Consider the following 71,839-nt stretch of genomic DNA (forward strand, 5'->3'; position numbering starts at 1 on the left):
ATTCCCTTCATTGATGGTAAAAAGGTACCTCTATACGATAAGGAACAGTGGGATTTTGCATTTGCATCTCTGACGACAAGCAGTCATGGTAAAAGAAAGCGATGAGACTTGAAACTTGAAAGCGTGTGGAATGTAGCCCGCAGTATTATCGAGGGACAGTTTTAAAGAGTCTGGGAGTCTTCATTTTCCTTTTTTTGTGGCCATTTATTTTACAGCTTTCTGTTCATGAAATTTATCCGGTCTAGCTCTAGCAACAGTCATAATTCAAATAGTTATTTTTTTTATATCATAATTCTAGCCACAGTAAATCAAATAGTTTTCTTTATCAAATCGATCCGGTCTAGTTTAATGTCACAGACTCACAGCAATTCAAATAGCTTCTTATCAGATCTTGTCTAGTTCTATATTGGCTCCTGTTTGTGTTCTCTCTTAATTCAGTGTTTCTTTGAGGTGGCTCCTGTGGGCACTAGTCAGTGCACTCTGCGCTAAGGTGCTGCGATTAGGATTTAATTTGTTGTGACGAAGAAGATATCGGCATTGTGTATATTTTTGTTTAATATTATAAAAGGTTAAAATTGAGAATCGAAAAGATGATGCTTTTATTTTATAAAATAAATTGAAAAAAATATAAATTTATAAATTCTAGAAAGAGTTGTTAATGCCAATTAAAGTTAAAATATGTTAATCTTCATCGACATTTTACCTTGCAGGTAATTTTTTGTTTTTGTATTTATTTGTATGTAATAAAAATAGATATTTATAAGAAAGATAACAACTTTGGGTTGTATTTAGCGATAAAATCTATAATATTTAAGCAATAACTACTGATATTTATTTTATAAGCCATTTTGAAAGAAAAAACAAATAAAAATAAAGATCACATTTGGATCCACTAAATGTAATTAGAATATTTCTACTTGGGTTTAAATTATATATTTTTTAATTCTTTTTATCATGTTTCTTTCTTCTCTTTGTTTTTATCCCTTTTCTATAAATAATTAGTAGTTACTTCTTGAAGATAATATGATAGAAAGGCTTGGCTTTTATTGTGCACGTAAAGACCTATCAAACTTTTAGGTGAAAGAAAATATAATAAAAGGACTCGTTGAACTTTTAGTCAAATTTAACCCAACCCCTGACCTTTTATTTTCTTTTTATTTTGGTCCCTTAAACTATTAGGTCTAAGTAATCGACCTCCTCTGTTAAAAACATACGGTTGTTAATTGTTATAGCTGGTTCTGGTGGGGTTAAGATTTCGTTTGGGAACGCGGCTGCGTTCTTAAAAAATTTGAAATTTTTTTTTTTTACTAAAATTTAATATGGTTTGTATATTTTGGATCGTTTTGATGTGCTGATATCAAAAATGATTTTAAAAAAATGAAAAAACATCATTGGCATGCATTTTGGCACGAAAAGTTATTTGAAAAGCACCCGCAACCACACTGCCAAACACGCTCTAAAAATAAACGTAATAAGGCTATAATAACTTAGACCAGGATTTATAAAAAAAGAAAAAAAAAAGGGGGGGGGGGGGGTTCAGGGTTTATGTTGAGCAAAAATCCAAGGGTATTACTTAATACCTCTAAAAGAGTTTGGCTATCAACCTACCTCCGTACAGTGAGGAGTTGGCCTCCTCTCTTTTTTTCCTTTTTTTTTTCCTTTCAATTCCTCTTCTTTTTGTTATTTTTTTTATTTTTTTATTATCCTTTTATATTTATTTTATTTGAATTTATCTTCATAAATTATTCTAATTTTTTTATAAGGTTAATTTAACATCAAATAAATATCTTGATATTTAATTTATACTTAATTTTATAAATATTTATTTTTTTATCGTATAATTAAAAAAATTAGTTTTTAAACCTAGCAGGGTTCATGGTGTGTTAATCCGTGAAATCAGAGTTGATGTAATGTATTGTCATCTCAATATTTTTTTAAAAAAATCATATTAAATGCTTTTAAAAGTCATATCGTGTTTTTTACTAGTTGTCTATATTATGTTAAAATCTGTCAAGTCAATTTGATTATATTGAAGCAATTCTTATACAATTTAATTTTAAATTTAATTTAAATAAAAAGTCATAATAAAAAAATTTAAAATTAACTTTATTAACAATGTTAAATATATCCTTGGAGCCTAAACTTTTTTCCTCGCATTCAATTTTTTTTAATTTGACCTTAAAATAACATCCTTGGTTGTGTACTTATTAAGCTAAAATGGAGGGCAAATTTATTGCGGCTCTAGATTCAAATTAATATCCATTGCTATAATATAATTATTATTTTTCCTTTTCCATGAAAAATCAATGACTAGTTTATAAGGAGTAATTTGATATTTTTACATAATTCACTAATTATTATTAAATTAATTAGAGACAACATAATCGTTTCACATTTTTCATTACAGTAAAATTATTAAATTATCTTTAAAATAAAAAAATAATAAAATATCATACAAGGGTTATTTTGTATTTTTATCATGTTTTTTTTTTTGTTATAATCATGTTGAATTATGGACAATTTAATATTTTAATAAATATAAAATATTAATAAAAAAAAAATGATTGCACACACCCGTGTGACATACGCTCTACCATTTTTAGGCAACGTGTGTGGAGGCGTATGATAGTCACCAACATGCTTCCGAGATGTGGTTGGATTTGTCTCGGCAATCCATCTTCCCACAACTACGCATGCTCTTTTTTGACATTTAATTTCGCGTCGGTTAGTATTTTTTTTCTCTTTCTCTTCACCTTGATTTTTATATTTGTCATTTCAGTTTTCCAAAGCAACCTATTTTTATTTTTATTTGAAACTAGCATGTTTTTTTTTAAAGGTATGCGTGCACCAGTTAATTATTAACACATAATTATTTTTCACTTTCTTTTCATAAAAATGTAATTCTAATATTTTTCTTTTTAAGGACAATGGATATTTTTGTTCCAAATTTTTTTGCTACCATGTTAGCTAGAAAATTCTAATTACTGATTCTTAATATATTATTTTTTAAATTATTTATTTTTTTTAGCAACAGATTTTTCATTGATAAATCCGTTGCTAACATTAAAAAATTAATATATACATAATCCGTTGTTAATTCATTGCTAAATCAACATCCCAATTATTTACTCCGTAACTAAAATCTGATGCTAATGACCGTCATTTTGAGTAGTGAACAGAAAATGGATTTTCCAGCTTCGACTTGGTGCTTTCAAGTCGGGGACCGATGGCTGCGAAATTGTTGCTAAAAACGTCTTCGATGGCGACTCCATCGATGATCCCAACAGACAACTTGGATCAACTTCGAGAACTGCAACACTAATTCATCTGATCACCGCTGCAAATTCATCCAGCTCTTTGACAGAGCAACGATCCACTCCTCTCACACCTCCAAACACTTCACTGCCACACATACAACTCGCAGGTATAGCCTGTTCAGAAACACCCTCATGCATCTAGACTGGCAAATCTTGACACCTGCTCCCCCTCTGGAACTAAAAGAAGACTCAATTTCAAAGACTCAGAGGCACACAGCAGGTTTACGTACTAAGACCCTTCTCCTTTCATGCACGTGTCAATCACTCCTTGTATATCCAGTATTGTTTTTGAACATTATTCACAACATTATTCATTAAAACTGCGACTGTTGCTTATGCATTGTCTCTTTAAGTTCTTCGCCTCTTTTTTTCATACAGCCATCCTGATTCACCACACACCGACAATCCTACCGTTGAAGATGAAAATATAGTGCAAGATTCAGCTTCAGATTCCCAGATTGCATCTCCGCAAGCAAAGAGACAGCGAGGATCGCCAACATCGCACACTTAGATGAATCTTCTTCTCATCTAATTATGTTGTTGCGCTTTCTTTTTATCCCTGCAAAAAGATACTCATTAATTAATGTGACAACTCCTGCTGCTATCCCATGGACTACGACTCATCCCTTTTAAATTTTGCATCAGTTTTCCCTACTGCTCCCCATGCCTTGACTCTTCTGTGATACAACTAAGATCCCTCTGTTTATACTCTTTTGTTTTCATTGGTTTAGCTTTTTCTTGGCTCACATGTGTTCATCAAATTAATTTGCAGGCAACTCTCACTCTTCTAATACCTTCTTTCACCGTTACTTTCTTGCAGATATGCTGCTTTCCAGTCTTTTTTGCGTTCAGTGTGTTTTTCTTTTGTATAAACTGTACGTTGACCCTGGCTTACTTGCTATGCTACATCTTCTGTGACCATATGCACACAGCACACCGCTTCTTTTTATTTTGTGATTTGTTCTTAATTATCTACCTTTTCGGATTTCCAAGACAGCCTCCCCGCGTTAATGGGCTTCAACTTTTTGCTTGGCCTATGTAAACTGCGAAGGCTTTGACTGTAGAAGACCAGCAATAGCCGAACGGATGTAACTCATCCAGTACAAAAAAAAAAAAAACAAAAAAACTAAGAATGTATTTGATTTCTGAAAACTGGTTTTTGAAAAATTATTTTTTAAACTTTCATGTATTTGTTTGTTATTAGAAAAGTTAGTTAACAGAAAATACTTTCCAGTCAATAGAAAATACTTTCCGATCAACGGAAAATTTGGCTTGGTTTCCAGGAAAATGTTTTTTTTTTATTTTGGGCGGAAAACACTTTCCGGAAGTTATGAAAAATTTAAAAAAGTCATATTATTTGTTGATTATATCAATTTAGTCCTCAAAATTTTGATTGCTATATATATTTTGTTTTGAATATTTATTTTTCAATTTCATCTCTTAGAATTTAATTTTTCTATTAATTTTGGTCCTTATTTTTATAATTGTTATTTGTTTTTTTCTTATCATTTTTTAATTAAAATTTTTTATCTATCAAATTTGGTCCTCATTCTTTTGATTGTTACTTATTTTATTTGAAATAATTTATGAAATGTTAATTATTATTATTTTAGTTTCTTCATCTTTTAAGTTTTTTATTTTTTAGATTTGATCTCTATTATTTTGATTATTATTTATTTTATTTGAGATAATTTATGAAATTAAATTTTTTTTCAATTTCATTCTCATTCAACTTTTTAATTTGTAAGATTTGCTCCTCATTATTTTAATAAACTTGAAAAAAAATAAAATATTAATGAGTTATTTTCCAGCACATTTTCCATGACATAACCAAACACTAGAAAGTGTTTTCTAACTTATTTTCCATTACATTACCAAACATCAAAAAATAATTCACTTTTCTGAAATTCACTTTTCCAGAATTAACTTTTCAGCAAACAAACAGGCCTAACGAGTTGAGCTTCTTTTTTTTTCTATAGCCCTCTCATAATTTAGTAAGGATTCACACAATAAATTTATCAAATTATTCTGGGAAGAGAGAAACACAAAGGCTAGTTTTTAGGGATATTTTTGAATTTTTATATGGGATATATTTGTTATTATAAAATTGGTGAGGAATATATATATTTTTTCCTTTCTTGATTGTTTAATGTAAAGTCTGAAATATCCTTGAAAATAGAGGGTAAAGTCTGAAATACTCTTAACTACCCATGTAAAGTCTAGCTTTTTGGACTTTTAAAATCTTATTGTATTGTTTTAATTATTTTTCTGTATTTGTTTTAAATTTTTTTATGTTTTTTTTTATTTTATTCTTTATCATTTTATTTTATTTTATTTTTATGTCAGATTTGGTCATTTTTTTAATTGATATTTATTTTTCTTTTCACCCTTCTTCTAATTGATTTTCTTTTCAATTTCATACTTGTTTTTTGTTTTTTTTTTTAATTTGGTTCTCATTCTTTTCATTATAGTTTCTTTCAGTTTTATTTATTTTCTTAATTGATTTTTTTTAGGTTCATCCCTCATTGTTTGATTTTATTTGATTTTCATGCCAAATTTTATCCTCATTTTTTCAATCTTGGTTTTTAATTAAACCGAATCAGGGGGTTGATCTTAGGCAAGTTCAAGGTCCCAGATTGAGTGAGTTGGTCAAGGTTACCCAAATCAACTTAGCCTAAAAAAATTATTCAACGGGTTATTTTTTTAATCATGGTTTTTAAACCTGGCCCTAAGGTCGACCCCCGGGCAAGTCCCGTGTCACATGTCGGGTGGGATGGCCAAGGTTACTCGAGTAACTAAATTTTTTATTTTATAAATATGTAAAAATAACATTATTTTGATCAAAATTTTACAAAAAAAAAAATTCAATGGGTTTTAAGACGGGTTTTAAAAAAAATTAAAAAGAATTTAACGAAGAAATTGGATCATCATTCTTTTGATCATGACTTTTAAATCTAGCCCGAAAGTTGACCCCAAGTAGCTCCTAAGTCACAGGTCGAGTAAGTTGACCAGGGTTATCCGGATCTGCTAATTTTTTTTATTCTGCAAGAATGACAAAATTATATTTTTTTGATAAAGATTTAACAAATAAAATCAATGCGTTTTGAAAAAAATTAACAAAAAAATCTAGTCCTCATTCTTTTGATCGTGGTTTTTAATTAATTTTTTTTCTTGGTTTAATCCCCTGGCATTTAGTTCATTGAGGATTTTGCTTCGTAATTTTTTCAGGTTTGCTTTTTATAATATGATACCGGTCTCATAACCGAGATCGCAAATTTAGAAGGTTAGCTTTAATGGACTTCTATTGTTTTAGCGTTTTGTTTTTAAATTCTGTTTTCCAACATTTGGTTGGTTACGAATTAGTCTTTGTTATTTTTTTTCATTTTGTTTTTTTTAGGGTTATCCTGATTTCATGTTCCAAATGCAGATTTGATGAGTTGACCCAGGTTAATTAGGGTCTTTTTCTGTTATCATTTCTTTTTATATTCTAGATGTTAATTTTTTATTAATTTGGTTTATCTATTGTCATTATTTTTTTAAGTATTATTAGATTAACTAAGATTATTAAATTCGGTAGACTCAATTCTCTGAATTTTTTTTCATATAGAATATTTTTTTATTTTAAAAAAAATAATAATTCAACCCGTGATATACAATGTAGCGTAAACTATCGAGTTGGAATTACTAAAACAAAACCTATTTTCTTTTATCAATGGAAAATCTTAGTACCTCTCCAAATCCGAAGGAAAAATAATCCTTTCCTCCATTGTCCACCCTAAAATAATAAACACATGGTGAGGATGGAAGAAGTGAAACCCGCCCAATTACCATTTACTGCAGGGTCGAGGAGTTAATAAAGGAAAATGAGGGTAAATAAAAAAAAAAATAACATCAGACAAAACTTGTGCCACTCACCTCAATAGGTTCAGACACTGTAAATACAGGCAAGGCACTGGTTGTGTCAAGCAGACTCATCCATAATAAGCGTCTCTCTCTCTTTTCTCGATTACCTGTCTCGTTTTCATCGCTGAACACAATCCACTCAACTATGGTCAGAAAATTCTTCGTCGGCGGCAACTGGAAATGTGTATGCTCGCTTTTATTTACTTTACCATTACTTGTTACTGTTGCTCCTTTTTTTTTTATCATAATTTGTGATCGCCATAAATACTTAGACTGTATTTCTGACATGGATTTTGGGTCTTAATTGAGATTAATTTGCTCTTTTTTTTGTCGGGGTTGCAGAATGGGACCGCTGAGGAGGTGAAGAAGATTGTCACCGTGTTAAGTGAAGCTGAGGTTCCATCTGAGGATGATGTCGGCAAGTTTTTTTAAGTCATATTTACAACTCTGCATCAATTACATACATTTAGTGAAATCTGACTTTGTTTGGAAAGTAGAATTCAACTCAACTTGAATTTGGACTTGTGATTTTGTTTGAACCCCACGTTACTGTTTGCAATCTAAGCTGTGATTTGGGATCATTGAATTTGATGCATTGGTAATCCATAAATCTTCTCGTGATTTTTCCTTCTTTTTTTTTTAAAAATGGAAGTGAACAGATATTTTGAATCTTTTGGAACAAAAAGAAGGGCACAATTTGATTTTATACACTGAAGCCATGCATGTCAGCGGCCACGCGTTGGCCTAAGTTGCCATTACCTAACTTCATTTTATATTTAGGATTTAAACCAATATGGAGTTCCTTTATTTACTTCATTCCTAAATTCATTTTATATCAAGAAGTTGCTGTTTTTCTTTGTGAGCTGTGTGCTGTACTATAATTTTGTTCACATTGCTCTAGTTTTTTATGGTGCAGCGGGCCTTTCTTTTTTTTATTTGCAGAGGTTGTTGTGAGCCCTCCATTTGTGTTTCTTCCTGTGGTAAAAGGTTTACTGCGACCTGATTTCCAAGTAGCCGCCCAAAATTGCTGGGTTCGCAGAGGTGGTGCTTTTACTGGAGAGATTAGGTATGCCAATGCTCGTTTAATCTGTATTTGGGTCAAACCATAAAGGTGCTGGTTCTAGTCTTGAGACTGTGACTACCAATTGCCATTTCATGTAAAAGTGCTAAAGATAAGGACTATCTCCATTTCCCCCTTCTTAGTGCCCCATTTCATTGGGACTGTGACTACCAATTGCCATCGCTTTATGGGCTAATATACAATATCATCTGAACAGTATTTTTATATATCTTTGTAGTTATCAATGTCATGTCTGTGACTAATAGTTTGTTTTGTTTGGATGGGAAAGAAGAATCCCAATTGGTTGACATGTGATGGTTACAAGATATGGTATAACAATGTTGTATGAACAAGTTAAATTTTAAGATGATCTTTAGCTAGAGAGGGACAGGTTTTATTTTTTGTTTTGAATATCTGTTCCTGAGATCTTTTACTTTTTCTAACAATATATTTGATCTTTTTACTCTCATTTTTGTTGCCTGACTATTGGGAAGTCTATGTCTCTTGTGGAAAGCGTTGAGATGCTCGTGAATTTGGGCATTCCCTGGGTGATTCTGGGCCATTCTGAACGAAGATCTCTGTTAAATGAGTCAAATGAGGTAAACTATATGATATTGATGTGCATATCTTATACACTAAACATATGTTGTTTAGCATGTACAACTATACCTTCTATTAAGCTTTTTCTTTATTGGTGTTTCAACTGTATATATCTGTATTTTTAAACCATATTCATATGCCTGCATCTGTAGTTTGTTGGAGACAAAGTTGCTTATGCACTTTCTTTAGGCTTGAAAGTGATTGCATGTGTCGGTGAGACACTTCAGCAGAGAGAGTCAGGATCTACAATGGCTGTTGTGGCTGCACAAACAAAAGCAATTGCAGGTAATTCCCTATTGTTGAGGTAACAGTTTGTCAATTAAAATTTTTGGTAATGTTGGTTCTGTATCGATTCAAGAATGCTTACTTGTAGGCCATGCTTATAGAGAAGTTATTGCATAGCTAGTTTGTAATGATGCCTTGCATTAGTAGAAAAATAGGTCCTTCTCAACAAAGGGAAAATAAATCTTTCCCAAAATACCTTTTCATTTACACCTCGATTTAAATAACTATTCATTCTTTCTTTGTTTTTATTGTGTCATATCCTCCTGCAGCTAATGTTTCATATTGGGACAATGTTGTTATGGCCTATGAGCCAGTTTGGGCCATCGGTACAGGAAAGGTTGCAACACCTGCTCAGGCTCAAGAAGTAAGTACTATATCGGTTCAGTTGTCCTGCCAATATTTACACTTGCAAATTTGTTACACTTGAGCTCTTGTATTCTCTACAGTGTCATTGACAATTTTTGAAGTTGTTTGTGTGAGATTGTTAAATCAACAAAACTATTATTTATATCAACATAAAATTATTGGCTTCTGCAGTCTTTCAGCCAGAACTGTTATTTATATCATCTGTTTTGTGAGATCAACAATGTGATAGCTGAAAGATTATACATGTTATTGTAATGCTCCCCTAGCTGAAAGATTATACATGTTATACTTGAGCTCTTGTATTCTCTAAAGTGTCATTGACAATTTTTGAAGTTGTTTGTGTGAGAATGTTATATCAACAAAAACTATTATTTATATCAACTTAAAATTATTGGTTTCTTCAGTCTATTGGCCGGAGCTGTTATTTATATCAGCTGTTTTGTGAGATCGACACTGTGATAGCTGAAAGATTATACATGTTTTTGTACTGCTCTCCTAGCTATGTGATCTTCATCTAAGCAGTCTATATGATGGACTCTGGTTGAATGATGATAAACAGCTTAAATACTTCTTGACATGCATGTGTCCGTAAGTCCTTCCCTCTCTCAATTTCCCTAGTCTTTTGGAACAAAGTCGAACCGCTTAACTAAATAGGCTAGGTGACATGTACCCAAATTCTTGTCAAGTCTAAAGCCGCTGCTAGCGCGCGCACAAAAAAAAATTTGTTCCATAAATTATTTTACTAACCCACCCATACCATTTGTTTTGTCCATTTCATTGCTAAAATAATCTATCTGAATCATTTTTCGTATTGTTTACATTATTCATTGGATATGCCAGGTCCATCTTGAATTGAGGAAATGGTTCCATGACAATGTTGGTGCTGAAGTTGCTGCGTCAACTAGAATTATCTATGGAGGTAACTTTGTCTTTTTTTCACTCATTATGAGAACTCTTGCTGTTGTTAGATGTGTTATTGGATACTAACTAGAAAGTTTCCCACGCATTGTTGTGGATGTTTGGCCAAAGTCCTTTTTCTAGACAACTATTGCTCAAACTATGTATTCTTGAGAATTTTATGGTAAAATTCACACAAGACATCATCAATGGGAAAATTAATACTTATCATATGGTAGCTTTAAGTGCAACTAATCATCCTTGGTTTTTATTGAATATATATATTGATGCTTGAAATTAATAGGCTTTGGTTTGGAATTTTCAAAACCTAATCTTGTTTGGTTCAACTTTGATTAATGACTATCTTTTAAAATAAATTGGTCTTAATTTGAAATATCCATTGGAGTCTTTAAATTTATCAATTTTGAAACAAAGATCTTAAAAATTTGCTATTATTTTTCTTGTTATATTTTATTTTAAAGTTCATTTAAAAAGATTAAATATATATTAAGTTATTTTCATTTTCAAAACCCAAAAAATGAAAATCCCAAAACAAGCCAAAATCAAATCCAAGATGCTTTAAAGCTTAAAAAAATTATCAAAGTCCAAAGCTCAAACCCAAGACTGAAGTTTAAAAACAAAGTCAAAGCTCAAAATGCTTTCAAGGGCATAAAAAAGAAAGGGAAGCTGAGTAGAGAAAGGACAGATGGTAAGTCACGATTGAAAACTATCAAGCTCTTGTATATACAGTAATGTTGGTATTATTATTAATGTAACAATAAAATTATAAAATGGCAACAAGGGCTCTTATTGGAGACAGCAAATAACTCTCCAAATAAATATTGCTTACTCGTCAAAAGTTCAAATATCAAATAATAATTCAAAACAAGCTGTTTTCATTCACTGTCTAGAGAAAGTTGCCCCTTCCTCCAATCTCCCAGGACTAAATTATCTTGCTAAGCCCACCCTCTTGTCCATTCTTTGCTTGAATTGCATAATTGTGTTCCTGTGCATGCTTGGTCCATTCTGAACTTCTGGTTGTTAATTGGCACTCTCTCAACACTTCTTTAAATAATGGCGAAGGCAAAAGTCTAAAAAGGAGGTCTGAACTGAACTTTAACATTTGAATGAGACTGGTCCTCGCCATTATCATGTTTTATATAGCAAGTATTTGGTTAAGTTTTGTATTTGAAAAATTACAACCCTGAACAACTTTGATCTGGAAACTGAAAAATCATCTTTTTTACTCTTTATTTAGATTGGTAAGCTTGAGACGATTAAATTCTTGCTGAAACTGACTCATGCATCATCTGCACGTGTTTGTAGGTTCTGTAAATGGAGCAAACTGCAAAGAGTTGGCAGGACAACCAGATGTTGATGGATTTCTAGTTGGTGGAGCTTCTCTCAAGGTGGCTTGCTTGCTTGCTTTCTTATAGCATCACCATTCTTTCTCGCTTGCTTTCTTATTTTAATACTCTGTTGTTTGGCTCTTTACCCATCTTTTCATTTTTGCCAGCCGGAGTTCATTGATATCATCAAATCTGCAACAGTGAAGAGTCAACTGTGAAGAAGATAAAATGGTAGAACTGTCCTTCCTGGTTTTTCTCCTGCGATGCCCTTAGTGTAACTAGTATCTCTGTGCTCTGACCACTCTGGAACAGATAGATACCTTTGTCATTATGGTTCCAAAACATAATAAATCAAATATGTTGCCAGATCGCGGTCTGTACTCCTTAGGATTTGCAGCGTTATGTGGTTTTGATTCTGATTCTTGTTTTTCTTGGATTTTTTGGTTATGGTTTAAGTTTTATCTTGAGTCATTAATTGCAGTTTTTTATTCGGCAGTAAATCTTTATCCTACAGCCATGTTACGCAAAAAGCATACCTGCTGATTTTCGTGGCATTGATTATTTGCATCTTGACTATAAATATATATATTCCGGGGCTTCATATAGGATTTGAAATCATGGAACTTACTTTTATACGTTGTCCTGGTTATCCTGGAGGTGAGATCATCAGTCCAGTTGTAAAGGTAATATCAGTCCAATGTTAGAACTCGAGATGTTAGCTATTATAGTCGTTGGGCATCAGTTTGAATGCTGTAATGCTAATCGAATTCCCACGTTGTTGGCTTTGGGTTTTAGCAAAGGTACTAAAAATATAGATATGTTAATGTATTTTTTTTCTATGAAAAAAAAAATTAAAATTATATGAGAATTGACCTAACATGATGAAATCAATTTGATGGATTTAAAATTAATTTGAATAGTCAATAAAAATATAATTTAACTCGATAAACATTTAAGATGATATTATTTTTTTATAAATATTAAAATATTAACACATTTAATCGATTTGAGTTAATCTGAATTACCTTGGATATTGAATTAAGAGATTATGATAATTATATAATTTGTATATTGAATTATGAGATTATTATAATTTTATAAAAAAATTAAAATAAATTATAAAATTTATTTTTAATAAATTAAATGTAGAAATAGAAGGATTAAAAAAAAACAATTTTAAAAAAATCCTAAAAGTATTTAAATTTTAAAGTGCCCGTCCATATCGTTTCCAAGCCCAGTCACAGAAGTGCCACTCTTTTGACTAATCTCTTACTCATTATTCTGTCTGTGGATAAAATAATCACACCAATAAATTCCACATATCTTGTCTCTTTCTTATGATCACCTGTCACTAAACTCAAAGCCCTAGATTCCACATATCTCTTTAGGGTTTGAAATCCGGGGAGAGAAGAAGCTCCTCCATCTTTTGAAGTTTTAGTCCACATTATTATTAATTAATTCCAATCTCTACATAATCATGAAGTATAGATACTTTAATCCGATGTTCTTAGATATGTATTGAATATTTTTCATATGTATTCAGACCAATAAATAAATATATCAAATCGTGCATATTTATTAGCACAATCTCAATTGTTCTTTGTTTATTACTTTTTAATAGTTTGTCCATATTTTAATTTTACAATTTCAAACTAAGTTGTTTGTATGGTATAAAATACAAGGACCAAACGTAATGATTATTGCTGAAGAAAATAAAAAATATATGATCTTAAGATTCTTATTACAAGTCTCGATAAAAATAATTTGTTATTTGGAATTGTATTTTAAATAGTTTTATTTAGTTCCAAACTTGCAGGTGTTGTTGTTTGGAATTTTAAGTTGAGAAATTGATTTGTTGATGATTTAAAGTTACTTGTTAAATGTTTTTAGATGAAATAGATTTAAAATATTTTTTTAGTTCAAAAAACTCAACTTGGTTTTCTGGCCATCTCTGCGGTGGCCGAAATTTATACTAAGAAACAGTGCATTATTTGTTTTATTTTTTTATAAGTACAAAAACGGATGACATGTTCAAAAAATTAAAAGACTAGGCATGTGGTGGCTTTTTTTTTTTTTGTTCACGAGGTGTGCCAACCCTATTCTTTTAGCCTAAGAGTCACATCTTTTTATGTTTTTTTTTCAAAAAAACTCGCTATCTTTCCTGCAAATTTTTATTTTTATAAAAATATATTACAAAAACATGATTATTAAACATGGTCAAGTCCATGATTTAAGTTATGGGTCGAGTGGGTTAACCTAGTTTAACATGTGTCAATCTAAAACATCATTTTAATTTAAAAAAAAAACATTAAATCAACATTCTTTTTATTGTTTTTGTTAAGTGAAGTCATTTTTTTGCTGAAGATACTAGTTTGCAAAGTCTATTATATCACATTGGATCAAATCCCAACTAATTTACTTTGAAACCTGGCTTGATTTAGAAGTGAAGATAATAAATTACTAAATTTTGTTGAATTTAATACCGTTGCTAAAAATACATTCCACTTCAACATGCAAGCTATATACTAGTTAGACATAATTTATCATTCATTAGACGTAGATCAATAATACATACAACGTAGATCATTTATATAGTTATTGATTGAAGAAGAATTGATTGGAATATTTTTTTTTATCATAATAAAATAATTATGTTGCTCGGTCAATAATACATACAACGTAGATCACCTATCTAGTTATATCTATATAAGTTTAAATACCTAAGTTACTATAGATTTTGATTCGATCTATAATAATCTCTTCCCAAAGGGTGACTTAAGAAGCTAATTATAGTTAACGCAGCTTAAGAGCGGAGCCGGTCCAAATGGGTCCTATTATTTAGCAAGACTTTTCAGCTGAAAAGTCAAATAAATTGGATAATGACAACTAATCTTTGTATTATTGTATATATTGTTGCTGTATTAATTACTTTAATAACATGTTTTAAAAGTAGCCTACTTGTTTATAATATTATCTCATGGGAAGCTTCTACACGTCATTCTTTCTTTCTTTATTTTTTTATTTTTTTATTTTAGTGATAATAGAGGCCACAGCACTGACCATGGTCCAGGGCCTGTCGTTGACCGTATACTTAACGTACGCCACGCAAGCCATACATCAACTCACACGTCACTAATTTTTGTTTGCAAAAGTGAAGTTTTGGATTACACCCACGAAGTCCCTCGTTAGGCACGTCACCACCCACCAGCTTATTTGGTTCCAGATTTTTTATTAAAAGATTCACCCTAAGAGTTTTCCAATTAAAAAAATTATGTGACATTATAGATAATATATTTTTATATGATAATTTATTTATATTTATATTTTTAAAACAAAAAAAAATTCAGAATCTCGCATTTTTTCTGTATTCAGAGTTGATTTCAATGCATGAAAACTCCCTAATATAAAAACAAATCCCATGCAAGTAAAAAGACAATTCACGTGGTCACAATACATTTATGAAGTGATTGTCACTGCAGGATGCTTTGAGGCTTGAAATAGACGCTACAGACTGGGGTCTTTGAAAGTAAAATAACGATTATAGAACGGGTATTTGAATGCATAATATCAAAAAAAAAATATTTACTCAAAAATATATTAAAATAATATATTATTATTATTTTTAAAAAATTATTTTTAACATTAGCATATCAAAATAATAAAAATATATAAAAAATATTAATTTTATATAAAAAAATTTATTTTTATAGGAACACTGTTTGAAATGCAATTTCAAACGGTCTTGGAAGAAAATCGTCAGATTATAGGGAAAAAAAAAGAAAGTTATCTGTTAGTACAGTTATAATAATAAAAAATTATATCTTGGTGTCAACGTATTTCTTGGACTATAAGAGTTATATTGGGGTATTTTATAATATTCATCAAAAAGTTTTTTTTTAATTCAGGTTTATTTTTTATTTTTAATTGATTTTCATTAATTTAAGCTCAATAATCACTTCATCTAGGTCTCTATAATTTTTGTTTTTTCAGATATATAAAAAGAAGTTAAAATAATTTTTTTAAAATGGTATTGAATGCATTGACAATATTTATATATTTTTTTAGCATTGACCAAAAATAAAATTAAGTTGACTCGTGAAGAAGCTGGCGCATGACTAGTATATGAAGGCAAAATATTTCTACCCATTGCCATCTTCAAAAGGTGGAAATTTCCATGAAAGATGGTCTTAAATCACAACCTTGGAAAATACGTCCTCTAAACCATAAAGGGCTCTGTATGGTTCCTGCGTGCGATATTTCATCACAGCACAACACGTGCGAGGTAGAGCGTAAGGTTATAATTGCATCCATAGAGAGGAAAAACAGAAAGGATCACTTCTTTACCATTCTCTGCTTGCCCTTTTTTAGGTTCCGTACAATTCATATAATATTTAAATTATTAGATTAGTACAAGTTTCAGAACTTTCTCTAATCAATTAAAAAATGTTAAATATATTTAAATTTATTATAAGAGCTTTTCACCTATGAATATTTAAATTATATTTATATATTTAAATATAATAGATTTGTACAATTCATATAATATTTAAATATATTTAAATTTCATTCTAAGAGCTTTTCACCTGTGAATAAAAAATATTTAAGAAATTATATGTATTTTTTACTATTCTAAAATACAAAAAAGAATATTACCATATACGATGGTGCAACACCAATTTTTGCAATTTAGGAGCACATTATACGTAAATAACTTTTAAGCGATCATTTGTTTTTCTTGTGATCTCAGATTCGAGTCATATAGTTGTTAATACGATAGTTATTGGAGACTCACATGATCGTTAATTTTAGGGCTCGTGAGATTAGTCGAGATACGAGTAATCTGACCCGATCACCAATAATAATTTTTTAAATACAGTCACAGATATGAGTAATTATTGTAAGCAATCTCACAAAAAAAAAATCCAAGGACCATCTCATGAAATTTTATTTTATTTAATGTACTTTTGTATAATATTAAATCTTTTTTGAAGGATTATATTTAAAAAAACCGACCGCAACATTTTTTTCGCAAACATTTGTCACGAGTTTGATTTTTTTTTTCTTAACGTAAAAAAAATATGTTTAAGCTATACTGATATTTCTTCTAAAACAAATTTAATTTGATATGACTTTATCGTGTTGACATGTTTAAAAACAAATAAAATGACTGATTAAAATATATTTTAACTTAAAATAAATATTTAAGTAGATATTTTTTTAATAAACATTGAGACAACAATACATTGGATCGATTTTGATTAACTTGTGAATTTGCATACTAAGTTATAAGATCATAATAATCTCATAAAAAATAAATCAAGACAAATTACGAAACTTAATTTCTCATGAACCCAATATTGAGAGATGAAACTAGAAAGGAATAATTACAAAAGGATCCAAGAAAATAACATGAATAAACCCAGGTTAATTTTCCAAACCTGCGACCCGGATCATAAGACCATGGTAACCCAACAAAAAGCAGATTAAAACAATTCATGAAACTCAATTCTCAATCAACTTAATGTTAAAAGATGAAAATTGAATTTTTTTTTTTAAAAGGACACACAAAAAATGACTCGAGTCAACTAAGGTTAACTTGTCAAACCCATGATCGAGTCATGAGATGGGGGTAACCTCGTAGAAAGTAAACCAAAACAAATCATGAAGTTTAATTCTCAATCAACTTGATGTTCAAGGATAAAATTAAAAAAAATCAACTAAAAAAAAAACTTAAGTCAAATAAGTTAACTTGTTAAACTTGTGGTCTGGGTCATGAGTATATAATAACCTTATAAATACTAATTTGAAAAATATTATGAAGTCCAATCTCTAATAAATATACTATTAAATTATATAATTGAGATTGAAAAAAAAAACATAGATTGGAAAAAAAAAAGGAAAAAAAATATTATTACATTTAATAATGTTATACGAGGACACTACCAGAAAATTGATAAATACAAACGGAAATACCGAGGGAATTACCGTGGGAAAAAAAATTAAAACAAAGCAAAAAAAAAATGATGACGTGTCATTTTTACCAACGGAATTACCGACGGAAAAAATTCCGTCGGTAAATTTGTTGGTAAATTGTGAACATTGTTCATCATGTTAATTACAAAGGGAATCACCGACGGAAAATTCCGTCGGTATTTTCCAGAGAGTAAATCACCGACGGATTGAAAAGTCGTCGGTGTTATTTGGTGATTTTCTGAAAAAATTCAATTGATTTAAAATTTTCATTTAAATATTACAGACGGAATCACCGACGGATTGAAAAATCGTCGGTAAATTTTTGGCGGTTTCTGAAAAAATTTTACGAAATTGAAAATTTAAATTAAATATTACCGATGGAATTACCGACGGAACAATTAAAAAATATTAATATTTAATTATCCGTCGGTAAATCCGTCGGTAAATCGTCCCAATAAAAAACCTGAATGCCCTTATTTCACAAGAGACAGAGCCGTTTCTTATTCTTCTTCTTCTTCTTCTTGTTCTTCTACTTCTTCTTCTTCTTCTTCTTCTTCACTATATGTAAAAAACATCATTAAGGTATGTCTTCTTCTTCTTCTTCACTTTATGTTAAAAACATCATTTCTTATCTATTTCTTTCTCTTCTTTTCTCTCCTCATCTCCCTCTCTTTTCCTCCATGCTTGGGTATGTCTTCTTCTTCTTTCTTCTTTTATCCTCTTAGTTTTTTTTTTAATTAATATGCTTAATGAAATTTTTTTTCTCTCCTTAGCTTCACTTGCAACTACATTAAGGTAAGATTTTTCTTTTTTCTTCCTTTTTCATGATTTTTTTCACTATATTTGTTTTTTATTTTATTTTTAATTGTTTTTGTTCTTAATAATTGTATAAATGTTGTTGTGAGATTTTTTTTTTCATATGAGATCAATTTTTAGTAGATTTATTTATAGGATTTTTAAATTTTTAGCAATTGCAACTTCATTTTTTTCATATGAATTAATTTTTTAGTTGAATTAATTTATTAATTTATTTATTTATTTGTTGCAAATTTGTTTGAATTGATTTTCTTATTCTTTTTTCCAAGCATTTTGAGTATATATTATACAGTGTTAATTTATGTTAATTTAATTATTTTATAATTTTATAAAATGATTTTTTTAAAAATGTTTTTCAATAATTACCGACGGATTTACCGACGGAATTTCCGTCGGTAAATCCGTCCGTCGGTAATTCCGTCGGTAAATCCCTCGGTAATTCCGTTGGTAATAAAAAAATTATTACCGACGTGTATGTTCCGTCAGTAAATCCATCGGTAATTATATTACCAACGGATTTACCGACGGACAAAACATTACCGACAAACGATTCACCGACGGATCATTTCCGTCTTTGATTCCGTCGGTAATATAATTACCGATGGAATATGTGTCTTACACCGACGGAAAAATTCCGTCGGTAAAACTGTTAAATCTTGTAGTGGGAGGGGTAGATTAAAAACTCTTTCCTATTTAGTTTTTTGTTATTTTAAATAACAAGAAGAAGAATATTTGTTTGATATTATGTGTGAAAGATAGTATATTTTAAAAATGTGTTTAACTTGAAAATAAAATAAATTTAATTGTTTTTAATAATTTTATATGATTTCAATGTACTGCTATAAAAATAATTTTAAAAAAATTATTTTAATATATTTTTAAATAATTTTTGTTTTTTTTTTAAAAAAACTCCGCACTAACAAATACACCAAAAGAACAAGAAAAACTTGTCACCTAGTGTACATAATTTGGCAAAGTCTATGTTGATCTGATTTGGAATCCACATCCAACACCGAGTGATTAACATGCAACACCCATACCAGATTCAACTACTTTCCGCAATTTTCTTTCTTTCTTTCCTTTTTTTTTATTCGAAATGTCTAAATATCTGTATCCATGTCATTGCATAAAATGTTGGATACAAGGATTTTAAAAAAGAAAAGAGAAAAAAAAAAGGAGAGGAGTCCACTCACCTTTTTAATATTGATATAGGGATTATAATTTGATATCATAGTAATAATTATTTTTTAAAATTTATTTTTAATATTAACACATCAAAACAATTTGAAAATATAAAAAAATTAAATTAAAGTAAAAGAATCAAATCAAATTAATTAAAGTAAAATTTATATGATAACCATTAGAGGCTTACATGGTCGTTAACTTCAAGGCCCGTGGGATTAGTCGAGGTACGCGCAAGCTGGCTCGAATATCCATATTAAACTAAAAAAAAAAAAACTGTGGAGCTTTAACCTCACATGGCGGACATAAAACGAAGAAGCAAAGAAACCAACTTGTGCTGTGGACGCTTGTTTTGGTGCGCAACTTGCATTTCACCCATATCGTCACGGGGTGCCTTGCACGTGACCAAGGAACCATCATCGTGCCTTCTTTCACGAACCAGAACCTCTAAATTTTCTTTTCTTTTTCTTCCCGATAAAGCATAAACGTATAAAATTTATGAATAAATGTGCTAATATATTTTATTAAGATTCTAGAACATGCACAACACAACGCAAAATGAATCATGGTGATTATTGCCAAACCCTGGCTAAAAATAAATAAGTAAATAACTATAAAAACATGTTTTAATTCTAGAGTGAATTTATATTATTTTAAAAATAAAATTTTTTAAAAAGATTTATTTTTTATCCAAATTATTTCTATTTATATCTTCTCGGTTTTGAAATAATAATTAAACACTATTTAAAAAAAAACATGGCTAATGATTGCTAGTACAACAAGAGTTTATCTAGAAAAGAGAGTTGCATTAATAATTGACTACAGGGGTTAAATAATTAAGATTTAACTTAACAGATAATTAATTTTAATTGTTTGCTTGATTATATGCTGATTAATCCATGATCTCCTCTCATATCATGTTCTTGTTAAATATTGACTAGATATTGTACGATTCCATTCCATTACTAATAAAATAAAATAAAAAAAATCCAAAGAAAGAAAGAGGCGAGTAGCCAGTGAAAGTGCCGCTGACTGATACAGTGAGAGGCTGCTGCTGAATTCCAAAGCCGCTGCATGTATACTAAGCCAAGCCAAGCCAGCTACAGCAAGCAGCACAAGCTTAGCTGTCTGTGGACTGTAGGATTCAGTCAGAGAAACAGAATCCAATGGCTGAGAGTTGATCCTTGAATGGTAATGGTAGGGAGCAGCCTCCCTTTAAAGGCTTATCTTCTCTGACCTTACTCTCAACTGTATCCCACTCCTAGAGTTAGAGAAATAAATAAATAGGACAAAAGAATAAAAAGCATTTCAGTCATGTTTTTAGAAAAATAAGTATTTTCCAGTTAATTTTATGTTTTTAAATTCTGTATTATTATACTATTTTAGTTTTTTTTACCGTAGTTTTTCTAGTTTATTTTTATTTTTAATTTTCTAATATAAATATTATAATAGTTTTTTTGATAGTTAGAAATTTAAATGAATAGAAATGGAATATTTTAAATATCTTACTATAATTATATAATTACAGTATTATTGATTTTTTAAAACTTTTATATATAACAAAACCTGTTATTTTTCCCCCATGAATGCGTGAACAAGATGGCAAGACAAACTTAACATAACGTTGTGCTTAAAAGCGGGACCAGCCCGCCATTAATGCTATCCCTCTATCCTTTCTTATTGCCTCCTACCAATCAAACACTAAAGAGCTTAGCTCCGACCTGGTCAGCTCACCCTCTCCCTCTCCCTCTCCCTCTCCCTCTTTTCTCCACTAAAACAAGTTGTTGAGTTAAGAAAACAAGAGGTGGGCTGTTTTGTTCTCTATGTTCTGGTTTATGGGTTAGCTTTTAGTTTTTTATTTAGAAACAAAAGTTGCTCTTTGATTGGTGCTTTTCTTTCTCTGATTGTTCTTTCTTTTTTGCAAAAAAAGGGTGCTTTTGTTGGAAAAAAGGAGTATTTTTTGTGTTTTGTTTTCACACCTAGATCTGCTCCTTCTGCTGTACTTTTGAAACATCGTTCCTTTCAATGTTTGTAAAGCTCAAGTCTTTGATTTGATTGATCTGTAGGAAGGCAGAGAAGTTTCAAAAGGGTATCTAGCTTGGGTTCTTGATTTAATTTTGATGGGGATTTGCTTGAGTGCCCAAATTAAAGCTGAGAGCTCATGCAGCACAGGTATTCTCTCTAATTCTTACTGTTTTTCTATTGAACCCCACGAACATATATGTATCTTGCTTCAGTGGTTATGGCTGTTTCTTTTTTAAGTTTGATTTCCCTGAATATTTTTGTGCACCTTTTTTTTTTTTTTTTACCTGATTAGGTTATTGTTGGTTTCCCATTCATTACCTGATCAGGTTCTGAATATAATTGATTATTTTCTGAAAGGTGAGTTGGTTTGAGCTAAAATGAAGTGTGGGTTTTGAATCCAAATGTGGTATGTTCGCTTGGAAGTGGAATTGATTTTTTAATTTTTTGGATAACTAGGTTTTTACTATTTTTGGGTTGGTATAGTTTTGTTGAGAACTTTAATTCTGTGAAATTGGACAAGTTTTATGTTCCCGATTTGTCAGTGGGGTCTGTTTGGGTTGCTGGCAAATAACATGAAAATAAATGGAGGTAGAATCTTAAAGGCTTCTCAGGTTCACTTCAGTGTAGGCAAAATGATCAGCTCAATCAAGGCTTTATCTTACATAAGTAATGTCACTTGTTGTTTTACTAAAAGTAGCACTGGAAATTGTTTAGTGATATGGTGGCGGCAATCAATTTATGTAGAGTTTATATTTTTACTTGAGATGCAGGGTTGAGTTCAAAGAATGCTAGCACATATGGGACTGATCTGAGCAGTACGAGTAGCAAGGTCTCATCTCTTTCAGTGCCACCCACTCCTCGGAGTGAGGGTGAGATCTTGCAATCCTCTAATCTGAAGAGCTTCAGTTTTTCTGATCTCAAGATGGCCACCAGGAATTTCCGTCCTGATAGTGTCCTAGGAGAAGGTGGTTTTGGTTCTGTTTTTAAGGGATGGATTGATGAGCAAACATTTTCTGCTGCCAAGCCTGGAACTGGAATGGTTATTGCGGTGAAAAGGCTTAACCAAGATGGTTTCCAAGGTCACAAGGAGTGGCTGGTGAGTTCATTTTCTCGTTCCTTTCACTTCCGTATTAAGCGGGGATATTTTCTGGAGTCAGAAAAAATTAAAATTGTGACTGTAGAGTTGGACATAATTAAGCCAAGTTTATTCTAGTTTCGGGTTTAGAGGCTCACTTATCCCGTGCTTTTACTGTAGGCGGAAGTAAATTATCTGGGGCAGCTCTATAATCCTCACCTTGTGAAGCTGATTGGCTATTGCTTAGAGGATGAACACCGACTCTTGGTGTATGAATTTATGCCTCGAGGCAGTTTGGAAAATCATTTATTTAGAAGTGAGTTATTCTTGTTTTATCTCGAAATTTTTAAGCCAAAATGGATGTTACCAATAATTTGAAATTTACACCTTTAAACTGCTGCTGCCCCAGGAGGTTCTTATTTCCAACCACTTTCTTGGAACCTCCGAATGAAGGTTTCTCTTGGTGCTGCAAAGGGGCTTGCATTTCTTCATAGTGCTGAAACGAAAGTAATATATAGGGACTTCAAGACTTCTAACATTCTGCTTGATTCGGTATGGGCGATGGGTGAAGCAGATTTTCATACTCCATGATATGGTTTTATTTGATGATTTCAGAAAATCTTTTCACATTCTATCTGTGCTTCTAAGAATTTCTTTTGCATTATTTTTTCAGAAATACAATGCAAAACTTTCTGATTTTGGGCTGGCCAAAGATGGGCCGACTGGTGACAAGAGTCATGTATCTACCAGGGTTATGGGGACCTATGGTTATGCTGCTCCAGAATATCTAGCTACAGGTATTAATCAAATTCAGATGCATTTTCCCATGGCTTAATTATAATTGTCCTGTCTAATACTTTTCTGTCAATTTAGGCCATTGTTTTTTACTCATTTCTGATGGCCACTCTTCTTTCCTAACTAGGGCATCTAACTGCCAAGAGTGATGTCTATAGCTTTGGAGTTGTTTTGCTAGAAATGTTATCTGGCAGGAGAGCAGTTGATAAAAATCGCCCATCTGGAGAGCACAATCTTGTCGAATGGGCTAAACCCTATCTAGCAAACAAACGCAAGATCTTTCGCATCCTAGATAGTCGTCTTGAAGGTCAGTATTCAATGGATGTTGCCTATAAGGTCTCTACCCTTGCGCTACGTTGCCTATCCATAGAAACCAAGTTTCGACCAACTATGGATGAGGTTGTGACAGCATTGGAGCAGCTCCAGGATTCCAAAGAAACTGGTACTGCCAATGGCCATGTGGGCAACAAGCCCCGAATACGTAGACGAAGTGCCAATGATGCAACTGGTGGAGGGAGTATTGCTGCATATCCTCGGCCCTCTGCATCCCCGCTTTATGCGTGAAATAGAATCATGGAACTTGACTACAGCTGCATCTTTTCATTTCTTAATACAGTGCTGGCAGTTTTGCAACTCACGTGGGGACCTTGGCACCAGTTCACGTATATTCATCCAATGATTGTATAGTTTCTTGTTTTGGCTAATGTATTCAAAGTCCTGCTGACAAATTTCCAGGTCGGCCTGGAAGAGGAGTGCTTTCGATGATGCTTGTCTTTTAGATTGCAGCACTTGGAAACGGCTTCGGAGTGGAGAATCTGAGAGAGGCAAGAGCTTTGGGACCATATATAGTTAGCTCCCGTTTCCTTATCCCAGCCTGGCTTGTTGTACTTGATGTATTTAATGTTAGTATTCCTTTTTTTCCTTTCCATATGGATCTGTCAACAATACCTTTAGATGTGTTGCGGTCGGTCGTTTGATTTTTTTTTAAAAAAGAAAACAGAGAAGCTAAGATATGTTTAATGTTCGGTGGATCACTTCATCTAAGCTGTGATTATGTGCCAGTACAAAAGCTGTGAATGCACCGTTGTATTTCTCGTGACTTGTACAATGCTCAGAAAAGGGAAAGCGTTGCTTTTTTTTCCGGCTTTGTGCAGAATTAAGTGCGAGATTTTCCCTTAGTTCTGCAACAAAAAAAACTCCATCGTATTATTTAATTCTGTAATATAGCAATCGGATCATATGATAACATTATTATCGAATTCGGTAGCCATATAACCAAATCACATAGTTAATGCACTCATGCTGTGCAAAGTATGGCTAAAATTTGGAAATAAAACTGAATTTTGGCAAGCATTATAGAATATACTTGGAGAAGTGAAGAAAAAAAGGAGAGAATGGAAAGTTGAAGATAATAATGTCAACCACACCTTAGACTTCACTAGGAAAGTTGGGGGGAAAAACAAGGGGGCACACGTGGATACTATTGCTATGTGGTTAAAGTCCATGAAGCTTTTGATTTTTGAGCTGTGCAACAGTTAGTCCAACATGGCAAAATATCAGATAGTGCATGAGAGCCCTGAGTTTTAAGGTTGTGGAAAATCTGTTTTAATGTTGATCACGGGACCCATGTTCTTGACACCCTAACAAAGCGCACCAACGGATGGCTAGATTGCGCCATATATTATGCAAGATGTTGTGAGATCAATGTAGCTCTGTGTCCCCCTTCCAGGTTACTTGTGCTACTGTGCAATTGCCCATTCCTGAAGCGGAAAATCTGATGTTTAAGTACTTATTTCTCTAATAAACAGCAAGCTAAATGATTGGCAGCTATATGTGCTCATTGAGGAAACCATGCTGCATGTCTTTCGTCAATGCCTACGATCAGACTAGACATGCTCACCAGATCAGGGAGTTGTCTAATGTAGTTGGGAGGAGTGGGTTCAAGCTAATGTATTTGATCAAGTTATCGGGAAATAATATAAATGTGTGTTTATCTGGGGAGATAAAATGAAAATGTCATGCATGATGCGACAATGAAGAGACAAATAACAATGATCCGCAATTTTGAAAAAGTTTTTTTATACATGGTAGCGGACCAGGTTGGGGACCGGGGAGAAGCGGGCTTGATGGTGCGGGAGGAATGAAACCGGCCGATCAGCCAGATAGTAATTCTACAGAGTGCAGTCACATTTAGAGCCTCTCTAGAAAATACGCAAGAGTAGCTCTGCCAGAGGATCCCAAATCAGTTCTCACACGCGAAGACAAGGAAAGCCAAGGAAATGGAAAATAGAAACCTCATAGTGCATCAGATATCACCATCCATCTTTGGGCAAAACTACATCCTTCAGAGGAGATGTGAATTTGTGCCTTGCAATATCACATGCATGCCACGCAGCTTTGAAGGCACGACAAACCTATATTACAGCCATCTTGCAAAAATAAAAAGATGATCATTGCCCTTCCTATTGTTTGGATTGCATGTGAAATATTCACCTTGTTATTTATCCCCCATTCATTTGCCATTCTCCTAGGGAGTTAGGACGTGTGCATATTTCTATTTACTGGTAGAAACTGAAATCTTATCTCGAAGTTCTAAGTTCTAACCAATCGTGGCGTCCAGTTTCTCCAATCTAATTTCCCAGTGGATCTATTTCTCAAGTTGACCATTTCTCTTATGTAGAAAACTTTTTTCCGGTAACTGTTCCCCGGTTTGGTAGACTCGGCCCCCGTCTCCCCAGTGGCCTCTTCCTTAACTTCCTCAATTTCAGAGACAGGTTCAGGGATCCCTTCATCTTGAGATGAAGTCTCACTGATTATGTTTCCCAATATCTCTACTGCCTCACTCATTTTAGGGCGGGACTTGGGCTGCTTTGCTAGACATCTGTTTGCCAAGGCTGCTAGTTTCTGAGCTGATTTGATGCAACACTGTCCTTCCAGTCGTGGGTCTACGATAAGGTGGAACTTCTTTGAATCGGATACAAATGGTTTTACCCATTCCAAGAGCTTTTGCTCACCCCGAGGTAGGTTTCTCTCAACTGCTCGCCTTCCTGTTATAAGCTCATACATAACCACCCCAAAGCTCCATACATCACTCTTAGCAGTAAGCCTGCCAGTCTGAACATACTCTGGAGCTGCATAACCCACTGTGCCCACAACCTTTAACAATGTAATTATAATGCATAATTAGAGAGTAACTAGTTCTGCTTAACAGTAAAATTATAGGATTAGTTAAAAAAAAAGAGGCATGCTGCTTTTGTAGAGATCAACTCAAATTCTATAAACTAGTGTATCAATGGCACTTGAGCAGGTATAAATCTGCTAGAAGATATAACCACCAACAACATTACAAAATTTCCACTTGTATGATATTAACTAGGTACAATGGTGCAATACAATAACACTAATGTATTTCTCCATGTGTGATCAAAACCTTTCAAACAGGAACAGGCATGAAAATACAGTGAAAGACCGGGATGCTCTTGATATTATTCTCATATCATCGAGTTTCATCAACAAAATCTACATAAAATCAATGTCTTTCCATCTGAAAATCTCTTATTTATTTATCTTTCTTTGTTTGAACTGATTCATCTTAAATACTCAGCCAGGTTTTTTTTTTTTTTAAAAAAAAGAGAGCATGGAAGAGGAAGGAACTACTTACTGATGTTGAAACATGACCGAGTCCTTCAGGAGGTCCCTGTCTAGCCAGTCCGAAGTCCGAGAGCTTTGCATTGAAGTCGTCGTCTAGTAGAACATTAGACGCTTTAAAATCTCGGAATATTAGCTGTTCCAATGCATGGCAAACCATAAGCACACAAACAGCTGAGAAAACAATGCAATACATTACAAACCACGGTAGACACCTGACAGAACTCGAGGGAAAATCTCTAGAATTGTCAATTAGCAAGGATCACATCTAAATTTCATAAATAACGAAAATCTATAGAAAGCATGAATTCCCATTATTGTAAATTTTTAAAAACACCAACAGATTAAAAAAAAAAACTCAATTCACGGATAGACAGTAATTTGAGCATGGCAAACAGAGAAAAAAGAAAAAGAAAAAGGCTTTGAAAGGTTTACGATTCTATAACCAAAGCAACACAACATTATATATATAATACCTGAAAGTCCATTTCTTCATGAAGGTAAGCCAACCCGCGAGCTGCATCTTGGGCAATTTTTAATCTTGTCATCCACGGAAGAGTTATGGGTAATACCCTCGCTAATAAATGGTCTTCTAAGCTTTTATTATGCATAAGCTCATAAACCAAAAGCCTTTGAATCCCTCTTTCATCATCTTCAGCACAATACCCCACTAATTTAACAAGATTTGGATGCTTAACCACACCCAAGAAATTCACTTCATTAATCCATTCCCTATGCCCCTGTAATACTAGAAGAAAATTATCCAAAAACACACAAATTTCATTAATCATTTAGCAAAAAGAAACCCCATTTTTATTTAACTATTAGACGTTCTAAATTAAACACTGTTAATTACTCAATTATAAGTTATAACAAGGAAGGCATGCCTGGAAACCGTGACGATTCAACTGTTTTATAGCAACATCCATCTTGGAACCTGATTCATGATCAGCTGGAACTTTAACGACGCCTCTATAAACGCAGCCAAAGCCTCCCTCCCCAATAAGCAAACCTCTACTGAACCCCCTAGTAGCAGATTTGAGTTCGGAGAAACCGAAGACTCGCAAATCATTAGCTCTTCTCTGACTCAGTAACTCGAAGAGCCCAACCGAGTCAGACAAGTCCCTAGAGGAGTAGCAGTAGCTGTCTGAGTCAAGCTCGGACCGCCTTGTATCAAGACTGCTGGACGCCACGCTCAAGGACCTGGCCCAGGATACTCTGGATACCTTCGAAACCGGGGCGTCTTCATCTTCCCTTCTTTCCCCGTTCGAGAAATGAAAACACTTCATTATTCCGAATCCAAAAAAAAAGAAGAAGAAAAACACAAGTTTTTAAGGAAATGAGGGAGATGGAAGGGGTCAAAAGGAGAGGGTGAGAGGAGGAATGACTAAAATAGTAATTTGGTAAGGCTTTTGAATGGAAGGAGAGATAGATGGGGACGGACCCATTTAAATTGGTAGAAAAAAGTGAGGAAGTGGATCACGAGAAAGAGCGCAGGAGGAAGACAGAGAGAGATCAGTGGTTGCTGAGTCGTCGTTGTTCTGTCTTCTTCTTCTATTTCTGTATGGCCAACCATTTTTGATGTTTGGTGTCTTCTCTTCTCTTTTTATTAGTTGAGGGGTTTAACCGCTGTTTTTTTTTTTTTTTTTTTTTAAGGATCATGCTTTGTTTTTTATATTATATTATATTGTATTATCAATAGTAATAATTTTTAAACAAAATAAATAAAAGGATCCAAGATGGACCACCGGATGCTAAAGTCCTTCATTGGTTTTGGTTTTGATACATCCGGTGGTCCATCTTGGATCCACTGTACTTTCGAAATGGACAATTAAAGTTATTTTTTTACGGATTTTATAAATTGATTTAAATTACTCTTTTTTAATTAAAAATAGTTACAAGTATTTTCTATAGAAAATATCTTTCTTGATGTTATAAATTTTGATCAAAAGTTCAGATTTTTAACTTTTAATTTATAAATTATGATTTATACCACATTTGTTTTTTTAAAAAAAATAAGTCGGTTTTTATTAAATATATTTCTAAATTTATTTTTGTTAAAACATTTGAAATTGTTATTCATTTTTTACTTTGATGATTTTTTATTAAAAAAAATTGGAGGTCTATTCTTCCTGGCTTTATGCTAGGTCGACTCTACCATTGAATTTTAAAACTATAAATAAAACGAGTTTTTATTTTATTTTTTTATGTACATCTTGAGTTAGTTAGGTTTTATAATTTTAGATAAAAAAAACAGCTTAGCACCTGAACGGGTCAGCATATTAATTCCTCGCTTAAATGAGTAACAAGAATTAATTTTATAACAGTAATAATAATAATAATAATATTAAGTTCAAATCTTAGAGATTTTAGAGTCAGTATTCAGGAAAATCTTTTAAATTTCTCTGACAATACTAGTCAATATAAAGAATGTACAGTTTAATCTTAATTGATGTACAAATTGGAATGGAATTTCTTTACTGTCCAATCAATAATAATAATAATAATAATAATAATGTTTTCTATTTGATTTTCGATGGCTAAAATGCACCATCCTGTATATAGACCGGGTCCATTTTGCGCAGCCGTACAATTTTAACAGGGAGGACAATTTCAAGGGCCAATGGTTGTTGTTGTAAAGAAAGAAAGATGTGAAGAAGAAGAAAAAAAGTAGATCAACCATGTCTTTAATTAAAATGTTGCTTTCCAGAAAAAATAAAATAAGAAAAAAAAGTCAACATGATAAGTAATCTGGGATTGCATTTTAAATTACAGTTATTGTCGATTTTATAATTTAAAATACCTAGATATTGATTTGGTCTCTCTCTCTCTCACACACACACACACACACACACACACACATATATATATATATATATATATATATCACGGAAATTTATTATGTCAATTACTTTTTAATATTAAATAATATTATTTTATTTAAAAAAATTAGATTGAATTATAATATATTATGTCAAATTAGTGACACTCTTCAATACAAACATGCATATCAAGAAAAGCTCCACATAACTATTTGGGGTTATCCAGTCATAGGGTGAATTCATACGTGCGTACTTGAAGAGTTTCAATGAGGAGATGCTATTGGTAAAATAATTGCTTAATTGTTAGCTTAATTGAATTTTGAAATATCATTTGTTAGCTTAATTGTTCTTTAATATTATGAACAATACGTGTTCATCAATAACTCAACTTAACAAAGCATATGTACAACTATACACAATGTGGATGCATTTAATGAAAGAAGAGATCATAATTAACACTTGACATCCTTTAAGTCTTACAATCATACTAAGCTTAGCCTTTTTAAAAAACCTTCTACCTGGTATCACCATGCATCTGGCCTTTGTACCATCTATCTATTTTATACATAGCGTCATTGGAGACTTTTGTTAAATTATAAGCAAGCTATTTGGAAATTATGTATAACTGTTGATGAGAAATGATTAAACTAACATCGTGAATGAGAGAAGTACTTGTCACAAGGGTAAATTTTCAGCCAAAATTAATTGTTAGGCAAGCTAGTACCCACTAATTAATACAATCTTTTCTTATTAATTCATTCGTGTCTATCATAACGAAGTGTTTTTCATGTCAACAAAGGTTCTCTACTTCTTATTTTCACACTTACTATCTAGGAAAAATGTTCGGAGCTTCTACTTCAAAGTTTACATGATTCATATGAGCAACTTATTATAATTTTAAACAACTTTTTATTTTCACAACTTACTATCTAGTCTTTAGTGATGTTGCGGTTGTTATATTGAAAGAAAAAAATAGGCTCAAGAACAAGGAGTATAGAGTTAATAGTTCACACCAAGCAAAGGTGTTATTGGTGCTATGAGGAAGATCAATCGAGCATGGCTCTAGTGGGAGTCAAAGACAAAAGAAGTCTGAATCAAGAAATAAAAATACTATATAATGTACAACTAAAATAGAAAATAGCACTTCAAAAAGGATTGTTGGTATAAAAAGGGTGTAAAGAACACCTTGAAGTTGTCAAAACCTCTGGGATGTATAGCATGAACTTCAAATGATGGAGATATTTTATATAACAAAACAAAAATAGTCTTTAATGATAGAAAAGAACTTGTTAAGGTTTATTTAATGAATTCATGAGTAACATGACACATGACTTCACATAGGAATTAGTTTGATCTATATATGAACCTATCTTTGAAGACTTAGTGTTCATAGTTATAATCATTCCTTAAAAATAGCTGGCATTGACATCATCAAATTAAAGATGTATGATAGTTGAATCCATACTATTTAAGAAATATGACATGTGAAAAGTTTGAAGAAGATTTTCAAGCTTTTATCTTTGAGATAACTAGATAGTCTTGCTTTAAGATTTACTCTCTTATGCAATGGCCTCCGTCCATATAAATGGATAGAAAATATAAGAAAGAAAATTAAATTACTTAAAACAACCTTATCATATTGGTGTGGGTGTGTGTTTTGTTACCTAATTGTTCGTATATTTATAGGCAATTATTGAGACTTTGATTAGTCAATATCTCTAAGCTAAATTTTTTTTCCTTAGATTTATAATAGGCACATCATGATTTACATTATCTAATTGAAGCACTCTTGAAAAACCTGTATTAATGATGATGATTAAAAAAAAACTATAGTGCATGATCAATGAGTTTTATTAAAAGTCTTGTAAAGATTATGTTCTTTTCGAAGTTGGTTGATGAATTGAAAAGTTGAGAATGCTGAACTTGAATATAACAAACACTTGCAAAACAAGTCTAGGAGACCCTTTAATGTTTAAGTTTGTTTAAGTTGGTACTGGTGATGAAGGAAATGAGCCTTTAAGGTTGTATTGTGTTTGTTTATAGAATAAAGATTTGAGAAAAATAAGATGTTATTTTCTTCTAAAGAGGTTGATTCCTTACCTTAGGTTCAAGGTTGTTTATAGAGCCTTGGTGTGTCCATACAAGAGTATATTAGTCAATGTGTGTGTAACCTATACTTTTAGACTATTTAGAGACACAGGTCCATGGTGACAATTTATCTACTATAAAATCTGTCCAAATTTTATGGGATCCTAAAGAGTCTTGTTTTTGAAGTCCAAGATTGAGTTTAAATGGGATTCTAAAGAGTCTTCTATTTGAAGTTATTGCCTTGTTGGGCATTATAGATACCTTAGATCCAACGAAGAGATTGATGTTAAAGACTAGTTATGTCAATAAGGCTTCTAAAAGGTTGGACTGACCATTTCAGATTTAGTTAAATATATAATGGGTTACATGATATGTTTATATATATGAAAGGGTGTGATTTCTAATTAGGTCTTGGATGTTTGGTTGAACTTTATTGCCCATTATAATTTTAAACGTGTATTTTTTTAAGTATTTTATCTCAAATTTTATAACACTCAAATTATATTATAGAGATATAGAACTCGTAACTGTCAATAAAGACGTCTATATTAAATAACTTGATTGAATAAATTATATATATATAAACTTAAGAACCTAAATACTTCTATTAGATTTTTGCTTTGAATTTTGTAATATAATAACAGGAACTCAATAATATTATTCATTGATTCTGGGTTGCGGAGTACTGGTGTAAAACTAGCCTAAATAGGGGTCAATCTACTAGCATCAGAGATTTGTACTAAAAATCTTTGATCAATTCCTAGTGCACTGAAAGAGGGCCTTGTAGTAATTGTACAGTACTGTTCATTTCCCGCTTCCTAGGTCTGCATCTCTCTCTCTCCCTCTGTCTTTCAAGGATTCTAACTAATCTAAGCTTATCGTGGTCGTCTTAGAAAGAAACTAAATCACATTAGTCACATGCTCTCCTCCCAACTTCTTAGTATATGTTTATACATCACACACAGAACATGCACCCATCTTGCAATCTCGCTCTGCGTCTCTAGCCATCTCCCTCCCTCCCTCTCTCTCAGCGCTCGCCATGTCCGGTGTTTGGATATTTGACAAGAACGGAGTGGCTCGCCTGATAACAAATCCTACAAGAGAGTCTTTCGAGCAGAAAGAGCCACTCCATCCAGGCACAGCCACGGCTCCTGGGGCTAGACCCAGGGTCCTTGTCTATCTCCCAGCAAACCATGTGATCCGTTCCTACACCGAACTCGAGCAGCGACTAGCAGAACTTGGCTGGACTCGCTACTATAACTCCAACCAGCCCAACCTTCTGCAATTTCACAAGTCTGACAACTCGGCCCATCTCATTTCTCTTCCTCGAGATTTCGATAGCTTCAAACCTCTCCACATGTATGATATTGTCGTGAAGAATCGATCTTTCTTTGAAGTTCGAGATCCTGCAGCGAGTTAAGGTATCGGTATTGTCTTTCATCATAACAGTTTTTCAAATACAACAGAAAGGGTTATATAACTGTTTTAGTCTAGCAGCTGGTACGTAGCCATAACATGTAAATTAGGACTTTAATCAAGTATAAATAGTGATATAATTTCATGGTTCCCTCTTTTTCCTAAGCAAAATGCGTGTTGTTTAGGGGATGGGAATTTCGAGAGAGTGCGCATGTTGTGTGGTTAATGTAATTTGTTCTAGTCTGCGTTAGTGTTCTTGAAACTCCCTCTTCCCTCTCTTCAATTCTTGTTCTTGCTGGTCATTCTGCTTCTTGTGTTATAGTTATAATTTTATATTCTTATTTAATTTGTTGTGAATATTGTTAGCTGAAGACTGTATATTTACATCTATAATTAAGATTGTGTAAAACACCTGCATCAAGTTTGAACGGCTCAAGGAGAGGATTCCTCGATTGCTATCCAGCCATCAAAGGCAAGAAATAAACTCATATATATGTCTGTTATAGATACTCCTCGAGGAATTCTATCTAATCTATTTTATCATACTCCCTTTGACCAGGACAGTGAATACTACGACTGCCCTTTGTTGCAGCTTGCTTTTTTTCTTTTTGTGTCTAGGTTAATTTAAGTTAATTTTTAACTTGTAGTTTAAAGAACAGTTATAAATATATTTGCTTAGGAGTATTTTTTTAATTTAAATAAAAAGATTTCATGAAATTGAGTCAAAATTTTAATTTAATAAAAAGTTAATTTTTTTATTTTTAAATTATGAAATCTAACTTGTATTATCTCTCTTATGTAAAAATTAAATGTTGTCTTAAATATTTTTTATTTAAAACTAAATTTCGATTCAAAGTAAAAAATTAACTATTTATTAATCAAATATATATGTGAGTTGTACAGGTTCTGGGAGAGTTAATATTACCGTACCAAGTCATAGATTGTTTCTAGTATCATAAAAATTGTTTTTTAAAAATTATTTTTAATATCATTATATTAAAATAATATAAAAATATAAAAAATTAAAAATATAATTATAACACAATGATAAACGAGACAAAAAAAACTTGTTTGGTACTATGATGATTATTATTTTTTGAAATGATTTATATTTAGAAATGTGTTAGAAGAGTTTTTTTTTAAAATTTATTTTGTATATTAATATATAAAATTTTAAAAAATAAAAAATAATTTAAAATTAAAAAGAAAAAGGTGAAGGACTAGTTGGTTTTTTATTTATTTTTACTAGAGGTCTACGAGTAGAAGGTGAAGTTTCATGCAGAGGCTGTTATATAATGTTCAATCAATGGAACAGATCCCGTGTTTGTACGTACACCAGCCCACATCAGATAATTATTACGGCTCTAAAGTCTATGCCCATAGCCATAGGTTCCAGGAGAGGATCGATCATGATCTTCCTAACTTTGAACACTCACGACTCACGAGCCCGCCCCTGAAATTTACAGATGTATGAATGCACGTACGTACGTATTTGTTGTTGTGGGTGGGGACGACATTCTCCGTAGCTCTGCAGTTTTCACTCCTTCATGTTACCATGGTGGTTATGGACTCCTGATTTATGAATATTGCTTGGGGCCATTGATTCGACCTAACAGATTAATAATACATTACACTAAAATTAAAGTATGGATTGAATTGAAATATCATAATATAAAAATGATTCAATTAAAGTGTTATGATCCTATAAAAAAAACAAATCAAAACTACATTTCATAACCAAACTCTTTAGCTGCCTCTTTGTAATATTATAGAAACTAATACATGCCTAAAAGACTTTTTTGGCAAATTAAAATTATCAAAAAAATAGCACTCTATCTCACTCTTAATTTTATGGATTTGGTTGTTATTTTGTGATTATTCTAGGGTTTAAGTGATTATTCTTTGGATTTATTTTGTTAGATTGAACTATAACTCACATCAATTAGTTATAAATTAGATCAATTAGTGTTTTATATTGAATTTTATGACTATTTGGAATAATAGGAGAATTTTATCCGATTGAAGTAATTAGAAATGAAGCAAAGCAATTAGATATCAAACAAAGCAATTGTTGTTATAAACTATATTAATTAGGTTTAAAATATATTAATTAGGGTTTTAAGTAGGACTAATAGGGATAAATGGGGAATTTTGTCCAATTGAAGCAAGTAGGTTTCAGTGAAGAAATTGATGTTATAAAATATATCAATTAGGTTTATATTAGATCAAATTAAGATTTTAAGTAGAATTTTAGGACTAATAAGGATAATACAAGAATTTTATCCAATTAAAACAATTAGGTATCGATCGAAGCAATTGATGATATAAATTATATTAATTAGGTTTAAATTACATCAATTGTGATTTTATGTTGAATTTTATGACTAATTAGGATATTTGAGGAACTTTATCCAATTGAAGCAATTGATGCTTATGAATGCCCTAGAAAACAAGTGCTACATGTATAGAAGGTAATAAAATTTTAGATTTGTTCAAGATTTCAGAGCTGACTAGTCCTCAAATATGTGTCAATGCATTCGTTAAAGAAAACCATCATTAGTTTGATTTAAAATTTCTTGCATCAAAGGTTTCTATAACTGTGATAGTTAATTAAGATTAAACATTGTTGTCATCCAAACAATAATAAGTATGCAATATGGCAATATCTCATATTTTCTCAAACAACTTTTTAATTCACAAAAAGAATCATTTAAAATTCTACCTAGATTGTTGTTGTCTTTTTAGGAATCAAATTCCAATATAGTTGTTTAGTGGGATCACAATGGATATTTTGATGATGTTATAATAATATCTAAAGCTGTAATTAAGGGTTAAAGGTATTGTAAGCAACTGATAAATGATGATGATATCTACCTATACAAATCTTATTGGAAAGTTGTTGATTATAGTTAGTTTTGATGTGAATCATGGGATATTTCCTTTAGGTTTTGTTCCAGTCGAAGAAAAAAACCAATTACAACTAGATATGGTTCTTAGATTACATTGAACAATACATTAAATGTGGTCATACTAGTATATGCATATTATTAGATGAAAATATGTTAATAAAAAATGGTCCGAGCTAGTTGGATTTCAACGATATTATTTGGATCATTTTGTTAGCAATTCCACCACCAATTTTAAAGATTCAACTTTGAATAACATTTTTGGTATGATTATCATGAAACATCAAAGTGGAATTCGATACATGGTATGGTCAAATAATTGAGAAGAACCCATGAATTTTGAATTGTTTATAATGTAAACTAAAGAAAAAATACACATTTTCATATAACGAGGGTCATTGTTATGGCAATATGACAATAAATATATCAAAATAATATAATAACATCTTAAAAGGTGGACGAGCATTTCTTGTTACCACTCTAGTCTAATTGACTTTTATAGGTCAGATAAGAATTTTGTCCATCAAGTAGCCCATGCATAAGATTTCATTTCCCTTTATATATTATAGCCTCTGCAAATACTTTGTGAAACAACAACAAATTCAAATAATTTGAGAGACCATATAGAAACTTTTTTCAACACTAAAATGAGATATTTTCACACCTTTTAAACCTAGTGTTTGATAATAGATTCAACAAATTGTTAAAATACAGGAAGGATGGAAAATGTTGCATCGATCATGTTTACACCTTATTGCATATTGCACGACATGTCGTGTTGACCATGCCTAATTTTTTAACATGTTCAACAATTTTAAAATGTACTAAAACTCATATAATCCTCTATTCCATCCCTTAACCAATGAACTACTATGGAATGAATATACTAGGCCTTGGATAAAGTCAAAACCCTCATCATGAGAACTATTCTTGGTTAAAGGAGATCTACTAGATCAGGGGCGGAGCTAGGATTATTTGTTAGGGGAGGCCAAAATTAATATAACAAGATATAATATTTATTTTAATTTATTGTACATGAGTTGTAAAACAAAACCTGTATAATTTAATTTTATTCAAATAACTTACTACAAGCATATAATGACATTTGTATAAGGTAAAATGTTTAAAGCAATATCAAATTAAGTCAAAGCAATGAAGTTAATTTCATCTTCATAATGTATCCATCACTTTAATGTTGTTGGTCTTTATACCTATCAAATATAAACATACAAAGTATATAAAAAATATTAGATAAAACGAAGCATTATTTATGTTTGATAAACTTTGAAATAAAGCAAAAAATAATAAAGAATCAATTCTTTTTAGTTTGTTCATTGTTTAACCTAAAATCAAAACATATATCGTAAGAAAAAATTGATAATTTTGGTGGCTCTGCTAAAAACAAAACATAATAAAAACAAACCAATAAAATATATCTAATTTATTAGAAAAAAAAATCACTATAACGAGAATTCAAAAAACAATTGGTAGAACTAGCAGATTTGAGAAAAAAAAGAGCAAAAATGGTAGAATTATAAAAAAACATTATCAAATTATTAACAAACATCTCAAAACAAAACAAAAATAGATTTTAAACTTAAATTACCTTATTTCATTTGATGAAAAATAAATTAATTGATAACTCTACTTCAATTTTTTTATTAAAAAATTTTACTTGTAATTTATGTTTTTATTTTTTTTATTTGATCGGCAGCCTGGATAAATTGATGGCTCTGTTTTTTATTTTCCCAAGTAATGCTTTCATTTTTTTTTCCACGTAGTTCAAGAGTGAATTAGGAAATCAAAAGTAAAGTCATAATCAATTACTCTAATAAGACCCACCAATATGACACCTCCTCTTTAAAAATTAAAATGTCTTTAGGGGGGGCCCGGGCCCCTACTTGCCCCCCCTTACTTCTGTCCTTGTACTAGATTACATGATAAGACATGTGCAAGAGAGGGGCATAACTAAAATAGATATAGCATATGCAATGAGCGAGGGTATAATAGAAAAACTTGTCAAATTAAATAATATATTGTATTAGAATTTATTATTTAAATATTAACAACTAATTGAGAGAAATTTACATCTTACAGATTCGCATTAAAATGATGTCATGAATGAAAGGTAGTGCTTCAAGTTCACAATAAGTCCACCAAAATGGTAGATACCATACCTAACACGCTGATGAGAGCAATTTTATAGTCGGTCTTATTTATATGTTAGTTTTATATTTATAGGATTGTCATAGATCAAAGGACATATGGGTAAGATATGTAAGTATATATTTTTTTATTATATTCAATAGTGTTTATATTCAATCGTGTTCACAATATCATTATCATACTAACATTTGTAGTACTTGATTGATTTTTACTTGACGATAAGATCTACTATCAACACCATAAAATGATGGGATAGCGAAATGATAATTTTGCCCCTCTACCACAAAAACTTAACATTATCTATCAAGGCTATTAAAGTATTTTCATCGGATCTATTTGTCATTACCAAATAAAAAATAAAACTAGACTCAAGGAGCATTTATGTATTCGCATAATATTTTTTTGTTATTATAATTTCAAGTGAGGGGAAATTTGATTTTTTACCAAATATAAAAAATAATAAACTATTAAAAAGCATAGTAAACATACCAAAATGCCCTTAAAAGAAAAAAAAAATTAAAATTAGAGTCAAGGGCTTTTTATCTTTTTACAATTGCTTTTTTTTTATTATTATTAAGTCAGCTCGGGGAAAACTTGGTATTTGACTATATATATATATATAAAGAATATATGCATCTATGACACCAAGAGGCGTCCGCACCTTTCGGGCGGCTTGTATGATTCCTCTCAACATCTAAAAATGACATTCTATCATGTTGTTGAAAGTGTCACTTTATTCTTTTTCGTATGGAGTAGTGCATGTTGGCATTGGTGGTCCGATTTATTTTCAATGGGCCTTTGTTTTCTCTCTCATCTCCAAAAACTTATAGTTTGACCCTTTGTATTGTTGGTATTTTAACTTTAGTTCTTATTTTTTAGATTTTTATTTTTGTTCTTGGCCAATATGTTGAAGTTTTTTTGTTTTTATTTTCATATTTCAATCTAAACTGATAGTATTATGTTTTTCAATTTGATCATCATTGTTTTAATTTCTAATTTTCTTTCAAGATCCTTTTGAAAAGGTTATTATTCTTTTCAATTTCACATTTCAATCATAATTTTGTTTTTAATTTTTATGTCAGTTTTGATCCTAATTCTTTTTATATTTTTTGTCCTTTTTCTAAATTGATTTTTCTTTTCAATTTCAATCAAATATAAAATTTATTTGGTTTTTAAATTTTGATCCTCATTCTTTTAATTGTTATTTTTTAAAATCTTTTTGTATAATTGAAATTATTTTTTTCTATTTTATCCTTCAATATCTGATTGATTGAGAATTGAACTTCATGGTTTTTCAAGTATAGTGCTTTGATTTGAAAAGTTAACACCTTTTTTTTAAAAAAAAACAAATCTCTTTATTCTTTTACCGGGTTATTCCAATCTCATGATATAGGTCATAAGTTTGAATGGACATCCTGTGTTGGCTGGGCCCTGATTACTGAGGTTACAAGTTTGTCATGCCAACTCGAGTTAACCAAGACGGATTTTTTATGTCCTTTTTTACCTTGTTTTGTTCTTTTGTATTTAATGGGTTATGAACTGGAATGCATTGTTTGTCTTTTTTTGAAAAAAAATATTTTTTCCACAGGTTTTCCTAATTACCTTTCTTTTTAAATTTAATCCATCTACTGTTGTTTTCTCTTCTTTTTTTGTAGAATTGAATTAATCTAGTTGGGTCCATGACCTGAATAGTGTATTTTTCTTTCTTTTTAAAAACACGTTTGCAGCAGCTTGACATTATTTTCTGCTGAAAACAATAGTCCGACCCCAAAGCAAAGTGCTAGCACCGAGTCTAGTTTTAAACTAAAAAGTCAATTAGAAAATTTATTCCTATTCTTCTAATAAATTCAACGTACATTTTATTTTTTATGACAATTTATACCTATGAATATAATCAAGTACTAACAACTAGCATTAAAAAGAACAACAATAATATTGTCTTTTTGCTTAAGTAAGGTCTGAGCAACGAATTGGGTAGGTTAACTCAGGTTAATTTAAAATAACATTGTTTCCAGTTTTTTTTAAAGAAAAATTAACTTGTGTTTTGATTAGGTCAATTGAATCATGAGTTAATTCATCGGATCAATTGAGTCACACTAAGTCAAGTTGTATCCAATTTCATTTGAAACTCTGCTTGGACTAAAATCATGTTTGTTTATGCATTTGGAACTGTGTTTGGTTTGAAAATGCATCAAATTGATCCTTTTATTTAGTGTTTTTCGATGGTTTTGATGTACTGATATAAAAAAAACGTCATTTTGATGTATTTTCAAGTAAAAAACACTTTTAAAAAATATCATGCATCATAATATTAAAATACATTAAGTCTAGATTAACAAATTACTAGATTGACCTGTCAAGCTAAAAGCTAGAAGTTGGACAAAGTTTAATAGGGTTTTTTTTTAAAAAATAAGCACAATAAATTAAATGTTTTTGGTAGAATAACACCTTCTGAAACGTGATATTTGTTAAATGTTACTATTTCTAAACGTGACAAAATAGTTTTCGCGCTTCAGAATAGCGATATTTAAACATGTCTCGCATTTAAAGAACAACAACTGCTAATCGATCGGCTAGTTGGATACAATTGTATATTCAATTAATCGTTTCACACAAAAATCATAATTTTATGAATTTTTTATTTCAAATATGTTTTATGAGTAAAAACATACATATTTATCCAACTTGTAGACTAAAAATAGACTCCAATTAAAATCTTAAAAAGTTATTGTCCTCACAATAGTTCTCACAGGTGACTCTGAACAATCAGATGGAAAACTACCATAACTAGATGAGGATTTCTCATGTACATATTATGTGGATGGCCTAACAAATGCATTTATGGACCAATAGGACAAGTCTAAGTCTAGCAGGAGGTTTGGTCATACTAGACGAGAATGATGTTTTAAAAGGGCTATAACTTTTGATTTGACCGTTGGATCTCGCTTAATTTTTTACAGGAGTTTTCGGAAACCGTTTTCCTAGAAGTAATTATGGAATCGCTACTTCGACCTTCTGATTTTTAGATTTTAAAAGTCTTGTCGTGGGGCATGGTTTTGATAGTTTTGTGATTTTCTTTATGAACCGATTGACTAGTTTAACGAACTAGTTGACCAATTAGTCATGAATTTAGATAATATCGCGGTTCCTAACTGTGACATCCAAAAATATGTTATTTCATCAAAACTTTTTACTTCTATGTCATTTCCCTATTTATTTACATTTTACATGCTAATTCCCTAGCTTATCCATTTAAGAACACGTTAAGGCAATGTTTGTTTTTGCGGTTAGACGATGCTTTAAAAAATCTTTGATTTTTTAAATTTAAATTATTATTATTTTATGCATTTAGATGGTTTTAATAAGTAGATATAAAAAATAATTATTTTAAAAAAACTCTAAAAATCAATATCTAACTTTGGGATCGTTTGGAAACATGATCTAACCTGCGTTTCTAAAAACAATTTATTAAAAATTAATTTTTATATTATTTTTTTAAATTGTTTTGATGTACTGATTTTAAATATATTTTTTAAAAATAAAAAAAATATTATTTTAATATATTTATAAAAAAAAAATATTTTACATGGCAACCGTTATTATAAATTCAAGCATACCCTTCGTAAAGACGCTGGAAGAGAGAGAGTTGACAGCGGCAGTGTACGAAAGAGAGAGAATATGCTTGGGTGGGATGGGTCCGAATCACAATTAACAAACAGTGTGACTAGACACAACAAGCGGATAAAGAGAGAGAGTCAGATCTCTGCAACGTCGTACAGATGATGGGAGCCTCCGTGGTCAATCTTGACCTCTCCGTCTCCTTTTCCAACACTGACAGGCTAACATCACCATCCTCCCCTCCTACTTGCTTTCTTATCGTTTTATTCACCCAACTTTAATTCCAATCTAATCTTCAGAATTTAGATGGTATTTACCTCTATAAAATTTGTTTATTTATTTTTATCTCAAATAATATCCTCCGATCATCTATTTAATTGATCCAAGAAAAAAAAAATCCACTTAATTTTTTGGGTTAAAAGTTCTTGGCATGGGCTCACCATTTACTTGACCTTCATGCCCTTCATTAATGAACTGTTAAATTGATTGATTTAATTATTTTATGTTTTCATAATTTAGCTAATTATTCCATGATCACAATAATTACAAACAATTCAATATAATTTCAATTAAAAACTTACCTAAAAGAAAAAAAATATTTAAGCTGTAAAAAACCATCTTTATGTGATTAACAAACTAATAAGCTTATATTTGTAGTACCACAAGTATTTTTTTTTATTATTATTATTAACATGGGTGTCCAAGTCAATTTACATACGCGTACCTCGACTAATTCTACGGGCCCTGAAGTTAACGACCATGTAAACCTCTAGTTGCTATCATATTAGCAATCACATGCATACTTGAAACCACATGAAGAGTAAACTCCTTAATCCCAAGTTCTTATTATTAGACCACCTACTAGATAATTAATTATCTTATTATTACATAAACTTGAAGGGACTATAATTATAATATCTTGAAGTATATTTATGAACAATATGGGGACAAACCATACGCCCCTATACTTTTGATATTTTTCTATCCTGGCCACTTTACTATCGAAATATATCAAAATAATATATTTTTATTTTTTAAAAATTATTTTTTAAATCAGCACATTAACGATCCAAAATATTTGAAAAAAATAAATTTTAACAAAAAATAATAATAATAAATTTAACCCAAACGCTATTAACTAATATACTAAACCGTGTGGGGGATTTACTGTTCCCCCACACACAAAACACTGTGGATTACAACAGTAATCCACAGTGATTCTTCTCCCTGTTTTTTTTTTTTCATTTTTTTTTTCAAAATTTTTTTTTCAACTTTCTTATATTTTTTTCATTTATTTTTTTTCCAAAATTATTTTTGTTGATTTTACCTTTTAAATATTAACCCGGTTAAAATTTTTGCTTTATAATTTTTTTCTTTAAAATACTGTGGATTACTGTGATGTTTTTCTACTTATTTTTTCTATTTTATTTTTTTATTTTTTTAAATTATATTTGTCGATTTTTGTTCCTCCACACACAAAACACTGTGGATTACAACAGTAATCCACAATGATTCTTCTCCCTGTTTTGTTTTTTTTTTCAACTTTCTTATTTTTTCTTTTGTTTTTCATTTATATTTTTTCCAAATTTATTTTTGTTGATTTTACCTTTTAAATATTAACCTGGTTAAAATTTTTGCTTTATAATTTTTTTCTTTAAAATAATGTGGATTGCTGTGATGTTTTTCCACTTATTTTTTCTATTTTATTTCTTTTTCTTTTTTTTTCATTTATATTTTTTCCAAATTTATTTTTGTTGATTTTACCTTTTAAATATTAACCTGGTTAAAATTTTTGCTTTATAATTTTTTTCTTTAAAATACTGTGGATTGCTTTGATGTTTTTCCACTTATTTTTTCTATTTTATTTCTTTATTTTTTTAAAATTATATTTGTCGATTTTTGTTCCCCCACACACAAAACACTTTGGATTATAACAGTAATCCACAGTGATTCTTCTCCCTGTTTTGTTTTGTTTTTTTTTTAAAAGCTTTTTCCTTTTTTTCTTTTTTTTTCATTTTTTTTTTCAAATTTTTTTTTTCAACTTTCTTATTTTTTCTTTTGTTTTTCATTTATGTTTTTTTCCAAAATTATTTTTGTTGATTTTACCTTTTAAATATTAACCTGGCTAAAATTTTTGCTTTATAATTTTTTTCTTTAAAATATTGTGGATTGCTGTGATGTTTTTCCACTTATTTTTTCTATTTTATTTCTTTATTTTTCAAAATTATATTTGTTGATTTTTGTTCCCCCACACACAAAACACTGTGGATTACAACAGTAATCCACAGTGATTCTTCTCCATGTTTTTTTTTTCATTTATTTTTTTTTCAAAATTATTTTTGTTGATTTTACCTTTTAAATATTAATCTGGTTAAAATTTTTGCTTTATAATTTTTTTCTTTAAAATACTGTGGATTGCTGTGATGTTTTTCCACTTATTTTTTCTATTTTATTTCTTTATTTTTTAAAATTATATTTGTCGATTTTTTTATAATATTGAGCTGATTGAGAATTTGGTTTTGTAATTTTTTTCTTTAAAACATTGTTGATTGCTACAGTGTTTCTCCGCATGGTTTTTTTCTCTCCAAAATTATCTTTTTTTTTATTTTATTTTTTAATATTGAGCTGGTTAAAAATTACAGTTACAATATGTAAGGAAAGCACTATAACTTTTTTTGAAAATTACTGTTCATTGCTACAGTATTTTTTCCCACATGGTTTTTCGTATAATTTTTTTCAAATTATCCTTTTCAATTTTATTTTTTTAATATTAAGTTGTTTGTGAATTACAATTACAAGTCATTACAAATAAGGCTAAATCATGTGGAGAAGCACTGTAGCTTTCATCACAAAACACTGTGAATTGCTACAGTGTTTCCAACATGATTTGTTTTTCCTTCTTTTAGTGTTTGTTTTGTTATTTTTTTTTTCTAAAATTGTCTCTGTCGATTTTTTTTTAATATTGAGCTGATTAAGAATTTAGTTTTATAATTTTTTTCTTTAAAACACTGTGAATTGTTGCAGTGTTTTTCCATGTGATTTTTTATGATTTTTTTCAAAATTATCTTTGTCGATTTTTTTTTAAATATTGAGTTGGTTAAAAATTATAATTACAATAAAAATAAATCATATGAGAAAAGCGTTGTATTTTTTCTCACAAAACACTGTGGATTGCTACAATATTTCTCTAAATGGTTTTTTATTTTATTTTATTAGGAAAAACGTTATAGTTTTCCTCACAAAACATTGTCAATTGCTACAACGTTTTTTCTCATGGGTTTTTTTCCTTCTAAAATTATCTTTGTTGGTTTTTTTTTTTAATATTAAGTTGGTTGAGAATTTAGCTTTGTAATTTTTTTTTCTTTTTATTAACTGAAAAGCTAAATCATGTGACGAAAGCACTGTATCTTTCCTCACAAAACACTGTAAATTACTATAAATCATTTTGTTCAGTCTATAAGTTTTGAATCACCAACACAACTTTTTTTTTCGTCATGAAATATTTGCTCCATCATACCTTTAATTTCTATTACTGATCTAGTATTAGTTCACAATTACAACACTATAAAATACATTTATTTTATAAATCCGTGGCAGCGCGCGGACATGACATCTCGTATATTTATATTTTTTAACGGGTCTCTTAAATGCACTCGTTAGAATATGAACTGTAGATTATTGAGGATTGAGAGGGGGGAAAAAAAAAAGAGGATGAGCACGGGCACTACTGGCATAGATTATTTGCTAATGGGTACATTAAGTTTGTTATTTACAAAAACAGCAAAAGCCGTCTTAGCTCAGCTGGTAGAGCGCATGGCTTTTAACCATGTGGTCGTGGGTTCGATTCCCACAGACGGCGACTATGACTTACCTTGTTGATAATTTTTTAATTCTTCCTTATCGCAAATATCGATTTTGCCGATAACCAAGAGTTTCAATGTTACTCTTCCATTTTCGTTTAGAAAAGTCAACAAATATTAAAACTCAACTATTAAATGATTGAATAATTAAATCCCAATGTTTTAGGTATAAAATATATTAATTTCAAATGATGAATTACAATAATAGTGTTTGGTGTCGTTCATGCAATCAGATTAAATTAAGATTTACGAGTAAATTTATTATAAGTGTCTATAAAACCCAACAAGGCAACAATTTTATATAGAAGATTTATTGGGACTCTATCTAGACTCAAATCTCATATGAGCAGACACATCTTGAATCAATCATTACCCTCAGATTAAATTCGATCTACTTGTTATAAATTATGAGGACATAACATAAATGCATTAAATTAAGGCACATCTCATGATCACATATTCCTTGAGTATTGATTTTATGATCATCATCAATAATATGCAATTCATTAAACTTAAATAGATTTTATAGTGGTCAAATTATCACTATAAACCCGTATTTTTAAGAAGTCTAAAATTATAAGTGACAAACATATTGACCATCTATTTTTTGCATGAACACATTCACAAAGAGTTCAAGGTTTTATAAACAACCTTAAACCCAAGGTAATGAATCAACTCTTTTAGAAGAAAAAGAAAACATTTTTTTTTCTAAGTTTTATTCTATAAACAAACACAATACAATTTTAAAGGCTCATTTACTCCCTCACTGATATCAACTTAAGTATTAAAAGATCTTTTAAGCCAAATAAATAACTTGTTTTGTATGTATTAAGTTAAGCATTCCCAACCTTAAGTGATTGTTTAGTATTGTGCTTGTAATTGAAGGGAAAAAAAAAGATTTGAACTCTTCTTGGTTTGTCACTAAAATTAATCGAGTAACAAGTAATTTTATTATACAGTTGTAGCTCATGTTATTTTTCTTGATTTTGACATGGGTCGAAGTTGCATACCAATTAGATTAATGGTGGGCTTCGTCCCAGTATAAGGCTTGGGTAGTGCAAGGATAGACATAAGCAACGTGATAGAGCAAGTCTCCATTTCTTATTTCTTGGATGCCTTAGGAAGATTGGCTCAGTGGGCTCGGACCAAGGTCTGCTGAAGAAAGGCTCAAGGTATGCACGCACCCCTTTCACTTGGTTAGTCTGTCATCACTTTTACAAGTCGCAACACTTGTAGCTCCTAGTACTTTGATTCATCTTCCAGAACCCTATTACATCTAGAGCAATAGAAAATTGTCTTTTCTGTAGTGTTATCATGGAAACCTCATATACAATTTTCTCTTTTAGAATTTGGGTTCTCCTCCTCTTGTTAAAAAGTCAGCATAAAATCACTCATGGGACTATCACTAAATAATTTAAATCTTTTGTTTCCTAAGAGCTTGTTTTTTTTTTTTCAATCTATTTTGTCAGATTTCTGATTATACATGGGTTGACAGCATTGCTGATAGGGAATCAAAGACAAAATATCATTCTAGGAGTAAGGCTAGGGTGGCTCGGCCAAGGTGATTCACCGTTCAAGAATCAAGGTTTTAATATATATATATAAAAAAAGCATGTTACTTATTCATGGACAAACTCTAGCTATAGGCTTCTTCTTCAATCAGTACTCTAGCACCAAAGTTACCACATGAAGGCACATAATGAGCGCATATCACGAGGAATCATTTGAGCCCCACAGCCGAACTGTGCAAAAAGAGGAGGAAATTTGTGCAAGGCAAGGTATCCAAAGTGGTGTTCGTTTTTCCTTTTTCAGGTTGTAGGGATCCGAAGGTCTATCTTTTGCGTCGTAAAATGGACAAAAGACGCAACAGAGCAACAAGATTCTACTCACATGTAACACACAGCATTCACAGACCCAACCCCACTCTCCATGTGCAAATGTGTTTTGCTTAATGCAAACGCGTATTCAGCCTTCCTGTGATGTGACTTTACATGTTGCTGCACTTGCTGGTAAAGAACTTGTTACTCGAAGGAAATGGGATTCAGACCTCCATAAATGTTGTTCTGTGACTTCTGTCCTCTCCTGCTAAATGGGTACAAGATGACATCTTCGAATCCCAAAGTTACTGGACATGTTTCTAGTTGCTGGTATCTATTACTAACGGGCTAATTGATTATGTTCCAGCAGAGGAAGTTGATTATGATCCTGATGAAGGTGAAGATCAGACCTAGATCAATTAAGATCCCTTGGATATGAGTTCGTCCCTTCCAAATAGTCAAGCTCAGTTCCTACAGAAATACCCTGGCTAATGGATAGTTAAGTGAGCTGGCGCTTTCTTAGATTCTTCTCCCTTTCGTTCCTTGTCTTTTTCCCTGCTGTCCTTCGAAAGCCTTGTACCCGGGTTTACACCCAATTTCCTCAACAGAACATAACGCAATAGCTTATTCTTGGATGGAGCAAAGGGTTAAGAAAATAATAAATTAAAGACATTTATGAACTTTCTCTTAAATCTGGGAAGCCTTCATTTGTCCTACCTGTGTTCTATGCGATTATGTTTAATTCTTGTATTTTTGCAATTAGTTTGGTTTCCCTTTATATATATATATATATATATATATATAGAGATGAGAGTCTTGCTAAAATGAACGGTTGGATTTTGGTAATTGACGCTCACCCGTCAAAAACCAACTATACGGTTTAGAAGGGAAACAAATTTTTTTTGTCAAGAACCATTATATATCAAATCTATTTTATTAAATGTAGAAAAAAAGTCAAGACCACATAGAATATTTTGGTAATATTATTAAATTTAGCTAAGCGGATTAATATTAAAATTTTCAACTTAATTTTTTTATTTAATTTAGTTTTTAAATAAATTATGTGAAAGCTGACTTGATTTAAATTGATCAATTTTAAAAATTTAAAAACAACCTGAATAACATGTAAGAACATGATTTAACTCAAGTTTTATTTTTTTATTAAAATGATAAGCTTTTTTGTTATTTTTTTTAAATACACATGTTGAAGATGCTAATGTTTATGTAACTCAAGTTCAAAATCTTTATGCACACATAAACATTTATATCATTGAATTTTATTGAAATGATATCCCTATATATATCATTGATTTTATTATGATTGTTTTTAACTTTTTAGTTTTTTGCACTTAAAAATTACTCTTGTAAACAAAAAAACATATAAATATAAGTTTAACAATAGAAAGTTATAGATCATTTTATATCTTAAAATTATAACAATAGTATTGGGTCTGTTTGTGAATCAGATTCAATAATTTTCTTCCACTGTTTATTCATTAATCACTGTCTCTGAGGTTTATAGTCATTGTTTTTGGAAAATTCAAAGTTCTAGGGACCCATACCATTATCAAATGAGCATTTATATTCGTTTTGAAGTGATTTATGTCTGACTTTCAAGTCAGACCTAACACCTTTTAGAAGCGATTTTGATCTGGCTTCCAAGCCAAACCCAATAGCGTTGCGTTTGGTTGCCCAACCAGGCCCAACAAACCCAATAACATTGAGTCTAGCTACAAAGCTAAACCGAGCAGTTTTTTGCACAAAAAACAAAAGAAAAAACACCCCATAACAATAATTTTTGACTAAAAAACAGCAAAAACAACACTTCTATAGCATTATAGTGTTGTCCACAATGTAAAATACTCTATATCTACAATATGATTCATAATGCAATGAGTTTATATTCACATTGCATGCACAATATTTTTTCCATTTCTTTTAAAGTATAATATAATAATATAAAAGCACATTCCTTTTATTATGTAAAATCATATTTTATTCATCAAGGTTAAAGTCATTCGCCACTTAGATAGAAATCCTCAACTCTTGCAATTACTCATGAATTTCCTTAATAAATAATCAATTGTAGTTAGAAATGACGATGGGTGAATACATGTTGGATTTTTTTTAACATTTATAACTTACCCACAGAAATTTAAATATTTACAAATTATTCATTAAATTTTGGATATTTATATAGATATTAATTATCTCACTATTATTTATTATTCAATAAAAAATAAAATAAAATAATATATATATATGTGCACTTTATGTTAACAATGCGAGATATGTATATATTACATTTATATTAAAAAATATAAATATTTTATAAATATATTTATATAATATATTTTGGGTTGGATTTCACGGCAAAAGATTGTCTTTGATTTCTTTTTAAATGAGCATGTTAAAGCCGTGGTACCACTTGTGTACAAATAGATGTACATATAAAACAAACATTTAGATGATGGTTCCTTCGTATGCATCCTTTATTCCTTTTGTAAATTGCCTCATCGCAATGTCCCAATCATACTTTATTTGAAATGTAATTTGTTTAATTTTTTCTTGGGCAAAAAAAAAAAAAAACAAGGAACACGGGAACGGTTAACATGGAAAAACAAGCCAAATATCCTTGCAATTGATCAACTACTATAAATTACTACAATACACTTCTCAAAACGTATACCATCATCATACATCACTATACGTATATATATAGTATTAGTACCAGCGGGCTAACCATCGTTTGCGCAGCCGCCTCCGCCTCCGCCTCACCACATCTTGAAAGTCGAGAAACACACCATTCAGAGAGTAAACAAAAGAAAAACAAACAGTCCCCCAATTTTCACCTTCCATTTTTTAAGTCCCTACTAATTATAGCCTCACCTTTTACTTTCACATCCCCAACAACAACCCACCGGAAAAAAAAGAGCCGAGAAGGGTAAAAACGGAAATAAGAAATTATGGCGGGAAACTTGAATTTTTAGGTTCTTGACAGTGGAGATAGACGGTGGTAGTTAAATAAAAAGTAAGAAAGAATTAGACCCTGAAGTTCTTGCCGGTAAAAGTCTGACCAAACTGCCAGTGGGCAGGGACAATGTTCCATGAAGTGGAAGAGCGTCTGTCACTGGCCCTGACCCTGAAAGAGAGTGACTGACCAACCAGAACGGCGTTTGACTGCCAGTTTTGACCCCAGTTACGGCTCATGCTCATCCAACCAGTCTTCGAACCTTTCACGCTCACCTGCACGATATCCCCTGCACCCGCCACGTTGCTGATCAATACCAAGTTGAAGTAACGGAACCCGTTTATTGTGAACCTTATGCCTCCTCTCTTCCGGCATGGCACCCTGCATTGCACGACATCAGCACCGTCGGGACATTTTCGTAATTGCAAAAAATAAAAACATATAAATTATAAAAAAGTTCAAGCCTAAGCATATATCCCGGGGCGTGATTTTAGCAAGTAAACACAAACTGTGATGGGCAAGGGTGGATTGGTACTTTTAGCATTAAAGATGGGCAGTGAGAGTCAAGACAAACCGCAGAAAGTGACCATAAACTGTCCCATGGCTAAAATAAGCAAAAAGACACAGCACAAGTTGTTGAGGTCTAACAAACCCAACAGGATTTGTGTGATTACACCACCAGCCTGAGCCTATCCTGTTTGGGTCACAATAAGACTTTAAAGATAGGAACTTTATTGAAAAAAGCGATAACGTCCCACCAAAAAAAGGGTGGGTTCCGCACATATTCTGGATCTCCCTTTACCAACATTTTGAATAAATTTTTATAGCTGTAGAACCATTAGGGTTTATTGGGCCAAATTACATCTTGGCATGGAAGTTTTTCTTGCAAGAATGAGTACTGTGTATCCATATATATGGAGAAGAAATGATGTTGCAAAGGGGATGACGGCTAAAATGAGTGGTAAAATTAGTGTGTATATTTACAGAGTCCAATGTATCCAAATTCGGATGTTTATCGAAATAAAAAACCAAAACTCTATGTAGTGTAAAGTTAGAAAAGAAGGTGGTAGTGTTGTTTTCCGAGTGTTAACTGAAAGAGTTCGAATCTAGAGCCATATGTAAGCAGGGCAAGAGCAGAGAAAAACAGAGTTTAAAAAGTCACTGACCGGCGGTAGGCAACAGGGACGATACCGGCATGATACTCTGCGATCTTAAGGAACATGGGCATGGCGAGGTCGAAGTGGGGGCGAGGAGGGTTGCACCAGCCTCCATTGTCACTAGGAAGTGCATAATTTGGTGGGCAAAAGTTGGTTGCGGTAATTAAAATAGATGGACTGCCTGAGTGGCACCATTGTGGGTCATCTGCGCACTTTATTTCAAAGCAAGCACCGCAACTTAACCCGTTGTTGAACAGCGCAGTGCTTAGAGCTGCAGTGCTCACTCCATACCCTTGGCTGTATAGATTTCCATATCCACAAGCTCCTCCTGCGCACAAATACAGATTAATTACTCTTATTAACATCTACTGGTAGCTAAAATTGTACGTGCACGTAGCAGCTTCATTTTCAGACCGATGCATCCCACATTATGAGATTTCAAGTCCAAAACAAACTGTTAAAAGCTAATTAATCGAGATTAAGACCTAGCTCAAGTGATCAGGTTTAATTAATGTGGGTAGTAAGATAGATGCAGATACATACCCATGGTGCCAGAGGCGTCAGCACCACCATAGAAGGTAGCATGAGCAGTTTGCCAAGCACCCCCACTGTAAACACCAGGGATTCTAGCTTCACCCTTCCACATCAATGACATCATTATCAGTAGACTAGTTGTAAAGCAAAGCAAACTACCCATTGCCATTTTCCCTCTTCACTACTACAGAAACACCCTTCTACTTTAGTCAGAAAGAGAGAAAAAGGGGAGAGAGAGGGAAAGGGATAATGGGAGGGTGTGAAGGGCTCAGGGCATGGGAGCTTCACTACTTAAAGAGGAGGCAAGGCAGGCTAAAAGGGCACCACTTGGAATTTTCCAACAAAACCATCATTAATCTACTTCTTCGTGAGTGAAAAAAAGAGAGGAAGAAAAGAACAAAATTAACTCCTCCAATCCCTCTTTCTGGCACGTATCGAATACTCTATCCAATTATAAACCTTATACGCATATGTGTAGCGTTTTCCTCAAATTTGGAAGCCTGTCTCCGAATTGACTGGAAATTATATTTTACAACCTCTTAATGCTAAACTTTTAAAAAAAACTAGTGCTAGTGATTTCTTTTTATTTACCGGTATAAAATCAGGAAAAAAACAATGAATAATAAAATAAAATGGGGTTTTTAGGCGAGCATTGTATTATTTAAATTCGATGATAATACATATGTTAGTCCTACTATTTGCACACGATGATACATAAATGCCCTTGATGGCTACTGTATTATATATGCTGAGTTAATAGGGATGTCTCTGGAATCCACAGACCGAGTTTTTTTTTTTTTATATATATATATATATATGCATATTCTATTTATTATTTATAAAATAATGAAATTCATATATTATTTATCAAATTTTGAGTATCTGAGTATTTAATATTCAATAAAATATTAAAATAATATATATATTTCTGTGTGTGTGTGAGATCTTAATATTTGTCAAAAAAATCATCTCAACCCAATAGCTTAAAGCCTTAAACTGCGAGGTGAGGTCCCATTATATGATTTATATTATTATCTAGCACACATCTTCAAGTAAAAACTCTTTGAGTTTGAAAATTATACAGGTTTATATTACCTTGTACTTAATTTTTATAAAATAAATGGAGATGATGTGATTCGAACTCGTGATTGTTTGGTCATCAGTGCTCTGATACCATGTTAAAAAATCATCTCAAACTAATAGTTTAAACTATTAAGGTCCAAAGATATGATTTAAGATATGTATATATTATATTGGATTTTTTAAAATATAAATATTATATATAATATAAATATGTATCTAAAGTTATGATAAGTTAAATTTAACAATAATTATATTTTATTTATTATTCATCATATAAAATAATTATATAAAAAAATTAATCTATTCCTAAATTGTCATCCCAATGACTTAACGTGACATCAGTGAAGAAATCAAAAGGATAGTACGTGGAAAAAGTAGTAGTAGTACTATTAGCTTAAAAAGGTACAAATTCAGTACATGATATAAAAGTAATGTAAGCACTGCTTGTGCAAGGTCACATCATGTTTTTTTTTTAAATATTTTTTTATATTTTTAAATTATTCGAATATATTAATATTAAAAATAAATTAATAATAAAAAATATTATTTTAAATATATTTTAAATAAAAAAAATCATAAAAAACAACTATTCACACGGTATAAAACACCACATGTTAGAGAGCATTGCGTCAAGCAGAAGTTGAGGCGTGATCAGCGGTTGTGATTTCCAGTGGAGGCCTCTAAGAGATTTGATGGGGTCGGCGATGGATCCAGGCTAAACCCCATTAAGAAAAGCTCAAACCTAGCTGCAACACATTGTTCATCTCTTATTTCCATGTCCAGTGAGAGACAGAGAGATATAGAAAGGCGAACACGAAGGATAATTTAATCCCAATTTGAGGAATAATGATCCGAATGTCAAATTAACTTTAAGAAATAATACTACTGCTAGCAATTAGCATTATAATCTTCCTCCTGTATGGCCAAAGAGTCTGATCTATATTTTAATGGTGTTTAGATTTGTTTTAAAATGGTAGGTTTGTCGGTTTGCTTCCCTGTAATCTCAAGTTTAAATCATATGGCTACTAATATGATGGTTATTGGAGGCTTACATGGTCGTTAATTTCAGAACCCATGGGATTAGTCGAGGTGCGCGCAAACTGCCCCGGACACCCACATCAATAAAAAAAAAAATGTATGATCGTCTTGAAAAAAAAATCAATTTACTTTTTCTAATATTTTATGATGGTTTTAAAGTATTTATATTGAAAATAAAGATATTATTTTAATACATTTTAAAATAAAAAATACTTTTAAAAATACATTACACATCATATTAAGCACGCACTATCTACATCAATGCTCTTGTTTTAAGTTGTGTCATTTCATCAACTTTAAACCTATTTTACGTGCCCACTAAACTACCTTTAATTATTAGCTGCGGAGATTATCTCCGATAATTTGAAATTTGGCGGAAAGAAGGAAAAAATTAGGTGGAGTTAAAGTTGACTTTAAGATCAACCGATTAGTAACTTTATGGTAAAAAATTATTTTTCAAAAAATTTAATATACATCAGTATGATAAAATAATTTAAAATAAAAAAATAAAAAATAAAAAATTAAATTTATTTTATTTTAAATTATTTTAACGTACTGATGTCAAAAATATTTTTTTCAAAAAAAACATTATTTAAATATACTTTCAAGTAAAAAAAACTTTAAAAAACAATAATTATTACAATTTCAAAAACTACCTAAGCATGTAGTTTAAGGGTTTTTTAAATTCTCATCAAATTAATAATTTATGAAAATATTACATTTGGGTAATTGAACTTTCTTTTAAACCAATTTCATCTTGTGCTAGGTGTTTGAGAAAATTTTATAGTGCTATAAAAATAACTAGTGTCATTCTATTAGTTAATTTCTGAATATATTTTAAAAAAAGAAATAAATACAAAAATTAACTAATAAAAAACAACTAATTACTTCCATCACCGTAAAATTAGTTAAGTGTTAGCTAAATGAATTTTTCTCCTATCTTTTCTTAAATATGAAAGGGAGCCGGACAATTTACCGTGTAGCATGTCATGTAGAATTATGATCTAGTACCCAGATCCATAAGTCCACCACCCCCATGTGCCATCAATTGCAATTTTTTTTTTTTAAGTTTTGGACATGGACCAATTGCGCTGGTCCACGTAAGAGGGACACGTACGGTTTGATCCACACGGACCAGCCTGACACTGGGTCCATGATTGCCTGCGATCAAAGCGTGCCTGTTTCGCAACCATCACCCACCCATGTGGCTTCACATCATTTTTACTTGATTCATAATCTCCCCTGACCCCTAGTCAACAGTCAACACCTAAACTAAACAAAAGGGTTTTTTCCCCGTTTGTTGACTAGTGATTTAATTAATTAAATAAATGTTGTTTTCTAAAAGTATTTTTTAAAAAAAATATTAAAAAAATATTTTTTTATTTTTTAAAATTTTAATTTGAAATGAAAAGAAATATCAAAAATTTCAAAATTATTTTTCCGATTTAAAAAACAAACATGCTCCAAGTTTAATCTCCAAAAAAAAATTGATATTAGAAAAATAAGAGAGGATAACTAATTGTAACCGAAAGTCCAATCTATATATCTAACTTCAACTACACCTTGATGCAGTCAAATCCTACAACATTAGTTGAATTTAGATAGTATATTATTTAATTAGATAAAATATGTGTTTGACCATGCATTGACTTAAAACTTGCAGGTACGGGGTGTTGAAATAAATTCCTTCCTTACGGGTGAACATCTTCTCATATATACGAGATAACATACTCGCGCGCTGCCGCGGACTTATAAAACAAATGCATTTAATAGTGTTATAATTATGAACTAACGCTAGATAAGTAATAGAAATTAAAGGTATGATGGAGCAAATATTTCATGACGAAAAAAAAAGTTGTGTTGGTGATCCAAAACTTAGAGACTGAATAAAATGATTTGTAGTAATTTACAGTGTTTTGTGAGGAAAGATACAGTGCTTTCGCCACATGATTTAGCTTTTCAGTTAATAAAAAGAAAAAAAAATTACAAAGCTAAATTCTCTACCAACTTAATATTAAAAAAAAAAACTAACAAAGATAATTTTGGAATGAAAAAAACCCATGAGAAAAAATGTTGTAGCAATCCACAGTGTTTTGTGAGAAAAACTATAACGCTTTCCTTATATGATTTAGTTTTACTGTAATTATAATTCTTAACCAACTTAATATTAAAAAAAAATCGACAAAGATAATTTTGGAAAAACACTGCAACAATTCACAGTGTTTTAAAGAGAAAAATTATAAAGCTAAATTCTTAATCAGCTCAATATTAAAAAAAAATCGACAGAGACAATTTTAGAAAAAAAAAAACAAACACCAAAAAAAGAAAAAAAAATCATGTTGGAAACACTGTATCAATTCATAGTGTTTTGTGATGAAAGCTACAGTGCTTCCCCACATGATTTAGCCTTATTTGTAATGACTTGTAATTGTAATTCACAAACAACTTAATATTAAAAAAATAAAATTGAAAAGGATAATTTGAAAAAAATTAAAAAAAAAAAACCATGTGGGAATGAACAATAATTTTTTAAAAAAATTACAGTGCTTTCCTCACATATTATAACTATAATTTTTAACCAGCTCAATATTAAAAAATAAAATAAAAAAAAGATATTTTTGAAGAAAAAAAACCATGCGGAGAAACACTGTAGCAATCAACAATGTTTTAAAGAAAAAAAATTACAAAACCAAATTCTCAATCAGCTCAATATTAAAAAAAAAATCAATAAATATAATTTTTAAAAATAAATAAATAAAATAGAAAAACTAAGTGGGAAAACATTACAGCAATTCACAGTATTTTAAAGAAAAAAATTACTAAGCAAAAATTTTAACCAGGTCAATATTTAAAAGGTAAAACCAACAAAAATAATTTTGAAAAAAAAATAAATAAAAAAAAATAAGAAAATTGAAAAAAAAAAGGATGAAAAATCACTGTGAATTACTGTTGTAATACACAGTGATTTATGTGTGGGGAACAGTAAATCCCCCACACGTTTTAGTATATTAGTTAATATATATATAAAATTCTGAAGTCATGAGTAATACAACGATGAGTGTAGTACTTAATGATCACGTCTCTTCATTCAAAATAATTTTGAGCTTCAATGTACGTTACTTCAGCGTTTGACAATCTTTTACTTGTTTATGTACTCGAACCAAATTGAGCTAGCCTTTTTGTTTTTTATTTATTTATATTGTTATATGGTAATTATCATATGTGTGTGTGTATATATATATATATATATATAATCTTTTACTTGTTTTTTATTTGTTTTTTTTAATTGAAAATATATTAATTTTTTTTAATTTTAATATCAACAAAAAAAAACAAAAAAAATACCTGAAAACACATCAATTTAATATATTTTTATAAAAAATATTTTAAAAAACAAGTTAGATTATAATTGATGCTTTTTTTAATGTTGTTATGCTAACAACTTTGATTTAACAATGGGAGTATCTGGTTTTTGTCTAAGGTGGTTTATTTTGTCCTAAATCACAACATTACATGAAATATAAAGGAGAATCTCCTTGGTTGTTATTAGGTTGACGCATTTTTTGGGTATCATGCTTTCAAATTAATAATCTTTATTATTGTCCTTTTATTTCTGGGTTAATTATTTGCATTTAACTCATTAATTTGTTTGTTTGTTAAATTTTTTTGATTCATTGTGCTTTTGCAATTTTATGTATTATTTTCGGACTAAACTTCCCTTGAATTTCTAACAACATGAATACTGTGTTTGTTTCTCGAAAACTGGTTTTTGAAAAATCACTTTCTAAACTTTCCTGTGTTTGTTTGCTATTAGAAAAGTTGGTCAACGAAAAATACTTTCCGGTCATCGGAAAACACTTTCTAGTCAAAGGAAAATTTGGCTTGGTTTCCAGGAAAGTGTTTTCCTTTTATTTTGGACGAAAAACACTTTCCGGAAGTTGTGAAAAATTTAAAAATATCATATTATTTGTTGATTATATCAAATTTAGTCCTCAAACTTTTAATTGCTATATATATTTTGTTTTGAATATTTTTTTTCAATTTCATCCCTTAGAATTTAATTTTTATATTAATTTGATCCTTAATTTTATAATTGTTATTTGCTTTTCCCTTATCATTTTTTAATTGAAATTTTTTATCTATCAAATTTGGTCCTCATTCTTTTGATTGTTACTTATTTTATTTGAAATAATTTATGAAATGTTAATTATTATTATTTTAATTTCTTTATCTTTCAATTTTTTTTATTTTTTAGATTTGATCTCTATTATTTTGATTATTATTTATTTTATTTAAGATAATTTATGAAATTATATTTTTTTTCAATTTCATTCTCATTCAACGTTTTAATTTGTAAGATTTGTTCCTCATTATTTTAGTAAACTTGAAAAAAATAAAACATTAATAAGTTATTTTCCAACTTATTTTCCATGACATAACCAAATACTGGAAATTGTTTTTCAATTTATTTTCCATTACACTACCAAACATCGAAAAATAATTCACTTTCCAAAAGAAAACTACTTTCTAGCAAACAAATGGGGCCGAAATTGAAAACCTTTTATTTGCATTTATATGGTTAAAAATCCGTTGTTGCTAGTTAGGAGATGGTTAAATATTTTTAAAAATTGATAGTTATTTTTTTATTAAAAATTGATTTCGAAATCAATATATAGTTGGAAGTTTACTAGCATGCATGATATGTCATGCTACCATGAACTTAATATTCTCCTCTCCATTATGCACGACATCTTCTAAATGTTTTCAATTTCAAATGTTATTAGAAAAGCTTGTCAATTTGGGATTTCTAATTAAGAGTGAATGAGCTTCGCCAACTCGGGGTTTCTAAAATCAAGTGGCTTTAGTTCACTAAGTTAAAATTAACTCCAATAAAATAAGGTAAATACATAATTAAGAACTTTAATTAGAAGAAAGGAAAACAAAAAAAGTAATTAACAAGTAGATTATGGAATGAGACAACGACGTGCGGCCTTAATGTTATTGTGGTCCAAATTAAGCTAGAATAAAATAAAATAAAAATGGTTGATTAATTTCTTGTGATACGTACCAACTATGATATTGTCGACTTCTCATATATATATATATTAACGTGAATGTCCGATACAGCTTGCGTGTATCTTGACTAATCTCACGAGCCTTGAAGTTAACGATCATGTAAGCCGCCAGTGGCTCTAAGATTTGTGAGACTCGAACTGGTGATCTCTGTGAAGTAAACTCAGGGTCTGACTAGTTAAACTATACCTCTTATAGGTTTTTTTTTTTTACTTCAAGGGTTGTGGTTGTTTTAGGCAGGCAGGGATTATTTACGGTGTTTCACGTTATCACAATATAATAATAATATTTTTTTAAAATATATTAAAATAATTTTTTTTATTTTTAAAATTATTTTTAATATGAAAATATCAAAATCATTTGAAAAATAAAAAAATAAAAATATTTCTAACATCTTTAAAAATATTTTTAAAATGTAAAAACAAACTCCTTTCGGTAATGCTTTTGCTAATGGCATCTGCCTCTTCTGCTGACTTTGAGTTGCAGTTTATTAACGAGGACTTTGAATGTGCCTAATCTTGCTAGTCCGTCTTCCACACATAAACCATCGATCTCACATGAGATCTGAGTATTGTCATTTGTCAAGGAGAAACTTGGGAGCGTTAACGTTGTCATAGACGAAGCCACCAGTTTAGGCGTGATTGTTGAAGACGATCACTTTTGCCTTGAACTGGCTTGCAAAATGTGGTCTAATTTCTCAAGCTCCTTTATGATCATGTGTCCCCTCTCCATCAACATACGTTTTTTTCTAGGAGGGGTCAAAACTAATTAAGTTTTACTATTTTTAGCTTTAAAATTTAATTTTTATTTTCTTTTTTACAAAGACATGAAATCATATGCTGTGTCACATAGAGAGAAAGAGCACAAATCTGGGTTAGGAAAAGGATCCCCGGGCTCAGCAAGATTGATTGCATTTGGGCGAGAAGAAAGGTAACATAACCGTAAGCATGTGGGCATAGAAAACTTTGGCGAGGATATTGACAAGAAGATGTGCCCTCACAATCCTCAGCTATCTATACATACACACATGGTCCTTCACTCCCATGTGATCTTCTAAAATATTGTACTACTAATATAAATACTTGAATGCATATCCTGAAATTAATGTGGAGGGCTGTGACCTCATTTGTTTTAACAAAAAAAGAAAAAAAAAAGAAGAAATTTCCTTCAATTTGGATCATATTGGATGGTGAAGATCTTTTCTAGTATGAACAGATGTTGATTTCTTTATGCTTATAGCTAGAAAAGTACACGAATACTTGAACGGTACAAAAGTGTGTGAATCCAACTAGCAAGATTGAGAGAATCCCACATCGATGTATTGGTGAAGCACTGGAACAAATTATGCAGATGTTGAGCTGTTGGGTTACAAAAGCGAACCAGACGAGCTGATTTTCTGGAGCAAAGCCTTGCACTTTAATTAGAATATATGGATAGGGACATGGCTCCTTCCTTTACAGAGCCAGTTTGACTAAAGAGGTAGACAAGAGTGTCAGCAATGTCGATGAGTACTGATTCTTCAAGATTGAAGACATGAAATCTATCATGGAAAATCTAGCTGCTGTGTTCTGCATTCTTTGGTCAAAAACCACAAGGCATGGCCACTGGGGTCACCAAACTTAATCTGCAGCCTGCCAGGCTCAAGTCCAAAGTTTTGGCAGAATCAAGATTAGTAGATTCCTTTTACTGCTCAAATTATTATTGTGGCTTAGACAGTTTGAGACCAGGGAAAACAATGTTGAACTGTTCGTCAAATTTTAAATCATCAATCATTTCCTTAATTCTAGACAAGGGAATTTGATTTGGTGAGATTTATACGGGGTTTTTATTTATTTATTTATAAGTGTGTTATGATCAGTTTATGGGTCCACACGATTAAACATGTTGGATAAATTGATTGAAAGATGTAAAATTATGTTTTATTAGTATTTTAGGATAAAAAAATAAATATAGAAAATATAGAATTATGTTAAATTGAGGAAGCATGACAAATATTTTTTTTTTTGTCTCAAGGACCAAAATGAAGTAAACTTATGTTTTTTAAATTGTTCCTAGCATGTGAATTGATAATAGTTCTTTTCAAAAGAGTTAACTTGAATTAATACGAATCTAACCTCTAGACTTGAAAGAAAAACCAATACATAAAATAATGAGAAAAAATTAAAAATAAAATGAGAAAAAGTATGAAAAAATTAAAAAAAAAAAACTTGTGTTGGACTCTTTCCTCACCCCTTTTTCTATAGTAGATTTTGAAAGTTAAAAAGAATATGAATTAATTTTTATTATCATCAAGTGAAAATTTATTCAAATTTATAACAAATAATGTGTCGAAAGAAATATTTTTTCATGAATCAGATTCAAGTTCAAATCCATACCCAAGCCTAGCTAATCTACAGGTGAGTTTAAACCCAAAACCCACTTCGTCTATAATCTTTTCTCTGTAAAAATTTAAGTGTTTTTTGTGTTTAATTTTAACTTTTCAATTACTCACTTTATAAACATCAAATTTTATTTTTTTTAGATAGAATTCTTTTAAAAGGTTTTGAGTTTTATCAAAACATGCTAAACAAAAATTCTTTAAATTAATTTTTCATTCACCCATAATTTATTTAAAACATGTTAAAGAACTTATGTTAAAAATTAAATTCCTACAAAATTTTAACCTAAAAAATAAATAGACTCCACTTTTAATTTGATCTCAAATATACTCAATAATCATGTTTTAATAAATTTTCCAACATCTTCATATATTGAAGCATTTTTATGCCAATTTTCCCTTTTAAATATGCCCCATCAATCATGTTGTAACAAATTTCCCAACATCCTCGTATATGTGAAGCATTTTTATGCCAGTTTTCCCTCCTAAATGTGAAGAAAATTAGAATCCAAAACAATAATTACAAATTGAAACAATAAAGATCTTGGATAGCAAGTGTTTTGACGTTAGCATACATGTTATGATGGAGAGACCCTTGCCCAACCTAATTTACTTAGTCTTTATCACACTGTTAGTTGAATTGTAGGGACCAAACAAATTAATCATGCATTCTAGTCTTGATGAAACACTGCATGCTTGGAGAGATTGGTTTCAGCTATACTCCATCTCTATGTCAAGCTTTTATGTTTCTGAAGCAGGCAGAAAATGGCATCATTCCTGAACATATATAATTTGTCCCCAAGTGCCCACTAGCACCTACATTACGACTGATCTATTCTTTTCCGAAGCCGTAAAGTAATTCCATTTCTTTAAGCTCAAGCCTAACATGTCTTCAATTACGCAGTCAAGTGTAATATTCCTTGATTCCTAGATCCCATCACATAATCTGAGATCTCTAACTAAAGATTCTAAGATTTAACTGCTGGGACGTCTCGAAGACAAGATGTAAAGTTATAAGCAGATTGTTGTTGTTGAATTAGAATTATGTGAACAGAAGGAAAATGAAGCAATCATTACTCGAGGTAACTGCAGGAGTCACCTCCATTAACGGGCTTGTAGACTCTTTTGCACTTCGGCAAAACAAGAGAAGGCAAGATTTCAGTTTGAGCCCACTTTATCAATCACTTAAATTCAAAAAAAAGAAAAGAAAAGGACAACCACAAGTTCACAACAACCAACTTAACTACCCATCATGATGTTTAAAAGAGCAAGATCTTCGGAGCTCCACAAGGAAAATCTAAATGGGGAGGAGTAGGAAAGGATTTAAGGCATAGGAGATGGTGCTGTCAATGATGAGGAGTCACCAGCCACATGCATGCAAAAGACAACATGTCCAACTCGCCATCATTTGCCCTCTTCATTGGGAAAACTTGATTTTTGAATAAAAACTTATTCCTCCACGGCTCCACCACCCACCGTCGTGGGTGCATTCAGAATTATAATACCACCCACATTTTTATTGACATTTGTTTTTTTGTCTCGTGGTGCAATTTCTTAATTATTTTTTACCACCACTTTGCTTCACTCTTCGAGGACTATCGTAGTCTTTATTCTTCATTTTTTTTAAGTTCTGGAACTAGAAATCTTATTTCCAAAGGGAATGAGGAGTTGTTTGAGACAAACTGAGAAAGTCTTTATTCTTTTCAGTCCGGGTTAAAATTCTTAAAATACACAGTATTTTTAACAATTTACTGGCCTAATTCATGATTGTTCGAGAATTAATCGCCTAAATAGAACTCTGGTATTCCATGGATTCCCCATCACAAGACGTAAGACAATGTGTTGTGCTCGTCAAAGACATACATACAAGCAATTCTCTAGGGCAAATTTGAAAACCCAAAAAGAACTATTACTTGCTTCCTCGTCTTCGTACTCTTTTCTAGTTTTAACTTACCAAAGAAACATCTAGCATGGAGACAGGACCAAAAGGGCAGGCTCAGACAAAAAAAAGACAAGTTTAGACCTGGCCCGAATCAGACAATTGTTGTCCGGTCAAGCTTTTGTGCCAGAGGCTCAACGGACAACAAAACATTAGAGAAGGATGGAGAGCTGTTCGAGCAGAGAGAAAGGAATGAAAGATAAAAGAGACCTGCTAACCAAGAAGAAAACAAAGAAAAAGGAGAAAAAAGGATAAGGCACCAGAGCGTCATAGTAGCTATGCATATTAAGTAGAATCCAACTACATAAAAAAAAAATTATTATCAAAAGTTGGAAGAAGCTATGAGCACCGCCCAAAGATTCTGGACTTCTCTACGCATCAAACCTAATTTCTTTAAATTTTTTTAATTTAGTTCTTAATTTTTTAACAACTTTTTAATTTAATCTTCAAATTAGCTTAATCAGACAACATATATGCCAGCAAAAGAAAGAGGTAAAGAAAAAGAAAGGGGAAATGAAGAAAAAAAAGAAGTATTGTCACATACATGCTAGAACCAAACAAAAACCTACCAATATTACATGGCGCCTACTTGATTCTTCATTTCATAAGCTATCAAAGACATCACATAAATGTCAATGCAGCGCCTACCTTGTCAATACAATGAATACCCTATCTCACAAATTGACAATACGATGTTTATATAAACACTCAATTTACAAGTTTTTAAGTTGTCTATGCAATAAAAGTGATTATTTTTTATGATTATATTTGCGACTCCACTCTACACTAAACAATTTCATGTAACTGAAGGTGTATAAATGTCCAAGGTTACTAGGTAATAACATAGACCACAATGCAAATAGACATTCTATGTTTACTAACTTAAGTATCGGTATGTCTCGTATTCCAATAAAAGACTTGTTTAGGAGGAGTTCATAAGCCATAGACGCAGAGTGACTTTAAAAAAATAAATCCTTCGAAACTCATTGCAACAGTTGTGGAAAGGTCTGGGGTTCATTTTGAGGTTTTTCGAATTTCATCACATGGTATGTTGAAAAAGAAGAAGAAGAAGAAGAAGAGCTCCCATGGTCATCGAGTATTTCAAACTCGGTTTCCATTCATGGAGATGCTGGCGCCTAAAAACAAAAGAATAATGAAAAGAAACGTAGGACGTGATGCTATTAAAGGAGGACTGAAGAGAAAGCAAGGAGCCCTTAGAAGGATGCACAAGGTGCCAGACTGCCAGTTTTAATCAGTAACATCCTGGATAATGAATAAGGCACCAAATCGGAACAATTTTAGTGTCTGATGGAAATGTTTTACAGGCATCATTTCCCAATTTGTTAGATGCTTTGAACGTTCGTTGGGGGAACTGTAGTTTCTACTGCGGCAATTGACACTATCCCATCATAAGAATAACGAAATAGAGATTTGGGATGCTTCCAATACATCTTATTTTGTGTCAGAAGATACCAGGATCTAATACTGATACACATGTCCAAGAAGCCAATACTCTGGCTGCACAGTAGTTGGATCAAGTGATGATCCCGCACGCACGACGGTAATCCTATAGCAGGCCAGGCCAGTGGCATATGATATATCATGGTACAGAGGACCTGCCGCGGTGCAAAACATAGGGATCACACTGGTCAATCTCCTCTCGATAACGCTGAAGGAGTGAGTTCCTTCAATGTTTAATCTGCACTCGACGCCTCAACTCCAAATCAAGAAATTGCTCAACAAGCGGATGCCTTCTATAAACTTTCATTTCCAAGGTCCCTTCATATGCATATGGACGACAGAGCAGAGGAGCCGATAGATGGAGTGGAGGTGGGTGTCACCTTTGAGGTGCCACCGGAGATGCATATGCTTTCCTTTCATAAGGATCATGACCTTCTATATACAACCTGTCCCTGGAAAAAGCACAGTGCCTCTCTTATTCTCGATGTCACTTCCTAGTCCTGTTAGGGTCCCCGGGTGTAAGTTGTTATGCTTTGCGACGCTGCTTCCTAGTCCCCTCTCAGCCTGTAAATGAAAGGGTTTCTGCTCTGGAATTACGGTGCAAGCATTTCACCTTGGATCCCTTGCTGGCAGCAAGGGAAAGCTGACACAAGTTGCTCACCTATTGAGCAGTGTAAGATGTATCCATCGCTTATGGAAAACAAACAAGGATGTAAGAAATGAAAGAAACGTTATGGATTTGATGAAATGGTTATTTAATGAGTCGCAAATGAGAAAAATAAAGCTTTTCAACTTATTTCAGACTAGGAATCAAGAGTTCAACACAAATCAGAAAAGAAGAAAAAACTTGGGTCTGTCCTAACAGCTCGGGGAGCTTCTCTTGATCTGCATTGTGGGCTACGGGAACTCTTAACGAAGGCATTGATGGCAGTGCAAAACTTCAGTGATATATAGTAGTGCTTACAGAGTTAAAGAGTTGTTCTTCAACAAGACACAGCAATTTCTAAGAGGAAGAAATTGATCAAACTATATGATCGAACATCGCCAAGATAATAACAAAAAAAAATTAAGAAATATTAAAAAGCTTATCATCTCCAAATTTTTAAATTGCAACGTAAGTATTATTGGTGTGGTGATAAATACATAAACAAAGAGGCCTCGCCAGTTTCTGCCAAACTTCAAAATCAACGGAACGAGCAGAGAGAGGAGATTGTTTGCAGCTGCAAAACTTTTAGTTTGGCTGGGTTGGGAACTTGCACAGGGTAATTCTTTCAATTCACCTATGAATCAACCTCAACCTGAACCACATCCCATGACACTGTACCGACCACGCCACCAGTAGTAACTGGTGGAGGCATATTAAAAGCCACTAACTGTACGGCATTTAAATCAAACAAGGAAAGGGTTCTTTTGGTTGCGGTTGATATCATTCTATCAACTGCGAGTATTCTAACTCAGAATTTCAGAATTTAGGTCCCCACCACTGATGGTTAACTTTGTGATGCTCTCTAAAGAAAATGAGGTCCTGATTTCAAGGCCTACTCTTGTCATCCAAGGAATCAAAAAGAGAATTTTTGAACTACTCAAAGTATAGAAAACCCATGAGATTGGTACTGTTAGTGGCGACCATAGATAGATATTTTTTTAACATTTGCATAAATGAATCATATGTATATTAACAAATTTGTTAAACAACATATTTCGAGCAATCTTGTTCATCTCTTGTGTATATATGCAGATCAACTGCAAAGTTGAGCGCACAGCATCTGAACTTTGGAAGAGTCATTATTAGACAAATCATACATGTTGCTTTTCCCGTTGCTCAAGCACGTCAACTTCAATTGACTTCCAAGTTCCATCGACTAGAAAAACAACACATACACGAACACAGGAATTAAAAGGCACGATACAACAGTAATCTTTGCACAATGCACCACATAGATAAACACACAAACACCAATACACAGTCAGATATATATCCACTTTAGAAATGATTTTTGTCAGTTCGAAAATTTTTAATGTCATTAATGAGAACACAAAGCAGGAGCCTTCCATGCTATTCTGTTGAAAGGCTATGCGCCCATACCTAAATTCTCATACCAATACATGTTTGGTTTCCAATATTATAAATGGCCACAAGCAGGAGGATTTTAAACTATTTTTTTTTCAAAAAAAAAAACTTTTTTAGCTACAGCTTTATCCACCGAAGTTTAATCCGACACTTATCACTATCAAGAAACATATCCGAATAGAAAACTAAACTGATGAAGAGAATACAAGAAAAGGAAGAAGTGTGGTGGGAAGGGGTATAGTTACCTGACAATAAACTTGCTGTGATTTGCAGCTCCATAACGAAGAAGGGACGCAGCTCAAATAATGACACCATGAACAGTTATTATTCACATTAACTCCTCGAAACAGTGCTACCAGACCAAGAGTAAATCTGAAATAATTGCATTATGCTTGATAAGAAGACTTCTAAATTTAACGATGCTTTACATCTGAAAGCAAACTCAAATGAACCCATTACATACGGTGAACAAAACAGCTAGAGATGCATTCTCTCCACATTTTGTTGGTAACTTAATTGGGGACCAAGCATGGTAATAATTGAGGAGATTAAAGGCAACAAATAACTTCCCAGTCAACTATTTCAGTCTCACTCAGCTAAATAGAGCCCGTGCGCCAAAATACAATACCTCTTTTAATCATAGAGATGCAACCACCAACATTTACACAAGCACATTTCAAAATCCAAACAACGAAAAGTAACTTACCCAATGATGAGTACTATCAGAGATATAACCCACAGTACATACTGATATGTCTGGTGTTTAGATTGAGCTGGGGGTGCAATGTATCCTGGAGGACATGTTTTTTGGTTAATCCACTTAAACTGGGGGCGAATTAAGAATACAAAACCCAGAAAAAACCCGGAAAGAAATCCTCCAATATGAGCAAAGTTGTCCACATGTGGGAGGAGTCCAACTGCTAGGTTTACTGCAATGATGCAAAGGAGAGTCAACAGTGCTGCGAACTGCACACAAAAATCTGCAAGCGTAAGACAACTGGGCTACATATATAGCGAACTCAAAACTGAAAAATTACAAGGAAACCCTTTTTTATTCGAGGCAGTCAAATGTACCTTATTTGCATATATGGTCCAATTGGTAATCAGCTCTGAAAGCATGCCTCCTAGCAAACCAAAAAGTGCACCAGAGGCACCAACAGAGATACCAGTCTGAATAAACAAAGCCGACAACAAACTCCCGCCGAAGCCAGATATGACATAGACCAACCCAACTCGCACTGTAATAATGGAAATTGAAAAGGTAAATTATAATTTTGAATCATGAAAGTATAACTAAATAACAAAATGAAGCAATTCCATTCGTGAGCTCAGGGATTCTTTCCCACTGCTATTATTTCTTTTAGATTATCATCCTCCATAAAAATCATTAGGCACATTTATTGATCTTCAATTAGAATCCATTCAACTGCTACAGAAAATTCCTAGCATATGACTGCAGTCATCAGGCAATTAAATATTGAAAGAATTCATTTTGAATTTTTCGCTTCGCACTGTAAATACATAGAATTATCAGTGGCATTCCAGAGATGTTTTTAAAAGCTTTCTGCTCAAACCAGGCAACATCATAAAATTAAGATGTTTTTATAAGTATTTCAATCCGATTACGTTTCTTTCCACATTGAAAAGCAAAAAGGAACATAATTCAATGCTGTCTTGAGCACATTTACAAACACATGTCCCGTGGTGAAAGTTGTGATCTTCGGAGAAACTTGTTGACTTAAGCAGACATATGATTCGAACAAAATTAACAACAGAGGTAAAATACATACAGAACCCAAATTCTTGCTCAAGACGAATTCCAATGAAGAGAAGACTCAGCATGTTGGCAAGGACATGGAAGACTCCAGCATGTAACCATATGCAAGAAATGAGGCGCCAACTCTGGTGTTTATGCACCACTCTGTTCACATCTAAAGCTCCCATTTTCTCCAAACTGCCCAAAAAAGAAAGAAATAAACAAATCCATTCAAAATCTTAATAAAAACCCAAGAAAACATCCTGATTAATATTTAGAGAGGACTCACGTGGAAGAGGAGGGGCCAAGAAGGGGATTTTCTTTGAGAGGCTGAAAGGAGAATCTGCCCAAAGAAGGAGCAACACAAGAGCCAGAATTGGAGGGGCAATCATTGACATACATGACGGCAATAAAGACAGCAACGTTAGCCACCACAAATAAAGGGACAAGCCATGGCACCCAATTCTTGAAAACAGATTGGTTCTGGAACTGGCTCGGGTGCGGTGGTGAGCCTGCCGGGGTGTTTGCCTGCCTTGGATGCACCTTTATCTCCACACTGTCGTTCCCTGCTTCCCCTCTCCCCATCATCTTTTTTTTTAAAAAAAAAAAATTTGTTGAATTTGGGGTTTTCCTTCAGCAGAAGATTGACATTGTTGGTACAGATGGAGAGGGATAGAGGGTGGCTGAGCGGGTAAGGTTCTTTGGTTTGGATTCGGCTTTTTGTTTTTGGCAGTGAGAGAAGAGAAAACAAATTAATTTGGTTAATTTATTGGGTGTGTAATAACAATCGGTTTGCTTCAGCTTTCATTAGTATCTTTGTGTTACTCATTCCACACGTTTTCAGACAGATTTGCATTTGCCTCGCTGTGTTCTTGTTTTTTCATTGAATGACAAGTAAGAGATCCGTCCAAATTAAGACAAAATATTTCTCTCTCTGAAAGCTTGTCCGAACGTGTGTGGAAGTCTGTTTAATTTTTGAAGTATTTTTTATTTAAAAATATATTAAAATAATATTTTTTATTTTTAAAAAATTATACATTAAAATAATTTGAAAATAAAAAAATTTATTTTTTAAAAAATACTTTTGAAACTTAAAAATAAACATTTTATTATATATAAAAAGAAAAAGACGTGTGAATGGAAATCTTGAACCACAAAATAAGATTTTGATTTATTTAGGAAAGCAACACTACTATAGTGATGTTCAATGTATGATTCTAAGGCAAGTCCGGCTGCTTAAATTCTTCGGAATTATTAATATGGGTCAAGCAAGCAAGAATTTCTTGCATTTAAATCTTAGCAAACAAGTTAAATTACTTTCAAAATGGCTAAAAATAAGACATCTTATGGATTAAGAATGCGTTTTGCACCGCGTTTCTAAAAAATTCAATTTTTTTTTAAAATTTAATATGATTTGTACGTTTTGGATCATTTTGATGTGCTGATATCAAAAATAATTTTTAAAAAATAAAAAAAATCATTAGCATGTATTTCGGTACAAAAAATTATTTGAAAAGTAACTACTACCACACTACCAAGCCCGTTTATTTTTTATTTTTTAGGTTCAGCCAAACCTTGCCTAATACACGTTCCTAAAATGTAGTCTGTTTGACTAATCACTAGACTGCGAATCAACATCTACTCATCATAATGCATAGTTAGTGATGCGAATTGAAGGGTAAAAATTATAGAATACACGTGGAAAAAAATAAAAAAACTAAAATTAGATTTTACTGATAAAAACTTTACATAATAATATATCAAAATTACTAGAATGAACCCATATTCAATGATTATAAAAAATCACAAATAAAAAATATAAAACAAATCATGAAGACAATTATTTTTTAACAAGTCAAAATAATTTAATGAAAAATAAAAAAAATATGAGTTCTGCTTGCATACAAATATTATTTTGAAACCAAAGTCAATAAAGAAAATATAAATACAAGTTAAATAATAAGTAAAAATATTCTAAATAAGACTAAAAAATTATTATTATTTTTAATAAAATAAAAAAATTCTAAATTAACTTGGAAGTTAATATAAATCTCACAGTAATTTCTAGGTTTTATTCCAAGTCTTTTTAAAATCTAATCACTATAAAATTTTAATTATATATAAAAAAAATCTCTAATTTTTTTAGTAAAATATCATTTGATTAGATAAAAAATAATGATTGTTATTATCTATTAGTCAAATCTTCTATCTCGCTTTCTTCGTTCAAATGTGTGCAAAAATTATTATAATCCAATAAAAATTATACAGAAATAAAAGGCAAATCAAACCTAAAAAAAGTTAAAAACCCACTAAAATGGATGTTCGGCTCTAGCAGCCCTCATCCTCCACCCACATAATAGGCTCCTTACACGTGGCACCCCATCCCTTATTGCGT

General features: G+C 31.5%; 7 protein-coding genes and 1 non-coding gene across 8 annotated transcripts in view; 5 read left to right on the plus strand and 3 right to left on the minus strand.

Annotated features, from left to right (window-relative positions):
- Positions 1-387, plus strand: part of LOC7488117 (methyl-CpG-binding domain-containing protein 5) — a 4,467-nt gene extending 4,080 nt beyond the window's left edge. The window contains exon 3 of the mRNA XM_024608359.2: positions 1-387. This exon is cut by the window's left edge and continues 129 nt beyond it. Coding sequence (XP_024464127.1) covers positions 1-105 — 105 coding nt within the window. The 3' untranslated portion in view covers positions 106-387.
- Positions 388-7,229: 6,842 nt separating this feature from the next.
- Positions 7,230-12,277, plus strand: LOC7488116 (triosephosphate isomerase, cytosolic). The gene is made up of 9 exons (XM_024608293.2): positions 7,230-7,404; positions 7,563-7,638; positions 8,163-8,286; positions 8,795-8,879; positions 9,033-9,165; positions 9,435-9,529; positions 10,372-10,450; positions 11,755-11,837; positions 11,945-12,277. Exons 1-9 carry the CDS (start codon positions 7,366-7,368, stop codon positions 11,993-11,995), a joined length of 765 nt encoding a protein of 254 aa, XP_024464061.1. The 5' UTR covers positions 7,230-7,365; the 3' UTR covers positions 11,996-12,277.
- A 9,069-nt stretch (positions 12,278-21,346) lies between these two features.
- On the plus strand, positions 21,347-24,744 carry LOC7481536 (probable serine/threonine-protein kinase PBL9). The gene is made up of 7 exons (XM_052455962.1): positions 21,347-21,552; positions 21,815-21,920; positions 22,544-22,869; positions 23,029-23,164; positions 23,258-23,400; positions 23,522-23,645; positions 23,771-24,744. Exons 2-7 carry the CDS (start codon positions 21,869-21,871, stop codon positions 24,205-24,207), a joined length of 1,218 nt encoding a protein of 405 aa, XP_052311922.1. The 5' UTR covers positions 21,347-21,552; positions 21,815-21,868; the 3' UTR covers positions 24,208-24,744.
- LOC7488115 (serine/threonine-protein kinase PCRK1) lies at positions 24,616-28,891 on the minus strand. Its single transcript, XM_052455961.1, has 4 exons — positions 28,187-28,891; positions 27,768-28,039; positions 27,305-27,427; positions 24,616-26,799 (listed from the first exon to the last, which is right to left on the minus strand). The coding sequence occupies exons 1-4, from the start codon at positions 28,578-28,580 to the stop codon at positions 26,236-26,238; spliced, it is 1,353 nt and encodes a 450-aa protein (XP_052311921.1). The 5' UTR covers positions 28,581-28,891; the 3' UTR covers positions 24,616-26,235.
- Positions 28,892-33,240: 4,349 nt separating this feature from the next.
- LOC7488114 (flowering-promoting factor 1) lies at positions 33,241-33,621 on the plus strand. Its single transcript, XM_002314141.2, has one exon. It carries the CDS (start codon positions 33,241-33,243, stop codon positions 33,619-33,621), a length of 381 nt encoding a protein of 126 aa, XP_002314177.2.
- A 12,472-nt stretch (positions 33,622-46,093) lies between these two features.
- Positions 46,094-46,166, plus strand: TRNAK-UUU (transfer RNA lysine (anticodon UUU)). The gene has a single exon. It is a non-coding gene; the product is annotated as a tRNA-Lys (tRNA).
- Positions 46,167-50,591: 4,425 nt separating this feature from the next.
- Positions 50,592-52,921, minus strand: LOC7481534 (expansin-A4). Its single transcript, XM_002313398.4, has 3 exons — positions 52,656-52,921; positions 52,122-52,440; positions 50,592-51,336 (listed from the first exon to the last, which is right to left on the minus strand). Exons 1-3 carry the CDS (start codon positions 52,813-52,815, stop codon positions 51,027-51,029), a joined length of 789 nt encoding a protein of 262 aa, XP_002313434.1. The 5' UTR covers positions 52,816-52,921; the 3' UTR covers positions 50,592-51,026.
- Positions 52,922-67,206: 14,285 nt separating this feature from the next.
- LOC7481533 (RHOMBOID-like protein 1) lies at positions 67,207-70,327 on the minus strand. Its single transcript, XM_002313397.4, has 6 exons — positions 69,734-70,327; positions 69,479-69,642; positions 68,763-68,926; positions 68,395-68,654; positions 67,934-68,060; positions 67,207-67,479 (listed from the first exon to the last, which is right to left on the minus strand). Exons 1-6 carry the CDS (start codon positions 70,030-70,032, stop codon positions 67,357-67,359), a joined length of 1,137 nt encoding a protein of 378 aa, XP_002313433.3. The 5' UTR covers positions 70,033-70,327; the 3' UTR covers positions 67,207-67,356.
- Positions 70,328-71,839: the final 1,512 nt, after the last annotated feature.

Source organism: Populus trichocarpa, chromosome 9, assembly GCF_000002775.5.
Source record: "Populus trichocarpa isolate Nisqually-1 chromosome 9, P.trichocarpa_v4.1, whole genome shotgun sequence".
NCBI lineage: Eukaryota > Viridiplantae > Streptophyta > Magnoliopsida > Malpighiales > Salicaceae > Populus > Populus trichocarpa.

Excerpts from the sequence above, each read along its gene's own strand:
- LOC7481534 (XM_002313398.4), bottom strand. The coding sequence starts at position 52,815 with ATGGCAATGGGTAGTTTGCTTTGCTTTACAACTAGTCTACTGATAATG. Across the intron at positions 52,441-52,655 it reads TGACGCCTCTGGCACCATGG|GAGGAGCTTGTGGATATGGA; the intron begins GTATGTATCTGC and ends ATTTGTGCGCAG. Across the intron at positions 51,337-52,121 it reads GTCCCTGTTGCCTACCGCCG|GGTGCCATGCCGGAAGAGAG; the intron begins GTCAGTGACTTT and ends CGTGCAATGCAG.
- LOC7481533 (XM_002313397.4), bottom strand. The coding sequence starts at position 70,032 with ATGATGGGGAGAGGGGAAGCAGGGAACGACAGTGTGGAGATAAAGGTG. Across the intron at positions 68,061-68,394 it reads CTGATAGTACTCATCATTGG|ATTTACTCTTGGTCTGGTAG; the intron begins GTAAGTTACTTT and ends CAATTATTTCAG. Across the intron at positions 67,480-67,933 it reads CACAGCAAGTTTATTGTCAG|TCGATGGAACTTGGAAGTCA; the intron begins GTAACTATACCC and ends TTGTTTTTCTAG.
- LOC7488114 (XM_002314141.2), top strand. The coding sequence starts at position 33,241 with ATGTCCGGTGTTTGGATATTTGACAAGAACGGAGTGGCTCGCCTGATA.
- LOC7488115 (XM_052455961.1), bottom strand. The coding sequence starts at position 28,580 with ATGAAGTGTTTTCATTTCTCGAACGGGGAAAGAAGGGAAGATGAAGAC. Across the intron at positions 27,428-27,767 it reads ATGAAGAAATGGACTTTCAG|CTAATATTCCGAGATTTTAA; the intron begins GTATTATATATA and ends GCATTGGAACAG. Across the intron at positions 26,800-27,304 it reads TCGGTCATGTTTCAACATCA|GTTGTGGGCACAGTGGGTTA; the intron begins GTAAGTAGTTCC and ends ACATTGTTAAAG.
- LOC7488116 (XM_024608293.2), top strand. The coding sequence starts at position 7,366 with ATGGTCAGAAAATTCTTCGTCGGCGGCAACTGGAAATGT. Across the intron at positions 7,639-8,162 it reads TCCATCTGAGGATGATGTCG|AGGTTGTTGTGAGCCCTCCA; the intron begins GCAAGTTTTTTT and ends TTTTATTTGCAG. Across the intron at positions 9,166-9,434 it reads ACAAACAAAAGCAATTGCAG|CTAATGTTTCATATTGGGAC; the intron begins GTAATTCCCTAT and ends ATCCTCCTGCAG.
- LOC7481536 (XM_052455962.1), top strand. The coding sequence starts at position 21,869 with ATGGGGATTTGCTTGAGTGCCCAAATTAAAGCTGAGAGCTCATGCAGC. Across the intron at positions 21,921-22,543 it reads TGAGAGCTCATGCAGCACAG|GGTTGAGTTCAAAGAATGCT; the intron begins GTATTCTCTCTA and ends CTTGAGATGCAG. Across the intron at positions 23,401-23,521 it reads CTAACATTCTGCTTGATTCG|AAATACAATGCAAAACTTTC; the intron begins GTATGGGCGATG and ends TTATTTTTTCAG.